At 35.6% G+C, this 72,089-nt stretch overlaps 3 protein-coding genes across 9 annotated transcripts in view; all 3 read left to right on the top strand.

The window, feature by feature from the left end:
* PPFIBP1 (PPFIA binding protein 1) overlaps positions 1-5,819 on the top strand; it is a 199,314-nt gene extending 193,495 nt beyond the window's left edge. For all 6 annotated transcript variants that reach the window (XM_074225693.1, XM_074225688.1, XM_074225691.1 and 3 more), the window contains 5 exons: positions 407-532; positions 1,556-1,744; positions 2,695-2,874; positions 3,719-3,784; positions 3,912-5,819. In XM_074225693.1, the coding sequence (XP_074081794.1) occupies positions 407-532; positions 1,556-1,744; positions 2,695-2,874; positions 3,719-3,784; positions 3,912-3,998 (648 nt within the window). In that variant the 3' untranslated portion in view covers positions 3,999-5,819. The remainder of the gene's footprint in view (positions 1-406; positions 533-1,555; positions 1,745-2,694; positions 2,875-3,718; positions 3,785-3,911) is intronic.
* Positions 5,820-5,933: 114 nt separating this feature from the next.
* REP15 (RAB15 effector protein) lies at positions 5,934-7,120 on the top strand. Its single transcript, XM_074221023.1, is given in 5 exon segments — positions 5,934-5,955; positions 6,415-6,492; positions 6,495-6,595; positions 6,597-6,825; positions 6,828-7,120. Coding segments are annotated over 5 exon segments (564 nt in total). The 3' UTR covers positions 6,962-7,120.
* A 6,849-nt stretch (positions 7,121-13,969) lies between these two features.
* On the top strand, positions 13,970-60,344 carry MRPS35 (mitochondrial ribosomal protein S35). Of its 2 annotated transcripts, XR_012476084.1 has the most exons (9): positions 13,970-14,159; positions 21,528-21,577; positions 22,176-22,343; positions 25,365-25,425; positions 27,032-27,171; positions 34,182-34,291; positions 38,582-38,651; positions 50,069-55,010; positions 55,140-60,342. XR_012476084.1 is itself a non-coding variant. In XM_074225695.1 (8 exons), the coding sequence occupies exons 1-8, from the start codon at positions 14,057-14,059 to the stop codon at positions 50,336-50,338; spliced, it is 972 nt and encodes a 323-aa protein (XP_074081796.1). In that variant the 5' UTR covers positions 13,970-14,056; the 3' UTR covers positions 50,339-60,344. The 2 variants fall into 2 exon arrangements, 1 of the variants encoding a protein (XP_074081796.1); XM_074225695.1 differs by having other exon boundaries at positions 50,069-60,344.
* The last annotated feature ends 11,745 nt before the right edge of the window (positions 60,345-72,089 follow it).

Here is a 72,089-nt window from a genome sequence, read left to right on the forward strand (position 1 = left end):
CAGATGAGGAAATGCTTTTAGAATGCTGAAATATGGAGTCAGGTGACATAGGAAATACTAGGCAATTTCTTTTTCAATAAAAAAATAGATTTAATATTAATGGTAATGTTTTACTATAATATTATGCATAGACATATACACACATAAGTGAAATACTGTGAAATAAAGATATGAGAAAAAATATAATTTTTAGTAAAGGGAATTTAATTATCTGTGTCTTTAAAAGGCTTTAAAATCTTTATTCTAAATAAAAGTGCTTTTGCACCCCAAAGATGATGTATATCTGGAAGTTGGGATCTGATTTTCTAGATTGGGTGGGGATTATTGACAAAATAGGAAGAGTTAATTAAGTCAGGAACCTGTACTTCAACAACTAAAAAATGTCAATGGTTGTTTGTTCCCATAGAATAATATCACTCCCTTAGAAGTGTCTCAATGGACCAATCATCGAGTGATGGAATGGCTACGTTCTGTGGATTTAGCAGAGTATGCACCAAACTTGAGAGGGAGTGGTGTTCATGGTGGACTCATGGTAAAGCTCTGTTTCAATTTAAAATGTTTTTGATGTATTTGATGATCACAGGCATCAAATATTTAAAAAGTTACATAGCACATACTTATTTCCTGTGGTTTGATCAATGATATGCTATCCCACTGTTAGCATGAATTCTCAGATATTTAAAATCACTTAGTCAATGCCACTACTCTTTTTTTTAAGGATTTTTGCAAGGCAATGGGGTTAAGTGGCTTGCCTAAGGCCACACAGCTAGGTAATTATTAAGCATCTGAGGCTGGATTTGAACTCAGGTACTCCTGACTCCAGGGCCAGTGATCTATCCACTGCGCCACCTAGCTGCCCCAGTGCCACTACTCTTAAAGAGAAATACAACTACTCATCTCAGACAGATTTAATTTTTAGATATCATCAGGGAAGAATCATAGAATCTTAAGAGTCTAGTCCAATTTGCCATATACTGAAGGGATTCATGCCCCCTATATCAGACCTGACAAGTATCATTTGAGTAAAGACCTTTAAAGAGAGGGAATCCACTCCACCCCACCCTTCTCCTTGTATAAGCTGAATTTGTCCCAATATCAGAGATTGGGCTGACTTTTAGACTCCTGGAATGCCCCAGCTGCTTCTGCCCTCTACCATTATCTTCTTGGGGGATTAGGAGGTCAAGGAAGGATGTTTTGGTTAGAGAAATCACAAAGTGAGTATAACAGTGTTCTTTCCAGAAAAAAAATGATTGCTTTGATTTGAGTGTAGGTCCCAGAGCTTATAATTTTTTTTATAATTTTATAAATTTTAATGAGTAATAATCTTTTATTCTAAAGATACTCTTGCTTATAGCTTGTTTATATAATTGTGAATATTGTTTAAATCTGTTTTCTTTTCCTGTCCTTTATAGATTGAAATAATACCTAACCATCATTCTTAATGTAATAATCTTTACCATATTTGAAAACTTTTCTGCTGATTGTATATGTGTGGACAGATGTGTTGCACCTTGAACATTGGCTTTAAGTATCATTAACAAAAAATTGTTTACAGGTTCTGGAACCCCGTTTTAATGTTGAAACAATGGCTCAGTTGTTAAACATCCCACCAAATAAAACACTGTTGAGACGACATTTAGCCACTCATTTCAACTTATTAATTGGTGTTGAAGCTCAACGTCAGAAACGTGAGGCAATGGAGTCACCAGATTATGTCCTTCTTACAGCTACTGCCAAAGTGAAAGTAAGTTTAGGTTGCCATCATGAAGTGAATGTAAGCATACAAGATTCAACATGAACTCCCATCAGGGCATTGGAGAAAAGGAAGCAATGCATGTGTATTAGAGGGAGGAAGAATAAAAACTATATAGGGTAAAAAGTTATATTAGAAATGTCTGCCACCTTCTAGAGATTCTTTTTTTTTTAATTTTTAAAATTTTTTTTCTTTTTGCTAGGCAAATGGGGTTAAGTGGCTTGCCCAAGGCCACCCAGCTAGGTAATTATTAAGTGTCTGAGGCCAGATTTGAACTCAGGTACTCCTGACTCCATGGCCAGTGCTCTATCCACTGTGCCACCTAGCCACCCTGAGATTATTTTTTTAAATTTATTTTTATTAAAGATATTATTTGAGTTTTACAATTTTCCCCCCAATCTTACTTCCCTTCCCACCCCTCCACGGAAAGCAATCTGTCAATCTTTACTTTGTTTCTATGTTGTACATTGATCCAAATTGAGTGTGATGAGAGAGAAATCATGTCCTTAAGGAAGAGACAAGAAGTCTAAGAGGTAACACACTGAGATTCTTAAATGATAGCAGATTCATGTCCAGTTTAAGTTATTTTTGTCTCTTATTTTCCAAACCAGGTATTTTAATAAACAAGTTTAATAAAATTAAATAGAGATAAAAGGTCTAATGACAATCCCTTTCTGGTTCTTTATCCTCTTTCTGGTTCTTTATCCTCACTACCCAAAGAAAAGAAAAGAAATATCAGATGTTTATCTTTCCTATATCCATCTCAGAGTCATTATGAGATTTAAGCCAAAGCTTATTTTTCAATTTTGGGTGTATGGAGTTAGGACCTTCAATCATTTCTTTTATCTGTAAATGGCTCCTAATTAAATAATGAATGTATCTGGTTTCAAGAGCCCTTACATGATTTTACTGAATTAAAAATTTTACATTTTTATTTTAAGCCAAAGAAACTCACTTTTAGCAATTTTGGGAATCTAAGAAAAAAGAAACAAGAAGATATGGAGGAATATATATGCCCAATGGAATTGGGACAAGCATCAAGAAATGCAGCCAAGAAAGGATATGGTCCTGGTTTGGACATGTGTTTATATGATGATGACGATTTGGACAGACTAGAACAGGTAAATGAAATGGTAAATTGTTGTTCGGATACAAACTGGCATATGAATTTTAAGATAAGAAATTGTAATAATATTTGTTTTGATTAGAGCTTATTAATAATATTTCTAGTATCATAATCATAGATCATAATAATATATTATTAACAGATACTATGTCCTAGTCACATTTGATATTTGTCAAAGTTATTCTCTCCATGTAATTAACTTGGTAAATTGAGATGGCAGCTACTTGATGGTAGATTGAGCATTGGGCCTGGAGTTAGGAAGACCTGAGTTCACATCATGCTAAAGACACTTAACTGCCCATGTGTCCTTAGGCAAGTCATTTAATCTGTTTACTTCAGTTCAACTGGAAATAATGATAGGATAATATCTAATAATAGGGAAATAATAGAGTGGTTGTGAGGATCAAAGAGACATTTGTAAATTGATTAACATACTGGCAAAATAATGAAAGGAATCAAATAAATACTACCATCTTCATCATCATTATCACAAATGACTAGATGTTAAGGAAAACCAGAGATATTCATAGTATATCCACATCCTTTTTAGATTAAAATAAATTTCCATGCTGACTCAGCAAAAAAAATAATCTTTTGATGCTTTTATCAATTACAGTAGAATAGTGAGTTCAGCAGTCCATCATTCTATTCTTCTTGACTTATACATTTCATATTAATCTTTTATTATAAAGATATTCTTCCATGTAGTCAATTTTTATCATTATGGATACAGTTTAAATCTTTTCCCTCTTCCTGATCAATCTATACATAATTAGACTGTTGATAATTGTTACATTTGTCTAAAATCCAAATACTTCTGGATGATTTGTTTCATGCAGATGGAAGATTCAGAAGGAACAGTAAGGCAAATTGGGGCATTTTCAGAAGGCATCAACAATTTAACAGTAAGTATCTAGCCTTTTGGATATCCTGAACTCAGTAAATCTAAGATTATATAATTCTTGAACTTTTGATTTGCAATATATATATATATATATATATATATATGACTTTTCCTTCCTTGTTTTCCAGCACATGTTAAAAGAAGATGACATGTTTAAAGACTTTGCCACATGTTCTCCTAGTGCTAGTATTACAGATGAAGATTCTAATGTGTGACAGTGACAGTTGGGTCCCCATTAGGAGTCCTCTTTTCTGTTCTGCTTCAGAAACACATTCAGGAGATATGCTGGAGTATGATTGTTCATTCTTTTGTGCTCACTTCTACTTGTTTAGAAGCAATTTTTTTCAAGGGGGTTGGGCAGGTGCCTATTCTGAAGTTGCCATAAACAATGAAACACTGTTGAGTGGTAGTGTAATAGTTTTTACTCTATTTAATGTATAATTCTGTGACATATTTAAAGTATTGCTTTATAAATGATGCTACTATATTGTTTTCACATGAATAGAAGACTTTGGAAGAAAATGAACTGTTAAGTATTCTGTACCATTTACTGTGGACTTTTTAGACAAAAATTAAGAGATCACTGATAAATTTCTCCACATCAATATATAGAATTCCTTAACTATTAAATGTTTTCACCTGAATGTCACAGTTATGTCCTTACATGCCTTTTTACTATTACTATCTTATTTTTGTACATTTTTCTAAAGCATGTATACACATTTAAAAATATTAAATCATAGCAAACAGAACTTTTATTTTATGACATAGGAAGATAATGAAAAGAGTGTTGTTTTTAAACTAGTGTTGATTACCATTTGCATATGTACCAGCTGGTTCCTGGAAGATTAGACTTTTTGAACTTGGGACTTTCTTACCTTACCAAATGCTGACAGTGTTGAACATTGTGACAAAATTAGTGACAAGTTAAGTTAGTAAATCTGAAATCCCAAGAATTATTTTTCTACCATGGGTTAGTTACTGTTTAAGATTTTTGACTTCAAATCCTGGATTCTTTTACCTAAGATCTTTAGGGCTATTTTTTATTCTGTAACTAGAAATTTTTTTTATTTTTAAAATTCCAAAGGGTTTATTTAGAAAGAATTTCAAAATTAAAAAAAACAACTTTATAATATTGAACTCCCTGTTTTCTTTCTGGAAACATATTACCACATCCAATCCCAACCAGTAGGTTACCTAGTATATTTTAATTGTGATCCCACAGCTGCCAATGATTGGAACTTTTAAAATAGATAAATTCTCAGAAGTTTTATGCCAAAATAAAGGTCCATCCAATTAATTTAGCATTCTTATACTGGACAAGTAGTTTGTGATGCCAATTTTGTGATGTTAAATGGAGCATAAGTTGTTCTATAGAACAGTGGTCCTGTTATTTGGAAACAGAAAACTACAAATAAAACTGCTGCCTACCACTATATTGTTTAAAGATTTTGGGAAAATTTTGAACTAGAATAATGAGTACACATTTACTCCTTTATTCAGTAAGACAATTTGGATAATAGAATGTTAATGCTCAAGAATGCTAACGTAGTTCATAAATACTATTAAGAAACATAAATTGTAAATTTTATTTAAATATCAGAGACATAAATTTCCCATTTGTCACCAGGAAGAATTCTTCCTGGATCTTGTAGATTATTTAACAACCATGGATTGATTAGGATATTATTATTATGCAACCTTTAACCCTATCACTCATTATATTATAATGGCATCATAAACTGTTAGTAATGTTCTGTGTTCATATTTTAATATAAATACAAATGATCATGCATTTTGCTTATTAGAAAATTCCTTATCAAATTCCTGTTATGGTCCTAAATATCTGGAGAATAATATAAATGCCAAATTAACTTCATTTAATACAGTCCAGCTAACAGATTTTATGACACTTTTGTTTTAAAATTATAAAAGTGTGCACTCCTGGATATTTCTACATAAAAAGCAAATAAAAAAGTGAATTGGAAATTTCCATCTATTCCAATTCTTAGTATCTCTTTTTTTTTTTTGAATAATCTACAAGGGCTATATTATGGCATCAGTAGAGACACCAAAGAATAGAAATATGATTCTCTGACTTGGGACATTTTATACTTGTAACAAAAAGAATGTAGGCACCTAGGCTGATGATGGTGGTCATGGTGCAAGAAGGTAGAAATATGAAAAATAAACTCATTGACATCACCTGCAACTTCTAGGAAGCAAAAAGATACTATAAAAGAAAGAATATAAAAGGAATTAAGGTATTAATTTGAAATTAACTAAAAATTTGAAACTATTAAGGAAGCAAATATTGAGAGTGTCAAGTAGAAAAAAAAGCAAAGTGTGGAATTCTTGGGAAGACTGGATGCTTTGTGTGGATGTTAGTCACCAAGCCTTGTTAAGCCAGTCTGAATCAGTCTAAACAGAACACACCCAGGACCAACCAGGAAGCATAATTTGCTTATCAACCTCTGCCAGGCTATATTAAAGTTAGTTATTTTAAGACTGGAAAACAGAGATGGCCATGTACAATAGCAGGTGCAACCTAACAACAATTTGCAAAACTTATTTTGTGAAAAAGAATCTATCCTGATGGAATCTCATTCAGGAGATTTTGAAGTCATGTAGCTTGCCAAGAAGATGGACAGAAATCATCCCAAGAAGTGACTCCAAAGGACAAGCTTGATCTCAGTGTTACAAGTGATGTCACGCTGTGATCTATGCTGCTCAGAAACTGAAGGACTATCTTGGATTTGAAGATCCTCAAAATAAATTGTTCCCAGATTCCAATACACTGAATGAAATCTTTTTAATTAATTAATTTTATTAGCTTTTTTCATGAAAATAGAATACTACAAACAAAAATGACCAAGAATCAGGCTTTGTTGTTTGGAGTTGATTGGATCTAGAGCTTCTGGAGATCTCAAAAGGAAATCCTACTTCAGCTGGCTGTACAGACCTTAAAGATATCCACAGCCCTCCACATGGAACATATGGAATCGAATCCTTGAGACTTGCACAGCAAGGAAGAGGTATTAGGAGAGGAAATCAGTTTGAGAAGATGGAAGAATTGTATAATTTGATAGGTGAGGACTGTCTGGGTATATTTATTATTTTTGGTGTTCCAGGAAAACCTAAAGACATAAAGAGTTTTCATGGACAGTATCAAAAATGAGGAAATTCGGGGTGGCTAGGTGGAGCAGTGGATAAAGCACCGGTCCTAGAGTCAGGAGTACCTGGGTTTAAATCCAGTCTCAGACACTTAATAATTACCTAGCTGTGTGGCCTTGGGCAAGCCACTTAACCCCATTTGCCTTGCAAAAACCTAAAAGAAAAAATGAGGAAATTCAAAACTGCCTGTTGGGAGAGAAGGCTGTAAAACATTTTATCTTAAACACAAAGAACTAACTACCAAATAATGTTAGAAAACTGCCTGTGTAAAAGTGATAGATTTAATAATATGGACAAGGTTTATATTAATTTTCTCTAACTTTTAGCTAGGTAAGTCAAGCAAATACAAATCCATGTGTCAAAGCAAAGGATTGTATTCTTTCAAGCATAAGAACATTATTTAATGTGACAACATTATTTAATACATTTATCACATTAAATGGGCTTAGAACAACATTGTATAAACTGATAGATTTACTTGTTTTGGTGGCTGAAATTAACTTAGCCATGCTCCAAATGATTGTACTTGTGTGATCATGAAAAAGAAAAAATCCATGAAGAACTCTTCAGGAAAAAAAAACCAACCCATATAATTCCATGTTCCTTTTGTTCATTTGCTGAAGAAGCCAATAAAATAACCTTGAAAGCTTGCTTTGCAATGAAAAGTGTCTTTTATTTGAAATGAGATAAGATTTGCATTTACCCAAACTATCGTGTGTGTGTGTGTGTGTGTGTGTGTGTGTGTGTGTGTGTGTGTGTGTGTGCATGTCTTACTATAGGGAGATAGGGTGAAGTAGGAAGGTGGAGCAGGTTTGAACTTAAGAAAAAATATACAAACCAATGTAAAACTTGGATTCTCACACAAAACTGGGCAAAGACTTACCCTCTTCCCCCCATATCCCACGATCTATAGAATGGACTTGGGGGGAAGGAGGATTAAAACTCTTTTTGCCTGGGTCTGTTTTGCAAACTTGATCATTTAATTTCATAATGATTACTATAATACTCATAAAATCAAATTTAGAGGCAAAAGGAACCTTAGAGGTTACTGAGACCAACCTCCTCATTTTACAAATGAAAATGAGGTCCGGAGAGATTCATTTACTTGTCAAAGTTCACAGAAGTAATAAACAACAGAAATGGAACTTGACCTCAAGTTCTGGGCTCTTTCCAGTGAACTATGGTATGCAAAATGATGTGAATTTTTAAAATCTCCTTAATTTGTATGGCAAACACTCTACTTTAAAGCAGGACAACTTTAATACTGATAGAGAATTAAATGTGAACTCCCTGATTCACTCTATGGTGATTTGAACAAATAGCCTACAAGACCTCAGATCTTTTTGCCTCTTTAAAAAAAATCTTGAATTGTATTTATTCTGAATATTATTTTTTGTATATAATTCTTCATACACTCAAAAAAGGGTAATTGTTTATAAATATATTTAATGAAGCACTATAATAACCTGAATATATCCTTTCTTGAATATCCCCATCTGTAAGTTCACAATTTTAAGTAATTTCATGTGTCCATCCAAAGTAACTTTAAGTGACTAGTTATTAGATGTGATAAATAGCTTGATTTTTACCTAGCTGTGTGGCCTTGGGCAAGCCACTTAACCCCATTTGCTTTGCAAAAAAAAAAAATAGCTTGATTTTCTTGTAAAGTTATGTTGCATTTTTTTTAACCAGTTGCTTAATTCAGTGACAAATTATATCTCTAAGTTGTTGGTCCCATAATTGAGCTATATCAATATATAACGTCAAAATTTAATTATAGTTCTTGAGAGGTAAGATGACTTGACCAAGGTCACATTTCATTTCAAAATTATAAGTATAATGTAAAATCATTGTCATTTTTATCCTTTAAAATGAACCAGTTAAGTAGTTAATCACTAAAGAACCTGCTCATGTGATAGGTGCTCTGCTGGACATTAAGGGTGAAAATACAAAAATGCAACATTCCTAGCATTTAACAAGTTTGCATTTCATTGTAGGGAAAAAACAGTAGAATGTATAATGGATTTGGAATGATCCAAATTGCAGTTCTGCTACTGTGTGTGTGCACAGTAGATGATTTCTCCTCTGCAGGCCTCAGTTTTCCCATCTGTAAAATGGAATTGGAATAGAAGTTTCCAAAGTCCCTCTTGCACCAAATCTATGATTCTGTATATAATATATAACTAAACACAGTACAGAATCTATAAAATATGAATACAAATATAGGTAGAGGGAACTCATAGTAATCTGCAATCAGAAAAGCCTTTTTTTTTCCTTTTTAGGTTTTTGCAAGGCAAATGGGGTTAAGTGGCTTGCCCAAGGCCACACAGCTAGGTAATTATTAAGTATCTAAGACCAGATTTGAACCTGGGTACTCCTGACTCCAAGGCAGGTGCTTTATCCACTAAGCCACCTAGCTGCCCCTGGGAAAGCTTTCTTGAATGGAGCTTTGAAAGGAAATGAGAGCTCCAAAAGATGTGCATACAAATTGCAAAGGCCTCCAGAGGACAGACAAAATGTTGTGTGTGGGTTTAGCAAGGAGACCTATTTGATTGGAGCATCAAATGGGTGAGGGGTGGGAAGAGGGAGGACTGATGGTTCACCAGCCAGTGGATGAAGACTTTTAAAGCCCTGCAATAGGGAACTACTGGAATAACATGACCACTATGCTTTTAGAACATCAAAGCAGAGTATCTACTGATGAATGAGAGGTTCATTTATTGCTGGGAATCAAGAATCTTTCATGTTTGGAGGCATCTGAGCCAGGCTCAGATGTGGGGGAGGGCAGGAAATCAGTGAACTGAGCTAGAGTAATAAATTGACAAGAATGTTCTTTTATATGTGATCTTAGCAATAAGGAGATCTTAAGTGTTCGTTATGGAATGTCCTCATCTCTGGAAAGCCAAAGGTCAAGAAGCTGTTGATCCCTTCCCAGTACTGGGTTTCACTTCAACCTAGGTCTTTTTGGTTTGTTTCCCAGCCTTGATTTTGTTCAGACTATAGTAGGATGGTATGACCAAGCTTCCAGCCATAATGTCTGGAAGTTCAAGATAGAGATGGGGCAATGTTTTTCTGAGTGCAGTAGTGGCAAGATACCTAAGCCAGGAATTTCTCATCATGTAACCAGTTAGTGGTAGAATCAGGTTCAAAGTCAGTATCTATTGACTCCGCTAGTACAATGTTCTTTCCATTATATTATACTGTTTTTAGAAATGTAGAATACTAAAAGTGGAAATGAACTTTAGTATTTAATTCAATTCCTTAGTCTCTAGATAAATTCAGAAAGATTAGTTATGTCTTCTACAAACTCAGGCACTTAACTGTATACTGTTGTCACTGTAAGTGTATGTATTTGAAAATATAGCTATTATTTTTGTCCTCTGGCAATATTATAAAATTGATTTTATTTTTTTATATATATTGGGAGAAGCAGTATTGCAGGGAATAGAGAATTTGCCTTGGAGTACCTGGGCTCAAGTCTCATACTATTGACCTTGGAAAAGTCACCTTACCTCTCAAGAACCTCTGACAACTTTCTAAAACTTGTAAGGTGAAGAAGAGGTGCTTATCTGCTTTAGTAGAGAATTTCCTTTTTTCAGGAACTCCCAAGACCAATGAAAACAGTTGTTTTTTTTTTAAGGTGAGCAGTAACTGATGTAGAAAAAAAAAGAGTTGAATGTAAATGGAGTTTAAAGGACTTTATTATCTTAATTGATCTTGACTAGTCGACAAAATAACTATCTTAATTTTCTACATGAGGAAATAGAGGTTCAGAGATCATACATCAAGTGTCAGACAAGATTTAACCAGGACACTCCCACTTGCAGTTTTTTTCCAGCAGCAGCAGCAACCCCACACTGCTCCAAAGAAACAAGCAAATATAAATCGAAATGAAGTGTTTCCTCCCTTGGATAGGTGTTACCCCTCCAAGTACTGGAAATGTGAGAGTGGAGTTGTAAAATTTGAGTTGGAGCTCTGGCTTTCCAAAGCAAATTCAGTCTTTACAGTATTAGGCATAGGGTTCAGTCAGTTACATATGAAGTGCTTCTTCAAGCCCTCACAAAATCTAGAATCACAGGCTCTCAAGTCAGAAGAACTCTCAATTCAAACTATGTCTACACTATACCTAAGCACCCCCCCACACCCTCACTCTGTGTATGAAACTTTGTAGCTTGTAAGGGGCATCATGCTGGGTTCTGAAGAGTTCTGCAGTTATCTTCACAGCCTATGACCTGCTACTGTAGCTTATTAAGGGATTATTGTTCACTTATGTAAAAGGTAGCCTGTCTACCCACTCAAAGCTGCATGAAATTCAAGGCAGGCTTTGCATCATCTTGATTCAAAACCACAGCTCACGAGATCTGACCAGAGCACTCTCCCTGGACCAGCAGAGTACTCTGGTTATTTCATTAACTCACAGTGCAATAGGGATGAACAAAAGCTTTAGAATCTCAAAATAATGGTAAAAATTAGGAATGAAAAGGCAATAGCACTTTTCAACTTCAATTACCATTTCTGTAGTACTGGTTACAAGATGTAGTGGAGTAGCCTGCATAAGAAAGGGTTATTGATCCTTTGCTCCCATCTGCTGACCTTTTACCTAATTGCAGCTTCTAAGGTAGTCTTTTTCCACAACCAACAGAAGCATTTTAGGCTTAGGTTAATTCTGTTTTGACTCCTTTTCTTTCCAAACTGTTGTTCTTTGATATCAATCCAATCATTTATTTGGGCATATACATATTCCTTTCAAAATCCATAGGGTCAATGCAATTCACCTTGTCAACTTCACTTAGCAAGACAGGTGGGATGTCTTGGATTCTTGCTGGCACCAAAATAGCTGTTCTCTATATAAAATAAATGCTACCAAGCAAAAGCCAATTTGGGCTGGAAAGAGATGGTGTAAATAGAAATCTTCTAGAAGGGGTTCAAAAAGAAGTTTCAGGGTAGTAGGCTGCTCCTTCTGAAGATAATCACGAAGAGCTAATTAACATTCTGATAAAGCTAACTGCCTGTTTTGAAAATCAGAAGAGAAGCAAGCTCAGGATAGAGTGGGGAATTCTGACGCACAGACAAGTGACCACTGATTGCTTGCAGCTGGAAAGGTAATGGCAGAGTAAGCTATATAGGAAAACTTGAGGAAGAGAGATAGGATGTCCTAGGTGAATCAAACCACTATGTTGACCTTAACCAATTCTGGTGGCCTCTGAGCCCAAGAGCCTGGGAACATCCTCCAGGCTGTAGGGACAGGTTCATTGTTGAAGGGAGAAATCTTTGTGGAGGTGATAGTCATATGCTCCAGGCCATAGAGACAGGTTCATTATTCTGCCACCAACAGAAGCATAGTTGTAGGAGCCCTAGGAGTGGCAGACCTCCCAGATCATTTGTATCCCCAGTAGCTGACATATTAAATAGGCTCTTAAATAGGTAGCTAGGTAATGCAGGACTGGAAGACAGAAAGACTACTTCCTTAGTTCAAATTTGGCCTCAGACATTAATTAGCTGTGTGACCTTAACCCTATTTGTCTCAGTTTCCTCATGTGTAAATTATGAGCTGAAGAAGGAAATGGCAAACCATTCTAGTCTCTTTGCTAAGAAACCCTAAAATGGAATCACAAAGAGATGCCACTGAAATGACTGAACAATAATGGGAGGAAGCAATGATATAGCATAAAGAGCTCTGGAGCCAGAGGATTTGCATTTAAATTTTTTTTTTTTAGATTTCCACATTATTACAATAATTTTATAGTGAAAATTAACATAACCCCCTCTATCCCCCCCCCCCCCAAATGATAGAGAAACCTCATGGAAAATAGGGGGAAAAAAAGTAACTTCAGTATAAGTTCAGACAGATCAGCTCTGTCTGGGGTGGATGGCATTCTTTATCTTATTAGAGAAGTTCTTTGATATTTTTTCCCACAGTTGCTATTATTAACTATTTCCCTCCATTCTATTCTTCCCCACAACCATTTATTCTTTCTCCTTTCATCTATTCAAAAGTGTGTTGTATTACCCCCTCCTACATCTTCCCTCTCTTCTATTGCTTACTCCCCCCTCCCATCTCCCTGTCCCCTCTCCTTTTTCTTCTAGGGTAAGATAGATTTCTATGCCCAATTGAGTGTGCATGTTATTTCTTCTCTGAGCTATTTCCAATGTGAAGAAGGCTCACTCGTTCCTCTTCACCTTTCCCCCTTCCACTCTATTTCAAAAGCTTTTTCTTGACTCTTTTATGTGAAATACTTAAGCCCAATCTACCTCTCCTTTCCCTTTCTCCTAGTACCTTCCTTTTTCACCCACCTTCATATTCAGCTCCTCCCTCCTATGCCTCGTCTACATATGCTCCTCCTAACTGCTCTGATAAATAAGAAGCTTCCTATGAGATATCAGTGGAGGACCTGCATTTAAATTATGCTTTTGATTCTTATTGCTTCGGAGACCTCGGGGAGCCACTTAACTTACATCAATAGCCTAAGTTTCCTCATTAGCAAAATGACAAGGAGGACCTCTGAGGCCCCTACTAGTCTTAGATTTATGCTGCTATCAAAGGTTGTTCTGTTGCTGCTGTCGCATACGTTTTTGGCTCTTTTTAATTTTTAAAAACTTTAAATCCATTTTTTCCAAATCTTTCGATTTCGACATTTTATCCCTTATTTTTTGTTTTTGCTCTCCTCAGCACCCGCACCTTGCCTTGCCTCTCTTCTTTCTGACTCCCCCGCTCTCTCTTCTCTTCTTCCTCCACCACCTCCCTTTTTCTCTTCGGCTCTTTCCTTTCTCTCTGCTTCTAGTTAGTCCTCCTTCTTATGCCTACGTGTGTGTTCATACACAAATCTGTATAGTCACGCGCATACATGTATGTAATGAACACACGCAAGTTGCACGCATGTGTCGCAAGGGCCCCGCAGCCAGAAGCGGGACCTGCTCTCCCAGGAGCCGGGGACACTAACTCGGACATGGCTGCACTGATGACGACCACGCCGGCACTTGCTCCTTTCCCATCCTCCCCAGAGGGGGCGAGGACTGGGCGTCGGGAAGCCCCGCCCCCTTCGCTTTGTTCCTACGTTTGTCCTTCGCGGCGCGCCGTCCAGGGCTCTCGGCGGCAACTATGGCGGCGCCCATGCGTCGTGTCGCGCGGCCCCGGCCCTGGGCTCTGCGCGCTTTCGCTACGGTTTCCTCTCCCGCCAGTGACCCGCAGGTTGCGAACACGCGTGAGTTTAAGCCTCCCCATCCCCCGACTCTCTTCCTCCGCCCAGGTCGGCGCTCCTTTCCCCGGGCTGGGAAGGGACGGGGGGGAGGGGAACCCGGGGCTGTAGCCGGGCATGGGTTCCCCGTGGAATCCCTCTCTGCCTTAAACCATTTTGTCCTAAGATTTCCGGAGCCAAACCGTTCCGCTTTTGGTTAACTCATTGAAATGCTTTCCCAGGTGCGGAAATCCACGGTTCCTTTGTTATCATTCGTTGTCACCTGCTACATAGCGCCTATGTGCAGATGCCCTAAGGATGGTTTCCCTTTGGCTTTTTTTTTTTGCAAGGCAGTGGGGTTAAGTGACTTGCTCAAGGTCACACAAGTGTGTGGGATAAGAATCCACTTAAAAATAGACATCTGAGCAAAAAGCAAAGTTCATCGTGGCATTTCTCAAGAAAAGGGCACTCCCAAGTCTCGCAAAGGTAGTGAAGATCAAGGAGCTGCCCCCCAGGTGACAGTCAAGCAAGATTATATGGCCTAGCGCGATTCCCCCCTTCCCAGACCCCTCTCTTCCAACCTGATTTGTTAAGGTTTTCAGAGTTACAATTTTTACCGGAAAAGTCTACCCGGTAACAAAGAGATGAATAAAAGGTTTTCATAAAATATTACCTCACCATCCAAATGGCAAGGGTATCAGAAGATTTCTGATGATCTTCTTAGTTTAGCACTTGGCAAACCAGAGAAGGCTGGCTACTGTCCTCACAGCCCATTATCATACAGGTGGCTAACTAAGACTGCAAGGTCTCTTCTCTGGAAGTATTCCACTATTTCCCTCCCTAATAGAATCAATACAAGGGCCTTCGGGAAACAGTCCCCTGTTTCCCTTCCTAGCAGAATCGGGAGGATGTCTGACTGGGAATGCAAGGCCTCTCTCCCTCTTCTAAGAGTAGTCTAAGAGTAATAGTCAGTTTTAATGATTTTTAATCCTGAGAGGACTTCACTAAGAATATCAACTCTTAGAGGGAATATTCCACTCACATTTTGTCTGAGGTCAAATTTGAACTCAGGTCTTCCTGACTCCAGGGCTGGTGCTCTACCTTGCTGTCCTTCCTCTAAGGGTATTAGATGAAATGCAGTCTCTGCCCTCAAGGAATTTACCATCTGTTTGGAATCTATATACAAACAAATATTCACAAAGGAAGCTGTATGCACAGGAATACACAGATATAGAGGAAGTAATAGAGGGAAGACACTAGAATTAAGAGTAGATGGGGAAATCTTTCAGTAAAATACAGGAACTTAATTGGAATTTAAAGGAAGAAAGGTTAGAGCACTTCAGGCAGAGGAGAAAAATGTGAGTAGTCAAGAGATGGAGTATCTTGTTCTTGAAATATTCAAGAAGCCAGTCTCTGAAACCTGCCATTTCCCCATGTCTTTGGATGTTTTTTGCATCCAAGCAAGAACAAGATTAATACACTTTGCAAATGACAGCCCATCATCTTCAAACTGAGGTGAACTAGTATTAGAGTAAGTTGAATATGGGAATTAGCTAATTCTGTCTGTCAAAAAGAATGTTTTTATTGCCTTTTGTTCAGGTATATCAATAAGTATTTAACCTGAATTTTTGAAACTCAGGCAGCATATTGGGTTTTTTGGGGGGCAGGAGGGGTATTAATGTGTTTAGTAGGCGATATTTAGAGTACTCTCTTCACATACTAAAATACATGAATTTGCAAATCATTGATGTGACTGTTTCTTTAAAGGATGCAGATTGTAGACTCTCCATGACAATTTATTATATACATGTGATCTGTGACCTGTGATCTGTGCTCTCATTAGTTCAAAACTTGGAAGTCCCTCCAATATTATGGATAAATAAAAGGAACCGATTCAAATCTTTAAGAATAAGAGCTATTCTTGAATTGATGATGGATATGATGGAATGGAGGATGTGAAGAGGTTGTTTTCTAAGGAAGAAATCCAAGCTATCAATAGCCTAATGAAAAAATGGTACAGATCACTAAAATAGATAAATGCAAATTAAAGCAGTATTTGTCCATTTCCCTTAACTTCAGGAGTGTCTCTGGGCTCCTGGGAAGAATTTAAACATTGTCCTTTCAAGGTCCTCCCGGTGTGACTTATATCAAAGAATCACAACGAAGTAATTGAAGCAAATTTCTACTAAGTCTCTGAGCTGGGCAGCTAAGTAGCAAAGTGGACTCTGAAGTAAGGAAGCCTCATCTTTCTGAGTTCAAATCTGGCCTTTGATACTTATTATTTGATTCTGGGCAAGTCACTTAACCCTGTTTTCCTCATTTGTAAATAGAGCTGGAGAAGAAAATGGCAAACTACTTCAGTATTTTGTCTAGAAAATTGCAAATGTTGTCACAAAGAGTCAGAGACAAATGAATATATTTTTCACCTATCAAATAAAAACAACAGACTGAATTTCCTCCTTTAGCATAGCTATTAGATTAAAATTCTAGCAATCTGCCTTGATTTGCATTCTTTTAGTATTAGGGTCCTAAATGCAACTACTCAAATGGTGACCATCTTTTTTACTGTTACGGGACTTAGGACTGCTTGTTCAGCTGCATTACATTTCTAGATAAGCTATTCAAAACCCAGCAGTTTTCACAATTCACAAATATTCCCTCCTTTCAAGTTGGAAGGGGCCCTTCTTTCCATCACCTTTGAGAACTTAGGTGATAATCTTTTGTTATTCAAAGTCATTAGGATTTTTTCCCTAATTAGAATTTCCCAATTCTAAGGGATTGAAAATCCCTTTCAATTCCAAAAAAATCCATTGCTCTTGTTTGTTTTGTAAGTAAAATGATCTCTGAGGAGATCCCATAGCAGAACTTGGAGAAGACTTTAAGTTACCAGACTGGCAGCAGTTATCATCAGGGTACAATTCTTTTTATTTTTCTTAATTGAAATTTTTTTTATTTTTCCAATTACAAAGTTGGTTTTTAATATTCATCCATTTGCAAGTTTATGAGTTCTGCATCCTTCCCTTCCACCCTCCCCAAGTTAAGTGAACAATCTGGTAAAAGTTGTACATGTACAATTGTGTTTAACATGTTTCCATATTAGTCATGTTGTGCAAGAGGAATTAGATCTAAGATGAAATGAAAAAGGAAAATATAAAAGAAGATTTTAAAAAAGTAAACATAATATGCTTTGCTCACCATTCAGACTTCATAGACTTTGTTCCCTGGATGGGGATGGCATTGTCCATAGCAGGTCTCTCAGGATTATCCTTGATCTTTGAACTATTGAGAATAGTTGCATCCATCACATCTCACAATATGGTTATTAATGTTCTCTTGGTTCTGCTCTCTTCATTCAGCGTCAGTTCATGAAAAACTTTCCAAGCTACTGATTTCTTACAAGGTACTATCCTTATTACATTCATCAAACTCTAATTTATGAATTGGCTATTGGCAGTTTACTTTCATACTCCCAGGGTGGGGGTAGGGTACTTTGAGTTATTACCAGAAGTATAAACTTATGGGCTGACCTTCTGCTCTACCCATCCTCTTCTTTATTTAGATCATTCTGTACCAATCCTACAAATTAAGTTATTTGTTCTGGTAATATAGGTTCAATGTTGGGATAAAATAAGACAATCATAGGTCATTCAACAGTTAACAAAAGGAAATATACATAGCAACTGCAGGAGAAGGATAGCCTACCAGGACAGGCCTTGAGAACATCTCAATTCATTCACCTGAGGTTCTTGAAGTTCCTTTTGATGGCTTTGCAGTCAGGTGAGGAGGAAGTGATGGTTGCAACTGGAACCTTTAGTTTCCTAAGCCAATTGAGTTTCAAAATGACAGTTTTTTTTAATAGAAAATAGTTTATATTGTAGGAAGGGTTAGAATACTGCATGACACTATAGTGCAGGAGTAGTTATGGTATCATAACTACTCCTGCACTATAGTATCATTATGTTGCAGTTAATTATTAAAAGATCATTAGATTTTGTTGTCAGAGGTCTTAGTGGTATGAATCTGCTGACACTGCTATAAATCTGACTCTACTTATGTACCTCAGTTTTCTCACCCATAAAATGAGTAGAGGTTAGAAGAGATTTCTATTTTCCTTTCCTAATATCAGAACATTTCCTACCTTCTTTTGACTTTTCTGTCACTAGATTCAATGAATTTTAACTATTGCTCCTAAAAATATAATTAACAAAAAAACTTTCCCCTTACTCCAACTTACTCCCTTGGGAAGAAAAAGAAAAAAAAAGGAACAAATATTGCATAGTCAAGTGAAACAAAGGTCAATAATAACCATGTCCAAAAATATTATATGCCTTCTTTATGCCCCTAGGTCCATCACCTTTCTGTCAGGAGGTGGGTAGTATGTTTCATCATCAGTTTTCTAGAGTACAAGTTGATCATTACATTGTTTTTCCTTTAAATACTGTTATTGTAAAAGTGTTCTGGTTTTGCTCACTTTATTCTGTAACAGTTCATATACAAATTCTTCAGTTTCTTTCTCTAGGAGAGAGATTAAGGCAGCATGTGCCTGGCCCTGACCACCAACCATCTCCTCTCTGATCCTGAAGGAGATGGCACCAAACTCAAAACCCAAAGGTTTTGAGAATAGCATTGTTTCCTTAGATTGCTAGGCCCATTTCTGATCTAACATCCACACCCACCATTGAGGGGAAAAGTCATTGTTCAGAAGGGGGCCCACATTCATCATTTCTACTAGCAACAATTACTGACCAGTTGCCATCAACAAGCAGATTGGCACTATCTCTCCCTATCCTGACACCACTGGTCTTGCTTCTAGCTTAGCCTTCATGACCGTCATCATCAAGTCTCCTTCTTTCTGATATTTTTTTTGTTATTCCTCTTTAGACTTTTTTATTCCTTCAGATCAGTTTTATTATTTTTATTCCTTCCATGAAGCAGTCATTTTGTAGTTATATTAGTATGAATTAATTTAGGTTGTCATTATTGTCATTATATTGGTTCATCCATGCTCTGATCAGTTAATATTTCCCTAAATATTTAGGTGTCTCATTTGTAGTTGTATTTCTAAACATTTTATGGTTATAGTCATAAAATGACTGAGATCTCTCATTTTATCTTTCTTTTGTTGGTGACATAAAAAAGTGGCGAATTCATATAGATTTCTTTTATACCTTGAAACTTTGCTAAGTTATAGATTACTTGAATTAAGTTTTAGTTGTCTGTCTAGTATTCTTTGATCATATCTACAAAAAGCAATAATTTTGCTTCTTTGTCCATGTTTATTTGCTTGATTTCTTTTTTCTTGTCTTATTTAGCACTTTCTAGCACTTTATCAAGTAATAGTGATGATAATGAACATCTTTACTCCTGATCTTATTCAGAAAGGCTTCTTGGCTTATCTTCATTACATTTAAATCCTCCTGGCTCTTGTTTTTTGATAGAAACTATTTAAAATATTAAATAGAGGCAACTGACCGGTACCTTGGATAGAGTGCTGGACTAGGAAGACCTAAGTTCAAATAGGGCTTCAGATTCTGGGCCAAGTCACTTGACTCTTATCTGCTTCAGTTTCTTCTTTTGTAAAATGGGGATAATAATACCACCTATTTCTGGTGGTTGTTGTAAAGTTCCATTGAGCTCATACTTGTAAAGTGCTTTATATATAAAATACAGTTTAAATAGTCCTGGAATTGTCCTTTGAATGGCTGACAGAATTCCTTTGTAAAAATCCTTCTATTCCTTGGTTTTTGAATTTTGTTGTTTTTTTTCCAGGGGGAGATGGGATTTCTTTTTCCTGCATTTGGGTTATTTAAATTCTCTAGTTTTTGTCCTATTAATTTGGGCATTTTATGTTTTTGTAAGTATTCACTCATTTCCTTCGTTTTGGTTTTAAGGGCATATCATTGAGTAAAATAGTTTTGAATGATTTCCTTGTTGAGCCTTCATTTGATGTGAATATTTTTTCTTTTTACTACTGGTAATTTGATTCATCTGACTTACCCTGAAGTCAAAATCACGTAACTGCTTTCTTCTTTTCCTTTTCCTTGCCCAGTACTCATTTTTAGACCTACACTCTTCAGTCCACTTTGGATCGAGGGTACAGACCACAGAGCTGCCAGTTGGCACTTGTCCCCTGTTAAGACTTGACCCAGTTGGATTTGAGTATTGCTTCTTTCTCTAGCATATAGCTGTAGGTTCCAATTTATTCTTTTTTTTTGGGTGTGTTTGTGTGTGTGTGTGTGTGTGTGTGTGTGTGTGTGTGTGTGTGTGTGTTTTATTTTATTTTTTCCCAGTTACATGCAGAAACAAGTTTCAGCATTCACTTTTAAATCCCCAAGTTCCCGAATTCTCTTCCCTCCTCCCACTCCAACATCCCTCACTGAGAGAGAGTAAGTCATCTAACGCAGCTTAAAAATGTGAAGTCATGAAAAATAGCAGCCACATCACAACTCATGTAGTAAAAGTAAACCTGACCCTCTCAAAAAAAAAAAAGAAAAAGAAACCTTAAGTTTCTTGATTAATCTTCAGTATGTATTCTTCAAGTATGCTTCAGTTTCTATTCAGATACCATCAACTCTGCCTTTGGGATGGATAGTATTCTTTAATATGCCCTTCAGCATTCTCGTGGGTCACAGTATTGCTGAGAAAAGGTAAGTCATTCACAGCTGATCATCCTGCTGTTACTTTGTATACAGTACATTTCTCATTGCATCTACTTGTGCAGTTTTTTTATTGAGAACATCTTATTCATCATTTCTTATACAGAATAGCACTTCATCTTAATCACATAACACAATTTGTTTAGCCATTCCCCAACTGATAGGCATCCTCTCAATTTCCAGTTCCTTGCAACTAGAAAAGAGCTGCTATAAATATCCTTATACTTAAAGGTCTTTTTCTCTCCTGTTTTTCATCTCTTCTGGAATATAGACCTGGTAGTGATATTGCTAGGTCAAAAGGTTTGGGTATAGTTCTAAACAACTCTACAGAATTGTTGAATCCCTTCACAACTCCTCCAGCAGGGCATTAATGTCTCATTTCTCCCACAGGTTCCAATTTATTCTTGGTGCTAGCTATCTTTACCCAGCCTCTTCCTGGTCAGATCCAGGTCCCATTGTCATCAGATTGCTATCTCCCCATGCCAGAAAAATGACTTGTGATTTTTTTTCTTGGATTTCACAATCATATTTTGATTTGATGCTTTTTCCAAAATCTTTATTGTAGTAGTTTAAGGAGAAGTTGGCTGTATTCCTAACTTCTACTTCACCATCTTTGTTGGTCTCTACTCTCCTTTAATTTTAAATATTAAGTAACTTTGAGTTGCCATTATGAGTTTATAGTTAAAAGTTAAACTACATTACAAAATGAGTTTTAAAAATTCTTTATTTTGCCTTGTAGTTAAAACAGAAAACACTAAAACATCAAAAAGTGGAAAGAACAGAAAACAGGTAAGCAGTAAAGGTTATAAATTTTTTAAGGAATAATTTTGTTTACAAAATGTCATTATATAATTATTTCAAGGATTGCCCTCCTTACCTCAAATAAAGAAAACTATAACAATCCAATTGCAAAATGTGTTTTCATAGTGTGAATTATTGAATGGAGAGGAATGATTTTCTTTTTTTTAAAGAAATATTTTTTTTAATTTATTTTGAATTTTACAATTTTTCCCCTAATCTTGCTTCCCTCCCCACCCCCAGAAGGCAGTTTTTGTTAGTCATTACGTTGTTTCCATGGTATACATTGATCTAAGTTGAATGTGATGAGAGGAATAATTTTCAGGAAAGGAAACAAGTGAAGATGAGGTTAGGATTTGAGTAGACAGTGAGAATGCTACTTTAGCGAAATATTCTTTCTCAGTGGGATAGATAATTCTGATATGTTGGTTTAAAACAAGGTAAGTAGTATCTCTTATTCCATGAAATTCCTGAAACTAAAATTCAGTTGCTTCTCCCCATTGCAAATTTTACTTTATTACTGCTTTTTTAAAAGAAAAAAATTAAACATGAACAGATACATTCTTAAATACTTATGTTTATTCTTAAGATTCCAAATCCTAGGACAACAAAGATGACAGTTGGTCAGGACTGGATGAGTGTTTACCCTTCTTCAGCACCATTTAAACCCTCAGCAGTGCCTCTTCCTATACGAATGGGCTATCCAGTGGAAAAAGGAGTGCCTATGGCCAAGGAAGGAAATCTAGAACTTTTAAAGGTAAAATGAGTTTCAATTTTATTGGTTAAAGAAAAGGGGGGGAAATGGAGATTTTCACTTGCATTTAGTAACTGAGCTAAAGAATAATATCCACACATTTAATTTGAATATGTGCTCATGTAATAAATGCAATATAATGCTTTTTTTGGGGGGAGGGGGTTGTAGGACAATGGGATTAAGTGACTTGCCAAGGTCACACAGCTGGTAAGTATCAAAAGTTTGAAGCTGGATTTGAATTCAGGTCCTCCTGACTTCAGAGTTGGTACTCTGTCCACTATGACATCTAGCTATCCCCCCACAACACATTCTTAATACTACCAGGGAGGTAGACCAGAGGAATCAGAGTTAAATAAATTGAGCTGCTATCTGCACTACTTATCTTTGTTGCTTTAGTCATAGAATTAGTTTTTTCAGAGAGAAGAATATGAAAAAAATTTCACTTCATTTCCCTTTTTTCTTACCCTCAAAGAAGACAGTATTATGAGACAAACAAGTCTCAACTTCTTCATTCCTGAAACAGTGTGAGGTTCCACACAAATAATTTGATTAATAGAAAACTGTAATTTGTGGACAGATTTTTTTATCCATATAATTATATGTGAACTATGGGATTTATTTTTGAAAAGAAAATAGGGCTTCTAAGATAATTTATGATGGAGACCATTTTTTCTTTTGAATATTATATATAACTGACTGGTCTTATGTCTGTTATCCCACTAAATTGGCCCAGCATAGAGCATTGGGCTTGGAATTGAGAGGGCTGGAATTGAATCCCACATCAGAGACTTCATACCTATGTGACCTTGAGTAAATCATCTAACCTCTTCATAGTCTGTTTCCTCATTTATAAAGTGAGGATACTAATATGTGTACTGTATGTCTCACAGGGTTATAGTGACAAAACTTAATGCACTATTCTTTTTTTTAATTAAAGATTTTATTTATTGTGAGGATATTAATATGTGTACTGTATGTCTCACAGGGTTATAGTGACAAAACTTAATGCACTATTTTTTTTAATTAAAAGATTTTATTTATTTTGAGTTTTACAATTTTTCCTCCAATCTTACTTCCCTCCCCCCACCCTCCACAGAAAGCAATTTGTCAAGTCTTTCCATTGTTTCCATGTTGTACATTGATCCAAATTGAGTGTGATGAGAGATAAATCATATCCTCAAAGAAGAAACATAAAGTATAAGAGATAACAAGATCAGACAATAAAAATAGCAGGTTTTTTCTAAATTAAAGGGAATAGTCCTTGAACTTTGTTCAAGCTCCACGGTTCTTTATCTAGATACAGATGGTATTATCCATTGCAGACAGCCCCAAATTATCCTTGACTGTTGCACTGATGAAATAACCATGTCCATCAAGGTTAATCATCACCCCCATGTTGCTGTTAGGGTATACAGTGTTTTTCTGGTTCTGCTCATCTCAGGCAGCATCAGTTCAGGCTTCCCTGAATTCCTGTCCTTCCTGGTTTCTAATAGAACAATAGTGTTCCATGACATACCACAATTTTAATGCACTATTCTAATGTGTCATTGTTAGTATTGTTAAATGAGATTCTTTTGACTTGAGAAAAAAGTTGACTAAAGAAGAATGCTAGAGATGAGCTGTGGAGAACAATTTTTGTAGAAAATTTTGATTTGACTTTTTAGAAGAAATATTTGAAGGAATCTAATGAAAATACATTATAGCTAAGAAATTATAAATACTCTTGATGACAGGAGAGCCTGATAAGATTTTTTTGACATGTATATACACATTGGAGAGCATAAATAATGAGAGAACATGGCATAGTAGATAGAACTGATCTCAGAGAACAGAAGACCTGAGTTCAAGTCTTGCCTTGGACAGAGGGTTATGTGACTCTGGATAAACAACTTCATCTCTCGGTGCTTTAGAAAATGCTGAAGAGAAGCTGCTGACTTGGTTGAGGAAGTTACCTCATCTGGGAGTTTCTCCAAATACATGAAATCACAGATCCAGTCTCTATGAATAGAAATACCATAGGAAATTAGCTTGAAGGGCAGGATGGATGCAGGATTAATTAATGACATAGGTGTGACTGCAACTTAGCAAGATTTTTATTTTTAAAATAACATTTCATGATTTATCTGTCATAACTTTCATGTAAGTTGTCACCTTGGGAGGCCATATACTTTATTCAAATAATGCTGCCATTTTCAGACATTTCTTTTGGAATGTCCTCATTCTTTCTGATATCCTTAAGATGATAAAATTTTGATGTTGGTGATTTGCTTTGAATTTTGTAAATAACCAAAAACAATTTGGGCCTATGTCTGTTGAGAAAGATGTGTATTTTTGTTCAAAAATGACTCCATAAAAAGTGCTCTATATATATGCTAGAGCATTGTCATTGTGAAGAAACCAGTTACTGATCACAGATGAGTTCTTTGCATCTGAGTGTCTTCTAAAAGTTTCAGAATACTTATTTTTTTTTTTTTTTAGGATTTTGCAAGGCAAATGGGGTTAAGTGGTTTGCCCAAGGCCACATAGCTAGGTACTTAAGTGTCTGAGACCAGATTTGAACCCAGGTACTACTGACTCCAGGGCTGGTGCTTTATCCACTGCTCCACCTAGCCGCCCCTTCAGAATACTTATTGATGATTTGATCTAATAAAATAATTTCTGCACACACACAAAAAAGTATACATTGGACTTAACCATCTTTCCTTTTTTTTGCCAGGGTTGCCAGTCTGGTCAGTCATAGTAATGCTGTAGTTACACCATAATTGAATTTTAGCAAAGCACTTGATAAAGTATCTTCCCTTTACCTTGTATGCTAGATGGGGGAGTATTAGGTAGATTATGAACTGATTGAATGAGCTAATCAAAACATTTAGAGATTGAGAGCACCTTGAAGGAAAAAGTTACTGTTATTGTTGTCTATTAGAAAATTCATTGAAGAAGTGTGCTTTAGTTTCTACAAATCTTTTTAAAAATCTTTTAAAGGTTTTTTATTAATTTATTATCTTGAATGTAAATTCATTTCAGATCCCCAATTTCTTGCATTTGACTCCTGTAGCAATTAAAAACCACTGTGCAGCTCTTAAAGGTAAGTGATAATTTAAGAAGTCACTTTAGTTTATGTAAACATTGCAAAAATATAAATTTCATAACTGTAACATTGCAATTTTTGTTAATCTTTCTTTTGATCTTTCGATTTGATATTGTATTTCCCATGCTTCTTAGCAGTCCTATTGTTGTGGTTAGTGATTTTTATTGGAAGAGCTCTAAGTGGCACAATAGATAAACTGTATGGGACTCAGAGTCAGGAAGATCTGAATTCAAATCCTGCCTCAAACACTTAGCTGGTTGTGTGACCCTAGACAAGTTACTTTACTTCTCTCATCATTAGTTTTATTATCTGTAAAATGGGTGAGGATCAGTTGAGTATGTAAATCTGTAAAGCATTTTGCAAACTTTAAAGCACTAAGTAAATGCTAATTATTACTATTATTTTTTACTATTTACTATAGTGTTCTACTCTAGACCTTAAAAGGAATAAAAAGAATTAGAAATCATGATGCTGCCTTAAGGAGACTAATAGTTTAGTTGATAAAGAAAATCCATATGTAAAAATGTAAATTAAAATATTTAGAGAGTAGTATTAATAAATAAAACTTAATACAGCACAAATTGAAGAAATAGATGTCAAAGGATAGTCGATATTTAGGCAAAGTGAAACTATAAGAATGAAATATATTGACCCTTCCAAGAGAAAAGGACCTTCAGGTTTAGTTATGTGTGACTTGATAATCAAGTGGAATGACTAGAAGGTAGTTACCTCTTAGAAGAACCTAAAGAGCAAAGACAGAAGAATAAAGTAGAACTTTAGAGAGACATGGTAAACCTATCCCACCTCAATCAGGGATAGGTTTTCACTATTGGATTCTGATTTCTCATTTGCTATGATCTGTACTTTAGGCCTTAGGCCAAACCTACACAGAAAGTAGTACAAAAAAGGACTGAGAATAAAGATACTCTTTCCAAAAAGTCCCACCCTTTCTGAAGGGAAGATCTGGCCTGTAGCTGGAATTTCAACTATGAGAGGAAAGAAATGATTACAGGGAGATAAAGAGACAGGAGAGGCTCTTTATTGCTTTAAATTTCTGCCAAGTTAACAAAGCAATGTAAAATAATACTTGTATGTTACATTCAGTATAATTTGTTTTTATTCCAAAATGCCCTCTGTAAATATTAGTTGTGTCCTTGAATTGACTATGTATTAGACTATGTAATGAACTGGAAGGTGGGGAGGAGGAAAGGGTAAGACTAAGATTGAAGAGAAAATGAAGAAGGGCCATGTATAAAGGTGAGAGCTCTGGCAGAGAAGTTCTGTTGTGAACAACCTGCATGATTTTTGAGTAAACCATTGAATCTTCATTTTCTAAATTGTTAAATGGGGATAATGTTGACTGCTTTGGCTTTCTCAGTTCATCACTTTTGTAAAACATTTTTTGCAAAACATTTTACCTATATTATCTCATTTGATGATAAGCTTAATAAACATATCGAATAAGATAATGTATGTGAAAGTATTTTATAAACTGTCACTATTATTTTTACAATATGATCAACTAAGATTGTTGGAATCTGGTGGGGATTCCATATTCTCTACATAACCATATTTGAAATAAATTTTATTTTAAAATTCCCAGATTTCTGCACTGATTGGCCAAGTGCACTGGACAGTGATGAGAAATGTGAGAAGCATTTTCCCATTGAAATTGAAACAGCTAATTATGTTTCAGCAGGACCATCTCTTTATAATCCCAAATCAAGAGTTGTAACATTAAAGGTAAGAGAACTTTTAGAAAAAGTAAGAAGCATTGTAACAAGTATTTTAATTAACAAAAAATCAAAATTTCTTAGGCTTAGCTTTAAAATAAATTAATATGGTTTAATCATCCTACTTCACTGATGGCTGATTTTAGAGATGTCACATTTTCACATTTTAGAGATTTCACATTCAGAGATTTCACTTACTATTCTACTTAAGGTGGTAGAGTGTTATGGGGACTTCTTCCTATCTACTCCTGGGCTATAGGCCTCTCTTGGTTTAATGTAAGATTGAATTGGTTTCCTTGGCTGCCATGTCACATGGTTAGCTCATATTGAGCTTGCCATCTACAATACCTCCCCCGTCTTATGCTTGTAAAGCTTATTTTTTTGAACTCAAGTGTAAGATTGCATTTATGCCAATTAAATTTCCTCTTATCTGACCTTTTAAGATTGTTTTGAATTCTGATTCTGTTGTCCATTATTTTAACTATCCCTCTCAGCTTTGTCATTTGTAATGAGTATGGGGGTGGTCTGTGGGTGTATTGTGTATGAGAGACATAATAGCCTTTATACAATTGATTGGTATAAATGTTAGGAGGTAAGGGCTACCCACAGATCACTGGAATTCTTCAATAGAGACTTCTCTCCAGTTGAAGTATACTCATTAATGTTCCTATTTTTGGTAATTTAATAGCTACAAATCTACCTTACTGCATTATTTTCTAATTCACAACATTGTTCACATCTAGTTCACATCATTGCATCAGGTGCAAAAAAAAGATGTGAAAAAACTCAGGTACTTTGCTTAAAACTAGATAAACTTTTCTGACTTAGCAATTTGGAATTATTATTCTTATTTTTAAAAATAAGAAAAGTTTTTTTTTCAAGTGTCTAAAATACTCATAATCAGAGATTCCACTGCTAGGCATACTGTCCAGGATGTCAAAGACCTCCAAAGAAAGGTTCCATATACTCCAAAATATTTATAACAGTACTTGGGGTAACAAAGAACTATGAACAAGGTAATGCCATTTAAGTAAGAAATAGCTAAACAAATTTTTTGTGATAAAGGTAAAACAACATTACTTTGGTATAAGAAATAATAAATATGAAGGATTCAGAGTCACGGGAAGATTTATATGAACCACTGCAGGGAAATAAGCAATCAAGTCAATAAGCCAGCATTGGTTTTTTTTTTTTAAAGATTTTTATTTATTTTGAGTTTTATAATTTCCCCCCCCACCCCCACAGAAGGCAATTTGCCAGTCTTTACATTGTTTCCATGGTATACATTGATCCAAATTGAATGTGATGAGAGAGACATCATATCCTTAAGGAAGAAACTTAAAGTAAAAGAGATAGCAAGATCAGACAATAAGATAATCAGTTTTTTTCCTAAGTTAAAGGTAATAGTCCTTGGTCTTTGTTTAAACTCCACAGTTGTTTCTCTGGATACAGATGGTGTTCTCCATCACAGATAGCCCCAAATTGTCCCTGATTGTTGCACTGATGGAATGAGCAAGTCCATCAAGGTTGATTATTGCCCCCACATTGCTGTTAGGGTGTACAGTGTTTTTCTGTTTCTGCTCATCTCACTCAGCATCAGTTTATGCAAATCCCTCCAGGCTTCCCTGAATTCCTGTCCCTCCTGGTTTCTAATAGAGCAGTAGTGTTCCATGACATACATATACTACAGTTTACTAAGCTAAGTCCTCAATTGAAGGACATTTACTTGATTTCCAATTTTTTTGCCGCCACAAACAGGACTGCTATGAATATTTTTGTACAAATGATGTTTTTATCCCTTTTCATGATCTCTTCAGGGTATAGACCCAGTAGTGGTATTGCTGGATCAAAGGGTATGCACATTTTTGTTCCCCTTTGGGTATAGTTCCAGACTGCTCTCCAGAAAGGTTGGATGAGTTCACAGCTCCACCAACAGTGTAATAGTGTCCCAGATTTTCCACAACCCTTCCAACAATGATCATTGTCCTTTCTAACCATATTGGCTAGTTTGAGAGGTGTGAGGTGGTACCTCAGAGATACTTTAATTTTCATTTCTCTAATAAGTAATGATTTGGAGAAATTTTTCATATGACTGGATTGTTTTGATCTCATCTGTAAATTGCCTTTGCATATCCTTTGACCATTTGTCAATTTATTAAACACCCATTTTTGTAAAAAAGCATTTGAGATACAAAGACAAAAATGAAAGTCATTCAAGGATTTAAATTTTGGGGTTTTGGACACAGGACAAGGAATAGAGGCTACATTTAAGTGTGTTATTAAATACAAAATGTATACAAAATAAATGCCTGGTAGTTTTGGAGTAGAAGACACTAGAAGCTGAAGGGATTAGGAAAGACTTCATGTAGAAAGTGATGTTTGAGGTTACAGCTAAAGAAAATGAAAGATTTCTAAGAGGCAAAGGTAAAGAGATAATAGATTCCAGATAGGGAGGATAGCCTGTCATAGAAACAGAAAACATATGCTAAATGTAAGAAGCACAGAGAAGATCAATTTGGTTAGACTTTGTAGAAAGGGTATACAATAATATACAGTAATGTTGGGAAGGTATGTTGAGGACAGAGAAACATAGCTGATCCCAGAGGCAGTAAAGAACCATTGGAATTTATTGAATATGGGAGTGACATGGGCAAATCTGGGCTTCCAGGAAGATAATTTTGTTGCCTATAGTGGAGTGGAGAAAAACTTGAGGGAGGGAGACTAGATAGGAGGCTGTTGGAATAATCTAGGTTAGAGTGGTGAGAATCAACTAGAATGGTGACCATGAGAATACAGAGGGACAAATGTGAGATGTATTGTGGAGGCAGTATGGAAAAATCTTGTTAACTGATTGAATAGGTAAAGAACATGAATATCTCCATGTAAATGGAAATTTAAAAAAATGAAAGCTTGTAATTATAAATAACCAAGTTGAAAAAATACATTTCCCTCCCTTCTTTATGGAGGGGAGGTAAAACTATGGGTACTGAATATATGTTATTAGACCTAGTTGACTAGGAGATTGGGTTTGCTGACCTGCTTTCTCCCGCCCCCCCCCTTTTAAAAAATTCTCTAATTCAAAGGATTGCTTCCTTAAGTGAGGCATTAGGGAGAGGTTGAAATGAAGATAATATAAAAAAGCAAAAGCTATCTGATGTCTTTCTAATGCTGTTTTACTTTACATTATTGTGGTCATTGGGTAAATTGTTTTAGTGTTTTGACTTCTTTCTTCTTTAGTTCATACAAATTTTCCCAAGTTTCTGTAAATTTTTCATGTTTTGTCATTTCTTTTGACACAGTAAGTGACCATTTCATTTACATGCCACAATATGTTAGGTTATTCTTCAATCAGTGACTTTGTTTCTAGTTCTTTGCTACCACAAAAAAGTGTGTCTATAAATATTTTTGCATATATAAGTCTTTTATTTTGGTCTTTCACCTCCATATGGTTTTTATGCCTAGTAAAGTTCTTCCCAGGGCAAAGGGTAAAGCGCAGTCCAATATAATCTAGATTGTTTTATAGACCCTGGACATGGTTGTCATATTGATTTGTTTTACTGAAAATTTTTTTTCCTCTTCTTTTTTTTTTTGTTAAAAATATGGTCTTGGAAAGGGAGGGATTTTCTGAGTGACAGAAAAACAAAAAAAAATATGCCTGGGCATGAGGATGCATGACTATTCACGATTTATGACAATCCATACTTCTGGGGAGGAGGAAGCTAGTGGATTCCTTGAGCTGCAACAAGTCTAAAAATCTATAATAACTATCTATCTACACTAAGGCTGGTGAATTCCTAGCAGCAGCAATGCCAAAACTGAACAAAGCCACCAAGGGGATCAATCCATGGGTGGCAGCAATAGCCTGGGCAAGATGGGGAGACCTAGTCTCAAAACAAGAAGATAATATTAATGAACAAAATATTATAAAGAATATAGAAAAATAGTTGGGGAAGACAGAGTTTAAAATATCTCTGGAACAGCCAGTTTGAAATATCCAATAGGTATTTGGAAAACTTATTTGCATAGAGATGAAAAATAAAACCTTCAGAGCTATTGAACTTAAATAAGAGACTTCAAGAGGATTGAGAAAAGATCCCCAGGGAACACTCACAGTTAAAGGTCATAATAAGGATGAAAAACTATTAAAGGAAACTGAAAAGGAGAAATCTGAAGGTTGGAGAAGAATGAAGAGATGAGAGTATTTGGGAGAGTATCAGGTGCTGCAAAGAGGGATAAGGAGTGGGAAACAGCCCTAAGATCTGGCATTTAAGAGATCATTGTTAACTATTCCACTTCTTCTGCATCTGGGAAGCAGCAAGCATGCAATTCCAAAACCTGATTCTTTCAGACAGGATTTAGTGGTGGCAATCCTATTGGGAAGACGTCTGCAAATGTGACCACTAAAAATGTTGATGAGAGTAATACTACATTCTGAGCATTTCCAAACAATTCTTGATGCTAATTTGTCACAGAAAGTTGTTACAGTGATGTAAAAAACAAAAATTCCTTTTTAAATCTTGGAATCATGGAAATTTACAGAAGGACAAAAATGGAAGGAATTTTGATACTCATAGAAGGGGAGTTCTATAGTGGTCAGTGGAAGGGATAGGACATAGGAAAAGTAGAATTGAAGTGAATAGAATGAGAGAGATAGAGGTTGGGGAGGAATATGGCTTATTTTTCATCACTAGGATAGTGAAGCCTAGTAACCCTTTCTTTGAATAATATTTTTTTTGTGTTTGTTTTTTGTTTGTTTTTAGGTTTTTGCAAGGCAAATGGGGTTAAGTGGCTTGCCCAGGGCCACACTGCTAGGTAATTATTAAGTGTCTGAGAGGGGATTTGAACCCAGGTACTCCTGACTCCAAGGCCAGGGCTTTATCCACTACGACCACCTAGCTGCCCCCCCCCTTTTTGAATAATGTTTTTTTAAATGCATAAAATTAAATAAAGGAGATTGCAGGGTAATCTGATTACATTGAAATACAAGTATCAGAATACTTTAAAAATAAGTTCACAGTCTCCAGGTTAGGATAGTATTATTGTTAGGAACATGTTGTTGGTATCAATTATATATATGATATATAAATATAAATAGCCCTTGAGACATTAGAACTGTTAATAAAGAGAAAGGAAATAAATATCTTATTTCTTATTCATTCCCTTGATCTTTTAAGTTTTTAGGAATAGGCCAGAATCAGCAAGAAAAAGAATTAAAATATTTTAGCTTTTGTTAATTATGTTTTTACATATCTTTGTATATTATTTATATTTTTGTATATTACATATATTTTCCTTACATCTCGCTGAATGGCCTTTTTGAAAACACAAACACCTGTATATATCAAACTTTAAAGAAATTTGAAATATTTCATGATATCTTTGGTATAATACTAATAATTGAATTTCTATACTCAAAAATAGAAGAATTTATGGTAGTTTTTTAAAAACAAAAAGGAGATGCTACCTGGACTGGTGTCAGTGTGTTAAAGACGAAGATGATTTTGCAATTCCTTTTTGCACTGGCAGGTGGCATAGATGTGCCATGAAGCTGTTTTGAAATGTTTATGAGTTTATGGTATAACTTTATGCAATTTTGCTGAAGCATTAAAATGTTAATGAACATGAATAAGGAATGAAATGAATAATACTGTGATGATAAGGATTGCAGCTACACATAGATTTTCTTTATATTTCTTAGATACATACCTAAATTATGGTGGCTATTACATATATATATATTTTTAGAAGTTTTATATTTTCAGAGTACTTCAAAGATCTTCACTGTTCTTGACTGGCAGATTTTTTTAAAGGTCAATATTATTATTAAGTGCCTTTAAAAATGTTTTATTTTTTTTAACATTTTCCCCTTTATTATTTTAAAAGGTTTTTAATAAAATCTGTTTTATTTAGGTAATTCACAATAAATCAAATGTATCTCATTTCAAAAATTTACTAACATTAATGAAAGATGATTCAAGAAGGTCTAGAGAAAGACAGTCACTTAATCTTTTTCTCTAGCTTTCAAGACACATATTACCCAAGCTATTTTAGATAAGGAATCTAGTTTGTTTTTTAAAAATCTCTTTGTAAGGATAATCCAGTTACATTTAGTATCCTGTTTCCAAAAGTTTGTCCTTATGTCTTCACCAACCTTTATATAATTTGAAGGCTTTTTTTCTATTTAGCCTTGAATAGAGAATGACCATATATTTATAAACCATATTGAAGGTGAACTATCTTTTCTGCAGATTGCCCTACACAAGCCTTTTGATTTTTTTCTCCCCCTTAGGAAAACCTAGATATAGTTATATGATTCTGGTTGTCTGGTAATCCATCAGAATCAACAAGTGTTTACTAATACTTATTAATACTACATACCAATCACTGTGCTGGCAATATAAGTGCAAAGACTGAGAAACAATTCCTACTTCTAGAGAAAAGATCAGAAGATTTATATTCAAAGGACTTGTGTCCAGATCTTACCTCTGAAGGTTATACTTTTCCTTGAGCAAGTCACTTAATCTCTTTGAACCTCAGTTTCTTCACTGAAAAATGAAGAAAATTGGACTAATTGGTCTCTGGAGTCCCTTTTAGTCCTCACTATGATCCTATAACATGGAATGATGAAATATTTGTATGGTTTTTATAATATTATCTTTTACTGCTATATCTTTACTATTCCCATGAGAATTAGATTAACTTCCTGAAAGAAATTCTCAGTTTTCTAGAAAACCTGATATTTGATCTTTTGGGGAAAGTACCCAATGGATAGATTAACTAGAAAACTCAGAGAAACTTGACTTGATTTTTTTTCCCTATCTTTTTGGTTTGAATAATAGGATAAACTATTGTTATGTGCCAGCAGATAATTTTATCTTTAGAACAAGATTGTGATGTGATTCCTAGTTGACTTTAAAATCTCACTTTATATGGTATTATCATTTGCTCATAGAGCTTGCTGTTGGTGTTAAAAATAACTAAACTAATTTTTATAAATATATTCCTTCTTGGATATTTCAGGTTAAACTTTCCAAACTGAATTTAGATGACCATGCAAAAAAGAAATTTATTAAACTTGTTGGAGAGCGGTATTGCAAGAACACAGATTTGCTTACCATCACTACTGACAGGTAAAAGGCAAAAACTTAACTATCAGCCATTTTAGGGCTTTGTTTCTTTCTCTACCAGAAAACACTGTGGCACAGCCATTTTATCTTTTTTTTTTTTAAGATTTATTTATTTTGAGTTTTACAATTTTTCCCCAATCTTCCTTTTCCCCTTTCCCCTCCAACCAACAGAAGGCAGTCTGTTAGTCTTTACGTTGTTTCCATGCTATATATTGATATAAGTTAAATGTGATGAGAAAGAAATCATATCCTTAAGAAAGAAAAATAAAGTTTAAGAGATAGCAGCATTACATAGTAAGATAATGGCTTTTTTTTTTCCTTTTCTAAATTAAAGGTAATAGTCTTTGGTCTTTGTTTAAATTCCACAATTCTTTCTCTGGATACAGATGGTATCCTCCATCACAAATAGCCCAAAATTGTCCCTTGATTGTTGCACTGATGGAATAAGCAAGTCCATCAAGGTTGATCATCACCCTCATGTTGCTGTTAGAGTTGTTTTTCTGGTTCTGCTCATCTTGCTCAGCGTCAGTTCTTGCAAATCCTTCCAGGCTTCCCTGAATTCCCATCTCTCCTGGTTTCTAATAGAACAATAGTGTTCTATCACATACATATACCACAGTTTGTTAAGCCATGCCCCACTTGAAGGACATTCACTTAAATTTCCAATTCTTTGCCATCACAAAGAGGGCTGCTATAAATATTTTTGTACAAGTGATGTTTTTGCCCTTTTTCATCATCTCTTCAGGGTAAAGACCCAGTAATGGTATTGCTGGATCAAAGGGTATGCACATTTTTGTTGCCCTTTGGGCATAGTTCCAGAGTGCTCTCCAGAAAGGTTGGGTCTTTCACAGCTCTACCAACAATGTATTAGTATCCCAGATTTCCCACATCCCTTCCATCATTGTTCATTGTCCTTTTTGGTCATTATTGGCCAGTCTGAGAGGTGTGAGGCGGTACCTCAGAGATGGTTTAATTTGCATTTCTCTAATAAATAATGATTTAGAGCAGTTTTTCATATGACAGTCTTAAGACCAGCCTCAGATTTAGGTTTAGTCAATACTGCTCTTAATTTTAATTACTTAATTAATAATTACTTATTAATTAATAACTTTTAATTTACTTGTTTATTATGCAGTAGTCAGTGGGAAATGGTCATTTCATGAAGATAAAAGTGAGATTTATTGGTCATTTTAATTTGTAAACTTTTTGCAAAGAAAAATTATAAAAATCATATAATTTAAACTGTGCAATAATTTAAATGTTTTACATTGTATAGATTTCTTTATCAAAGTATCTTTAGGTAATAAAGACTTTAAGGTCAGAATTAAAGTTCTTATCAGCAATATTTTCTTTGGCTTAGTAAATTGAATTTAGATCAGTTTTGATAGAAAAAGGACCAAAGTAGAAGTGATTCTAGGGTTGTAAAAATTGATCCTATCGTTCAGATTTTTTCCTAAGTCTCCAAACATTTGGATATTTTCAGTATGTAAACTAAAGTTGCTAGTGATTAATTTTTTAAGTTCATGTATTTTGACATTACAGATAAAAAAACTTTCATTCAATCCGAACTAAATAAAATATAAGTCTTGCAGCAAATATAAAATAGACAAGTTTTCTTACTTAAAGTTAGCTTATTTATTTGAATTCATCATTGACTCATTTTCATTCATTTTTTGGAAAGGCTTTATTTATTTTTGAGTTTTACAATTTTTCTCCTATTCTTGCTTCCCTCCCCCCCACCCCCCACAGAAGGCAGGTCTGTTAGTCTTTACATTGTTTCTGTGGTATACATTGATTTAAGTTGAATGTGATGAGAGAGAAATCATATCCTTAAGGAAGAAACATAAAGTATAAGAGATTGCAAAATTATATAATAAGATAATTTTTTTTTAAATTAAAGGTAATAGTCTTTGGTCTTTGTTCAAACTCCATCATTCTTTCTCTGGATTCAGATGATATTCTCCCTTGCAGACAGCCCAAAATTGTGCTTGATTGTTGCACTGATGGAATGAGCAATCCATCAAGGTTGATCATCACCCCCATGTTGCTGTTAGGGTGTACAGTATTTTTCTGGTTCTGCTCATCTCACTTGGCATCAGTTCATACAAGTCTTTCAAGTCTTCCCTGAATTCCCATCCCTCCTGGTTTCTGTTAGAACAATAGTGTTCCATTACATACAGATACCACAGTTTGCTAAGCCATTCCCATTCACTTAATTTCCACTTCTTTACTACCACAAATAAGGCTGCTATGAATATTTTTGTACAAGCGATGTTTTTACCCTTTTTCTTAATCTCTTCAGGGTATAGACCCAGTAGTGGTATTGCTGGATCAAAAGGTATGCACATTTTTGTTGCCATTTGGGCATAATTCCAAATTGCTGTCCAGAAATGTTGGATGAGTTCACAGCTCCACTAACAATGTCCCAGATAATTTTCATTCGTGAAAAAGACGCTGAAGTATTTTTATCATCCTAGACTTTCATATTGGAAGTACTACTAGAAGAATTGTTATTTGATGGATTTTTATTGTATCCCTAATTAAAATTGGCAATGATTGATTCATGTCATTATTATTATTATTATTATTATTATTATTATTATTATTATTATTATTATTATTATTATCATCTCCTCTTGAGGAAAATAAATATATGACTGTTATTCAACTTGTGTAATTTAGAAAAAATTCTTTTAAGTTTTAGTGATTAAGTTCTCTTAGTTTAATACTATGTCTATATATACTTTACTTCAGTAACTCAAGAAACTATGGTTTCATATGGGGAGATGGATCAAAGGGTTTCATTTGTTGATGCATATATACCAGCCCTTGCCATACCTTAGTAAAAAATCTGTGCATTATAGCTAGGCTAGTGTTTGGATGAGGGATGTTTAAATCCATCATGAGACATGTAATTGAAACTCTTCTAGCCATTATCACTCATTAGCATGATGGAAGTATCAGGATGTTTAAGATTACAAAGATAATTTATTTGGTGTTCAGTCATTTTAGTTGTGTCTGATTCTGGACTCCATTTGGGGTTTCCTTGGTAAAGATACTCGAGTAGTTTACCATTTTCTTTTTCAGCTCATTTTTACAGGCATACAGGGTTAAGTGACTTGCCCAGGGCCATACAGCTAGAAATGTCTGAAACTGGATTTGACTTGAAGCCCTCTGCTCTATTTACTGTAACACCTAGCTGCCCTCCGGCATAAATTAAAATTTAAATTTTAGTCTTTGTTTACATTTATGTATTTTGTGGAAATAATTATTTCCAGTAGAAGGCTATAAATAAACTTTGAATAGAGCAATAGTGCAAGTCAAGAATTATATCAGAAAGATGACCTCAGAGTCAGAAAGGCCTGGGTTCAAGTTTTGCCTTTTGTTGTGTGGCCCTGGGCAGATCACTTACTTACTTAGTGCCTCAGGCAACTTTTTTAAGACTATAAATTGCAGAGTATTGGTAGAAAGAGTATCCTCATCAGGAGTTGTCTACACCACAAGTGTCGAACACTGCATTTGGTCCACAACATTTTGAGTTCAGCCCAAACCAGATTAAAATGTAATTTGGAAATACTTAACAAAATAAATTAATTAATAAAAAAAAGAAATAGATAAACATAAGTGGTTTGTAAAGTCAATATGCGGCTTGCAGAAATCCTTATGTATGGTCTGGTGGTCCCTGTTTCTATTTAAGTTTAACACCACTGCTCTACAGTGAAACCACAGGCCTGGTTTTAAAAAAAAGTTACATTTCTATTTTTAAATAAACCAAATGATATTTTATTTCTTTTCTGCGTTGCTTTCTTATACCAAGTTTAACAGGACCCACACACTTCATACTGAAGGAAAGATTACTTAAACTTAATGACTATCTACACTAACAAAAATAAGATTATTGTGACTTTTCAAAATTAGATTTGAGAAAACAGTTTTTTTCAGTATTAAGACTAAGACTGAGAAGTTTAGTGAATTCAACAATTTGCTTATGTAAAGACTAGAGGCAGACTCATCACTGAGAATGAATGGTATAGACTTCCATTTGTAGACATTTTTAAAATTTTCATTAAGTATAAAACAGTTACTAAGCAAAACAGTTTCATTGAAGAAGAAAGCAAGTAGATATCTGGAATTAAATGAAAGTAATATATCAAATCAGGTCTATATCAGCTATGTAAAAAGTTTCCAAGACAGAATTAAATTTTTAAATGTTAATGAGGAAGATTAGTACTTTAATGTTGCAAAAATTTAGTTTACTGAGATTTTAATCACTAATTTTTTACTCTTTTAAAGGTGCCCTTTACAGAGACAGAATTATGACTATGCCATGTATCTATTAACAGTTTTATACCATGAATCATGGGTAAGTTATTCTGTTTTTTAATATTCAGTGTTTTAGAAAGCTTTTATTCAAATTATGTTAACTTTGCACAAAGCCTTATACTCTGTTGAATGTTTTATAAATATTAATACAAATGTTATTTGTTGACATTGTCCTGAATGTAATGTATTTAAAACACATAGGGGAAGGGGACAGGCAAGTATTATGTACTTAACCTTTGCTAGGCTCTGTGCTAAGCTCTTTTCTACAAATATCTCATTTTATCTTCACAAAAACTGTGGATGATGGTTACTACTATCCCCGTTTTATGCAGGACTCAACTGAGGCAAACAGACTTATCCAAGTACTCACACCTAATGAGAGTTTTTGTTGGTTTTGTTTTTAGGTTTTTGCAAGGCAGTGGGGTTAAGTGGCTTGCCCAAGGCCACACAGCTAGGTAATTATTGTCTCAGGCCAAATTTGAACTCAGGTCCTCCTGACTCCAGGGCCGGTGCTCTATCCACTGTACCACCTAGCCGCCCCTCTAATGAGAGTTTGATGATAGCTTTAAACTCCCTGGATTTGAATAGCAGCAAAAATAAATGTTACTCTTGCCTGACAGTTTATTTAGCTTAAAAGTAATTTTGACTTGTGGCAGTAAACCTCCTTTCTGACCCTCTTAGTCTGGTGACTAGAGCTCAACTGTAAATGTGGATTCATAAGAAGTTAACTCAAAAATGGCAAGTGGTTTTCTGTCTTTCCCATTTTGTCAGCAGGCTGTAAAATAAATTTGTGCCAAAAGAAATGACAAGCACAAATACAGTGAAAGTTGACTTACCAGATTCTTTTTCTTTGATCTTGAAGGTTAATTGCTTTGGTGCCAGAGTAGCAACATAAGACTGGAGTGAATAGATGTAATTAAAGCATGACTGTGTTAAACTTGACTCTTGATCTTCTCCCAACAAATTCCATCAGTGAAGAAGCTTTGAGCTGGAGGATCCAGATGAGCCGTGAAAATATGTATAGTTAAACAAAATTTTTTAACGAATTTCAATCTTTTCTTCCTTTTCTAAAGTGGAATTCCTATTTGATTCATGGTATTACCTATTTTTGTAATGAAAGGGACTCCTATCTTCTATTCCTTTTCAACTTATTGATGTTTATTCTTAATTATCTATTAACCAATTAATAGGTAGGTCTTTTTGAAGTACCTACTGTGTCCAAAGCACTATAGATACAAATAGAATGACTGAATCAGTCCTTACAAGGAAAGTACTTATAACAGAAGAAAACCCAGGATGCCTTTTAGTATAAATAGAATAAATTTTAGCAGAGTAAATATAAAGAAATTTATTTACATCTTTAAATAAGGGTAGTATGAAAGGGAAAACAGGGTATCAGGAAAAACTTCATTTAGTAGGTATTGCTTGCACTTTCTTCAAGGAAGGGAAAGTTTTTCTGAGGCAGTTATTGAGGGAGTGCCTTCAGGTATGGGGACAGCCAGAAGATGGCTGATGGAAGGTGTTTAGGTAATTGAGAAGACCAGTTGGACCAGATCACAGAGTTCAAGAAGGGAGTGATTGCAATGAATAGTTCAGGAAGCATAGATTTGGACAAATTAGTGAAGGACTTTAAAAGCTAAACATAGGAATTTATATCTGATCCTAGAAGCAACAGGGTCTGGCTGGAGTTTTGGGAGAAGGAGAACGCCTTTCTTGGATCTATACTTAGGAAATTTATGTTGGTAGCAGTACAGAAGATAGAACAAGGTGGGGAGAGACAGGTGGCAGGAAAACCAATTAGGAGGCTGTGAAAGTAATCTATGTGAGAGATAATGGGAACTCTGAATTCAGATGTTGAGCAGAGAGAAGCTATTGGATGCAAAAAGTGTTGTAGAAGCAGGAAAAGAAGATTTGGAATGAGGGGGGATGAAGGGTTATGGAGAAGACCAAGGTTATGGACATGCAAGAATGAGAGAAATGAATACTGTTTGAGAATTGTTGAGTTTGAGACATGACACAGTGTAGCATCATAATTAGAGAGTCATCCTTGAAGCCCTAACCACTAGTGCCACCTCTGACATTTATTAGCTTGGTTCACACCTACAAATCTCTTCACTTTTCAGAGGTTCCAGGTCTCTCTGAGTTAGGGTCTTTCCCTTCCAAGAATTTTTCTATGGGTCCACCTTTCCGCTGACCCTTCTTCATTTTGCTAAGACCTTGAGTTGGGGAGGGGGGGCTGGTTCACAGGGGCTTGGGATCACTAAAGCCTTTACTCACTGAGTGCAGTTTCTCTGGCTGGCCAGTAGGAGGTGCTGGTCGCTTTCTCTGGAGTGTCTGTGACCTTGATTGAGGCCTTCTCCCTTTGCTTGAAGGGAGGAGTTGGAGCTATTAAATTCTTTTGCCTTCAATCAATGGTGCCCTTTACCCTGGCCTGAAGTCATTCCTCAGCTGGACTGGTTCTTCTGCTCACACACCTGGGCCTGAGGCAGAAGTAGTTTGCATTTGTTGGTTCTGGAAGAGGTCTGAGCATAATGGAGGAACCCAGGGATGTTGTGTCCACAGCTCTCCTGCACTGGAACTCTTCCCCCCAGCCCTGTCTGCAAGCTCCACGGGGACAGCACCAACACCAGTGCCTCTGCTCCCTAGTTGACTCAAGCCCCTGCCATCTAGCCCCACCGCTGATCCAGCTTTCGGGGCCCTCAGACTCCTGGCTCCAATTCAGCTGTTAATCTGTTTGATCCGGGGCTGATTCTCCCCCTGAGCCCAGACTCACCCGAATTCGGCCAATGCTGAGGTAGATGTTCTTTCTCCTGGCTTTTCTTTCTGGGTTTTTTGGGTCAGATTTCTTTTAAGAGGTTTGTTTCATATGATTTATAAGGGAAAATAAGGAAACTTTAGAACTGTGCCTGTCTTCTCTCTGCCATCTTGGCCGGTAGTCACAAATCTCTTCACTTTTCAGTGCTTTGAAGAACTCTTATCTGCACAGAACCTGCCATGCTGCTTTGGAATGGCAAGTTTCCTCTCCTGGCTGTTTGCATATCAGTTTAAAGGGCCAAGCTCTCTACCCTCCCTGAGACATTCTTTCTTCATAGTTGACTAAGCATTTAGTGATGTGAGATTAAAGTTTGGAGGAAAGACAGGGGCTAGATATATAGTCTCTGAATCATCTGTGTAGAGGTGATATTTTAAGCCTTGGGATTTGACAAATTCACTGAAAAAATAGAGTTGGGGGGACCTAGGAAAAACCTTGGAGAATACCCAAGTTAGAGTTAGAAGATGTCATGGATGATGGCCCAGTTGAGGAGACTTACTGAGTTTAGACTAATAGCAGAGAGAAGAGTCTAAGAGGAGAGGGTGTTAGCAGTATCAGATACTGCAGAAAAGTTGATAAGGAAGACTCTCAGATTTAACAGTTAAAAAAATCATTGGTAACCTTAGAGAGAACTTTTTCAGTTAAATGATGAGATTGGCAGCCAGATTACAGAAGAGTGAATTTTAGGAAAGGCAGTGAAGTCAGCTTTTTCTAATTGCTTGGCAGAGGGAGGGAATAATGCTAGATTGAGGGAATCAATGGACCAGTCAATGAGCAGTCATTTATTAGAGCCTTTGTGTGCCAGACACTGCCCCAAACTCTAGAGTTGCAAGAAGAAAAAAAATGAAATAATCTTTACTCAAAATGAGCTTGCACTGTAATAGAATACAATAAGTGTATGTAAAAAATCTGTACAAAAACCCCATAAATATAAAGTCAATAAATAAAAATATATCAAAAATAGTTGTGTATAAGACAGTTTGGGAGGGAGAGTGTTAGTAGTTGGCAGGGATCAGGAAAGGCTTTATTCAAAAGATGGTACCTGAATTGCATCTAAATGGAAGAGAGGTACTCTGCAAGGCATAGGAGAGTGCATTTCAGCCATGGAGGATGGCCAGAGCAACAAAGGGAGAAGGGATAGGTAGTGTTCCTCTGTGTGAGGAACAGAGAAAGTTAGTTTGGTTGGCTCACATAGTGCAAGGAAAGAGCAATAATAGGACAGATGACACAGGATTTGAGAGTGTGAGGGGCAAAAGTGCTGACTTTTCAGAAACATAGTGCTAAATTAGTCTAAGCCATAGGCCTCAATTTCTATTTTTCAAGAATCAGGTGAGCATGAGAACCCGGATCTCTGGCTAGAAAAATTATGTCACCCTAACAGTATAAGATGTAAACAAAGACTAACTTTCCTGGGAATGCTTAGGTAAACTCCCCTTCTCTTCAAACCATCAAGTTTGACCAATTGTTGTAAGGGTCAGCAGAAAAGAGGAGGGGGGAATGGGTTGTGGTTTTTGTGTTTTTTTAACCCTGCTTCAGCTTGTATAATTTGGCTTTTCCTGCTCTCTTTTTCGTAGAGAGTTAGGAACTGCCGCACTTTTTTTTTTTTTTTTTTGCAAGGCAAACGGGGTTAAGTGGCTTGCCCAAGGCCACACAGCTAGGTAATTATTAAGTGTCTGAGACCAGATTTGAACCCAGGTACTCCTGACTCCAGGGCCGGTGCTTTATCCACTACACCACCTAGCCATCCCCTACTGCCCCACTTCTTCCAAGAACCAAATTAAATTTTAACTCTGCTGCCACTTTGAGAGGACTCTGAGTAGTCATTTTGGGTTAGGGTTTCAATACCCCGTACAAGAGTTAAGAAGACAGTTTAGAGTTGAACTGACGATTCTAGGGCCAAAATTGGAGAAGGGAAGAAAGTAAAGTTAGACTGAGAATGAGGAGAGGAAGAATTGAAGGTCACAAAAACAATGAAAGAGTTTGAGGGGTAAGGCATTGAGAGAGATTTAATTAGGAAAATGGAACACATGAGTGGAGGCAGAAGAATCAAGGGTGTGACTGCTTGGTTGAGGTGGAGTCTCAGAGAAGCAAGTGATAACTTTGGAGGAGATTTGAAAATTAAAGAGATTAGAGTGTTTAAGGGAGGATCCACCTGAAAGAGCAGAAGATGGGGAGGAGAAGAAAGAGTCAAATAGCAACCACCATACTTGTGGAAATTTTTGATACTGTGAGCCTCTGAGGAGTAAAGGTTGCTGAGCAACAGTGGTGAAGGGAGTCTGGAAGTAGAAGTAGGCATTCCCTTTCCAAGACTGTTTTGGGTATGTGAGTGTGAAAACTCAAGTAAGGAAAGAGTAGGACCAGGGCTTCAGTGAGGAGGGAAAAGAGGAAAAGGAGCCAGGTCTCAGTGAGAGCTAAAGATGGAAGGAGTGAGAGAAAGAGGTCAGGAAGAAGGAAATTTGATCATTTTGAAATGAGAATTCTAGAGAATCTGGTGGAAGGACTGGGTAGGTTTGGAGAGAGTGTTGAGTGTTGAGAATGGAGCTGAGAGAAAAGGAAAATAGGTACAGAGGAAATGAAATGATATTGTAAAAGCCCAGTATTTGGCCATGCAGTAGGTTCTCTGTTAAGTGCTTATTTCCTTCCCTTTTAGTTAGATTTGGGGATGGGATGGGGAGACAAAAATTTTCTCTGAGTTATCATTGATATATTAATGCAAATTACTAAGATGAAGACTCAGTTTATTTGGATTATAGTAATCCAATTTGTCTAATTTTGGGGGGAGGTGTAAAAATACATGGATGGTCATTTTCTGAAGATGCTGGAATAATTGTGCTTTGAAGAATTCTCCTATCATTGATGTCTGTCAATGGATGATTATGGATGATTAGTCTATGGATGAGTACAGCTCAGTCTTGGTTTCATGTTTAAACTACTAGAGTTGGATTTTTAAATTTTAATTTAATAGGAAATTATTTATATTTCATATATATTTATAATTTAATATAAAATGAAAATTTTGTAAGATGAGATTCAGTTTCTTAGGTCCTCAGACTGTCTATTTTTTTCTTGATGGAAGTATGAGAATTTGATTTGGACACTAATTTTCTAAAATTGTTGAAATTCTTGTGCTTCAAAGTATTTTTCTATCTTTGCCATAGATGATGTGTAATTCAGTCCTGTTCCCAGTTTACTTGCAGCAGGAGGCACAGAGATAGGAAGGTTAAACTTTCAGACATATCTGAAGGTGAAGTGTATTTATTTTGTATAGTGGGAATCTGTTAATTCAAAAACAACCTCAATTTTAGTTTTAAAATATTAAGAGAGCCATAATGTATAGAATGGTAGTTCCCAAATTACTTATAGTTAGGGCACAGTATTCTTTATCATAAGGAACCATGTCTAAATGTTTAAACTGAATGATTAAACTGATTTTTAAAAGGGGGGGGGGTGTTGTCCCCAAGCAGGCAGTTCCACATCACCCAGAATTTGAGAGTTCTCTCAAAAGTTTCTACTTCCCTACTTAGCCTTTTTTTTTCTTCCTTCCTAATTCTTGTTTGTTCCCCCCCCAAAAAATTATTACAAACCTTCTCTCTTCAGGTCTTCTCTTTCCCCCATCCTCTTAACTGAGAATGTCACCTTAATTTTAATGGAAAAAATTGAGGATTTTGCCTGTGTGAGCATCCTCTTGGAGACCCTTCTCTTATCTCAAAACTTCCTTATATCAAAGTCAAAACATGCTTCTCCCATCTCCCCCCCCATCTTCTCAGAAGAATGACCCCTCAGTCATCCCTCCCTTTTTCTTATCTTCACTTTCTCCCTACTTGCTAATTCCTTTTTTACTGCCTTCAAACGTGCTTTAAATTTCATCCTTAAAAACCTTTTCATCGATCTCTATGTTTCCATAAAACTGTTGTATTTCCTCCCTTTCTCTGCCAAATCCCTGGAAAAAGCTATCTATGCTTATTGATTCCATTTCCTTCCCTCTCAGGTTTCTATCCTCTTCACAGAACTGAAACTAACTGCCCCTTCCCCAAGTTACCAGTGACCTTTTAATTGCCAGATCTCATGGTCTTTGTTTCGTCCTTCTTCAGCATTAGACTCTGCTGACACTTTTCTCCCAGAGAACTTGTCTCTGCCCTTTATTGGCACTCTTCTTTCCTGACTATCAGATGTCTAACTCTTCTTCCCTCTTGTTTGTGGTTGTCTTATGTGTCATGCCCCCCCCACCCCAGCTGTGTATTATCCAGGTCTTGTCTTGATACTTGATGTTTCTTTTGTATTTAGCACCCATTTCGTGTTGAATGTAAATTTCTTGATGCACATATTGGTTTTATTTGTTCCTGATTGCCCATATTGGTGCTCAGTAAATACTTATTGATGAATTGGTTGGTTGATTGATCATTTTGGACCTCATTCAAGGTTTAACTAGTGAAATTATTAGATTCTAGTCATCAAACTTATTTTGAATCACAGTCATAAAATCCATTTAGTGCTGGTTGAAAAATAGATATTGGAGTAGACCTGACAAAGAATAAGAAATAATAAAACTCAGTAATCCATAAACTGAAAAACACAGATTGCCTGGGAAAAGAACCCTCTGCTTGATAAGCTGTGCTAGAAAAATGAAAAGTAGTCTGGTAGGAAAGGGTCCTAGAGGGGCAGCTAGGTTGCACAGTGGTTAGAGCATTGGCCCTGGAGTCAGGAGGACCTGAGTTCAAATAGGGACTCAGACACTTACTAATTACCTAGTGGTGTGACCTTAGGCAAGTCACTTAACTCCATTGCCTTGCAAAAACCTTAAAAAAAAAAAGAATGGGTCCTAAATCAACATTTAGGTTTTTTTTTAAGAAAGATTTTATTTATTTTGAGTTTTACAATTTTTCCCTTAATCTTGCTTCCCTCCCCCTACCCCCCACAGAAGGCAGTCTGTTAGTCTTTACCTTGTTTCCATGGTATACATTGATCTAAGTTGAATGTGATGAGAGAGAAATCATATCCTTAAGGAAGAAAAAGTATAAGAGACAGCAAAATTACATAAAAAGTAACATTTTTTCCCCCTAAGTTAAAAGTCTTTGGTCTTTGTTCAAACTCCACAGTTCTTTCTCTGGATACAGATGGTATTCTCCATTTCAGATAGCCCCAAATTGTTGCACTGATGGAGCAAGTCCATTAAGGTTGACCATCACTCCCATGTAGCTATTAGGGTAAACAATGTTCTTATGGTTCTGCTCATCTTGCTCAGCATCAGTTCATGCACATCCTTCCAGGCTTCCCTGAATTCCCATTCCTCCTGGTTTCTAATAGAACAATAGTGTTCCATCACATACCTATAACACAGTTTGTTAAAGCCATTCCTCAGTTGAAGGACATTCGCTTAATTTACAATTTTTTGCCACCACAAACAGGGCTGCTATAAATATTTTTGTACAAGTGATGTTTTTACCCTTTTTCATGATCTCTTCAGGGTATAGATCCAGTAGTGGTTTTACTGGATCAAAGGGTATGCACATTTTTGTTGCCCTTTGGCCAAAATTCCAAATTGCTCTGCAGAAAGGTTGGATGAATTCACAGCTCGACCTTCAAGTGCCCCAGATTTCCCACATCCTTTCCAACATTGATCATTGTCCTTACTGGTTATATTGGCCAGTCTGAGAGGTGTGAGGTAGTAAGTCAGAGATGCTTTAATTTGTATTTCGCTAATTATTGATTTAGAGCAGTTTTTCATATGACTATGGATTGCTTTGATTTCCTCATCTGTAAATTGCCTTTTCATATCCTTTGACCATTTGTCAATTGGGGAATGACTTGGTTTTTTTTGAAAATTTGACTCAGTTCTCTATATATTTTGGAAATGAGTCCTTTGTCAGAAATACTAGTTGTAAAAATTGTTTCCCAATTTACTACATTTCTTTTGATCTTGGTTATAGTGGTTTTGTCTGTGCAAAAGCTTTATAATTTGATGTAATCAGAATTGTCCAGTTTGTTTTTTAATGATGTTCTCCATCTCTTCCTTGGTCATAAACTGCTATTTATTGATCTCCTAGTTTGCTTATAATATTTTTTTTATATCTAAATCCTGTATCCATTTTGATCTTATCTTGGTATAGGGTGTGAGGTGTTGGTTTAATCCAAGTTTCTTCCATACTAACTTCAGTTTTAAACCACATTCCCCCAAAACTTCAAAAGGTCTTGCAACATAATATAAAGTTAAAATTATAACATAAAAAAAAAATTAGAAAAGAAGCCGATAATTTGCCTTTTATAGCCATGGATAAGAGATGAATTCTTAATATAATAGAGAGGCAATTCTGAAGATAAAAAAGTTTAATAAATAAAATTGAAAGACTTTTACACAAGCAAAATTAATGTGTCTAGGATAATAAAGAAAGCAATTGATTAAGAAAAATCATTCTATCAGAAATCTTGATAAGGGTTTGGTATCAAACATATAGGCAACTAAAAGTTATTTTAGTCTCATTTAGTGTTCATTTAGTCTTTTTCTCCAATAAATAGTCGAGGTATGTGAAGAAAACTTTTTCAAAAGAATTCCAAACTATTAGCAGTCATGAGAAAGTATGCTCTGTCACTAAAATGAAACCCGAATCAAAATTATCCTGAAATTTTCTCTTATGCCTAACAAAATGCCAAAAATGACAAAAGATAGGACTAATCAGCAGGTGGAGGAGTTACAGAAAGATAAATTCACCAGTACATTATTGACAGAAATGCTATTTATTCGGAAAGGCACTTTATAATTATGCAGAAAAAAATGAATAAAATATCCATACATGTATCCTCCCCCAAAAATATAATTGATTTTAAAAAAGCCTATAATACAATAAAATATAGTAGGGTTTTTTTGATAGGAAAGAAATGAAAACAGCAGGTGTCTAATGATATGGTCATGACTAATCAAATTCTAATACATAAATCTAATGAATATTAATATGTGTTATAATATGCTTATAACAGATATAATGAATACAGAGAGGCATTGAAAGACGTGAACTGATGAAAAGTGGAGTTGGTAGTGTCAAGGAAACGGTATTATTGGTCACTACAATGTTATGGAAAGAACAGCAACCTCAAGTTGAAAGTAAATATTAAAGAATTATACAGAACAAGCACAGCTTCCAAAAGTGGTTATGAGAATTCATTTTCCTGCTTCTTTGCAGAGATCAAGATCCAAGATGGAATATTCCAAATAGCATCAGATTTTTTTTTATGATATGTTGATCTCTTTTACTTGGGTTTTTCTTATTAAAATAAAAGTTTCTTATAAGAGGAGGTTCTCTAGTAGATGAGATGAAGAGGAACCCAATGGTAAATCTAGATGATATAAAAATAAAAAATATATAAAAACCTATTTGGAAAAATGTTATAGATTAAGAGGAAAAGAATTTTCTTAAAAAATAAATACAGTGATTATACTTTAACTTTTATCAGCTGAAAAACCTTAGAAACTCAAAGATATCTAAGACTTCACAATGATTGTTTTGTTGAAATTAGGACATGACTTCAGAAAATAAGGATAAATTTTGTTCCAGTTTTGGCCAGGTGCAGCACTTAGTTTCCATTATGCATGAGAAACATTATACCTGTATGAGGTGCTTGTTGTCTCTGTCTTGATTAAGAAAAAAAATTTAATTTGCCTAGACATGAAAAAAGCTGTAGGAGATTGTTGGCAGTATATTAACAATTTTTAAGAACTAAAGTTTGGCAGGGAAAACTATCCCTAATTTGCCATTTGTGTATTGCATTTCAGTGTGATAGGAAGATAATCCATAAAAAAAGTCAATTTCTTTTTAGAAGTGTTACCTCAAAAAAAAAATGAGTAAAAGATTTCATGCCAAGTCTCAAACACTTTGTCAAAGCTTCTAAGGTTCTCATTCACATATACCTGCATTGGCTTGGTTATCTGATATCATGTGAATATTCATGCAGAACATTCTCAACATTACCAGTGCCTCCTTTTTCAGGTGTTCTTGCTTATGGTAAGAGGTTGGATGATATACAGCCTTGAGGCTATTTCCTAGTGATACTAAATTCACTCACAGAATTGCAGACCCTTAAATTTTCCCTTGTAGCGGCTTGCAATAAAGATGAGAGAGATTGAGAGAAAACCTTAATGAAAGGACACACCTGTGGCTTTATTTTCCCCTATCAGCCCTCTATTGCCTCAGGTTTCTGACCATGATAACCTTTGGAGGCAGGTGTATTAGTCTTACCATTATCATCATTATTATATTATTATCCTCACTTTAAGAATATGACATGGAGTTGAGGGCTGTGCTGTTGAGGTGCTGTTTCTTTCAGATTCCAGCAAGCTTTTAGTGCTTGTCAATGGACAAGTGCTGGTCAATGGACTATATATCTGTGGTTTTAGAATCAAGACTTACTGCAAGATGACAGATATTTGTCCACTTCATTTCATAGGAAAGATATAGTATGTATGAGTATAGGTCATGCTTACCCTGACAATCACAGATTTTTGAAATATTGCAGAAATACAGATGATGAAACTAAGCTTTAAGGAGAGGTTAGATACCTTGCCAATTTTCAGACAAATAAATTTTTAAAATTCAAGTTTTTAAAATCTGCACTAAGGAATTTTGAACATCTAATTCAAAACTATTTTGTTCCAGAAAACTGAAGAATGGGAGAAAAAGATGACTGAAGCAGACATGGAGGAATATATCTGGGAGAATAGTCGCTCAGAAAAAAATGTCCTGAAGACTCTTCTTCAAATTAAAGCTTCAGAAAAAACTTCTGCAGTCACAAAGGAGGAACTTCTTGGTTCTGAAGAAGTTGAGAATTACAAAAAATCTGTTGTTGCACTTAAAAATGCGGGTGATACTGAAAATAACCTTTCTCAGTATAAAGAAGCAGTAAAGAAGCTATTGAATTTGATATGACTACAGTATTGGGGAGGAACTTTGGATTGGTCATAATTTGTTGTTAGATATTGAATGGTCTGTTCTCTGTGGTGATATATACAAAATTTTGGATAATATATATTAAAAACTACTCATTCTAAAATTAGAATTTCGCACTTTTAAAGATATAATGTCCCATGATTAATGAAATTGTTATCCCTAATGTTAACTTTGATTTTTTTCATTATTTCAGACTTTGCAGATTATATTTCCTGTCCATTAACATGATGTATATTACTTGCTTTTGACCATGAATTTTTTAGACTTATGCTGTTGTCTCTGCCAAATAGTAATACTAAATGAGAGAAAAGTAACTGCATTTAAAATTTGGAACACAGTCAACCAACAACTATTTATTAAGACCTGTTAGGAGCTGCATGAAATTTCATGCTCTAATATTCCCTGACCACTTATAGGAAGAAGATCATATTGATTAAAGTCTGTATTCTTTAAATCTTTGAATCATTTCTTGCAATTGCAAAACAAAAAACAAAACAAGAATGAGAATGATAGACTTGTTGACCACAAGCCAGATTTCAGGACTTGAGGAGTTGAAAAATGAACAGAAATCAAAGGACTTTCCAAAATAATTTACCATAATTTACCATAAAATTAAAATTTAAGTTGACAAGTTGCAGTTTATAGAGTAATGACCCAGTTGTATAAAACTATGCCAAGAGGAGGGAAAAAAAAACAGCACCATATTATATTCCATTAACTTATATACCACTTGTAAAGATAGGTTAATTACTGGGTTTGAGTTATGTTTTTAAGCACAATTTAAGAAATGGTACATATCAAAATTTGAAAGAAAAATTTTGAAGTGATAAAAAAAATCAGATTTAAAAATCAGATAGAAATGTGAAGTATTGAAACTTTAAAAATTGATTAAAGAGCCCAGGCAGTGCACATGAAAGCACACATAATAATGAATTGATAACTGAGGCTTAATGAGAATTCTTTTAAGGTACAAAAATCATGCAAGATATTTTATAGAAGGTGACAAAACTTGGAGGTTCTAGGTTACATTTTTGACAATAATTATAGTTTCAGAAATAATTAGTTAACTCATGTTTAAATATGAAACTTATTTTAGAAATTTACCCATTAAATAGTATAACTTTAAATTTGAGATAAGGCTGAATTGAATTTGGAAAATTGTACAGTGCTTTCATTGATAATAAATTGCTCACTGCTGCAAAAGTCAAATACCATGACCAGCAAAATTTTTCTGAAATTCTTCAGCTGTGCATTGTGGAACTCTATGATGCTGAAACAATCAATATTATAAGTAGTGCAAAGGACTTCCCAAAAAAGCCCACATGTGGACTCAAGTGGGCATGAAAGTACATCACTGGAGATAATGTATGGTTAAAAAGGATTTGTTATTGTAGCTTTAAAGACCAGGCATATAATTTTAAGTCCAATGTAGTGGGAAGAAAGTTGTGATCTTTATATTGGATTTTATATTAGAAAAATTAATCTCAATGGACTTTTTAATCATTTAGGGGCTGGCTAGTGATTTTTTTGCTATTGAAGTTGTCATTTTTCACTTAAATATTTAATAGTTATTGCCTGAATACTTAGTATAGTTGGATGGCTACTGGATAGTGAAAACACATAAGAAATGTAATCTCCTGAGTCTGTCATTTTTCTCCTTGTGTTGTGCTAATTAGCATATAGTAGGCTGCTTAATAAATAAACTGAATCTAATCCAAATAGAGCATATTGACATTTATCATCAGTCTTAATTCTAGAAGATAAAGTAGTTCTTTACCTGATTTCCTTTTGATAAGCAGAGGTTTTCTTCATCAACAAGGATTTATTAAGTGCCTACTGTGGCCTGTCATATGCATTAGGTACTAAGGATACAAATATAAAACTAAAATAATTTCTGTCCTCCAAAAGCTTATATTCTAATAGGACAGGGCTGTCCAACCTTAATTCTAAAAGTTTTTATTGAAACAGTGGATATTATATTTTGATTTGCCCTTTTAGTGAGAGCTCTGTAGTAGCTTGGCTTTATTTACTAAAGCATTTAGTAAAACCTACAGGGGGCCACATTTTGGACAGCCCTGTGATAGGAGAAACAATTCATAAAGGGAAATGATTACTAGGGAAGGGATTTTCAATTAAAGCAATTAAATCAGTGAGATTTAATCAGTAAACTGTCACAAAGTAAGGTTGTAGTAATAGTGATTGGAAGTATATGGGTATGCCTGCAGTTTGGTGGTAGCACAGATAGCAAGATAGCACTTGTCCCTGCTATCCTGATGGGATATAAAATATAGCTTGACTAGATAGATAATGGGTTAGGTGAGTTTTCACATGCTCACTTAACCACTAATTAGGAAAGTTCCACCTCACTAAATTGTCTAGAAGTTAAGTGAACTAATTCAGGGGACTAGTGAGACCTAGTCTGTATAGAAGGTCACTCCCTGGAAGAAAGAAGGATGACAGCAAAATAGATGGCAATGTTAAAAAATAAAATGTTTTTGTGAACTTTTTAAAAGCAAATAAATACTAGACCAGGGAAGTTTTTTTAAAAATATATTTTTTTTCAACTATATGCAACGATAGTTTTTACTGATCATTTTTTTTGCAAGGTTTTGAGTTTTACATTTTTTCCCCCCTCTCTTCTCCCCCCAACAGAGAGCAATCTGATATGGGCTCTACATTTATAATCTTGCTAAACAATAGATCCATAATGGTCATGTTATGAGAGAAGAATCAAATCCAAATAGAAGAAGTGAAACATTAGAGGGGGAAAAATGATCTAATACATAAGACAACTTTTAAAAATTGAAAATAATAAGCTTTGATCTTCATTTAAACTCCATAGTTCCTTCTCTATATATAGATAGTCTTAAAATTGTCTTTGATTATTTATTGTACTGCCAGATTGGACATCATAGTTGATCATCACTCCATGTCAGGTAAACTATTCCTTGTTCTCCTAATTGGCTTATAGGCCAGAGAAATTATAACTTTTCACCACCAATCTCGTTGGACTTGTAGCCTAGCCACTTGATTTTAACAGTAGTTAATAATAATAACAATAATTAGCATTTACATAATTCTTTAAGGTTTGCAAAGCACTTTATCCATTTGATTTCATTTGATCCTCACAACAACCTTTAAAGTAGGTAATATTATTTTTTTTTTTACAGATCAGGAAACAGCCTGAGAAAAGTAACTTGCCTTTAACATAGAATTAATAAGTATATGAGAAAGGATTTCAGTCAGCACTCTGCCTAGCTTAAAATGTGATTGAAAAATATTTAGTACAAAATACAAAAAAATACAGATAATATTAATAGGTAGTTTTCCAAGTCAATATTTAGCCCACAGGAATCAAGTACAGGTTAGTGACCTAATTTCTGTTGAGTTTGAGCCATGTTACTTGGTTGCCACCTTGCTTCACAAGGTCCCCATTCCCCATACTTCACCATCACCTAACCATATATATCAAACCTAACATACGATATTTTTTTTTAGGTTTTTTTGTAAGGCAAACAGGGTTAAATGGCTTGCCTAAGGCCACACAGCTAGGTAATTATTAAGTGTCTGAGACCGGATTTGAACCCAGGTACTCCTGACTCCAGGGCCGGTGCTTTATCCACTATGCCACCTAGCTGCCCCGTGACATACAATATTTTGATAATATTAGTTCAAAGGCAAAGGTTGACATTTTTCCCCCAAAAGTAAATATTTTCTCTGTTATTTTCATGAGTTTCTCAAAAATAGTCTTTTCTTTGGGTAATAGATAAAATAATCAAGACCCTCAAGTAAAAATTATGTTTACTATAATTGTATTTAAGAAAGAACTCAAAATAAGCATAGAAATTATAATGTTGACTTTTATATATCACTTTAGGATTTATGTGTGTGTTGTATAATTTTTTCCCCAACACTGGCAGTTCATTATTTAAAAGTTAAAGACTCAGGGGACAAAAGTATTTAATTGTCTACCAAAAAAACCCTCCATCACTGTAGCATTCTAAATCCTCTCTGATTTGACCTAAATGTCCACTTATTCTTTATCCAAATAAATAGTTCAACAGTCTTTATTAAATACTTATACTATGTGCAAGACATAAGAAGGAAAAAGATAGTACCTGCCCTCAACAAGTTAAAATCTAGTTCATATTAAATATGATTAATTGCTTTGGAAAGGGATAACAGAAGAATGAAGATTTGAAGCTAAATAGATTAGGGAAAACTTCCTAGAAGAATTGTTACCTGTGTTGGAATTTGAAGGAAAATGAGGATTTCAGAATAGTCCCAGAAATAATGAGTGATGTGCAGATACACAAAGGTGTGAGAGGACAGGGCACTAGTGAGAATATAGTTAAGTTGTCCAGTTTGGTTAGAACAAAGCATGTATAAAGGGTAGTAGTAGGAAATAAATGAGATAGACGAGATATTTCCCAGCTGTGTGTCCTAATCTAGACAATCTATTCAGGTTCTCGTGTTTGTTGTGACCAGTCTCTTATATGTTGCTCTTGATCTTACCTGAAGAGGATTTGTACTGTGTTCCAGGGGCTCTTTGTGATAAATGTCATCTGTAAACAGGAATATTTGAAGATCTTCACATAAGGAATTCCCTTTTATGGGTGGTGGGAGAGATTCTGAAGTGTCCATATTCTAGGTAGGCAAACACTTAGATGGTAATGTCTCCCTATTTTATACCTTGTTGATTGCTGAGCAAATTTATCTCTGAATTATATTTGTCACCATTCTGACTAATTTTAAGCTGTTCATATTTTTTTTTTTTTAGGTTTTTGCAAGGCAAATGGGGTTAAGTGGCTTGCCTGAGACCGGATTTGAACCCAAGTACTCCTGACTCCAAGGCTGGTGCTTTATCCACTCTGCCACTTAGCTGCCCCTAAGCTGTTCATTTTGTTGGAGTCCAGAGCCTTTGAAACTACTTTCTACCCAAATGTATTTTTTATATCAAATAAGCAAAAAAAAGACCTTTTCTGTTCTCAGTATGTCAGTAAAGGTGTAGACCACTGTAAAAAAAGAAAAACCTGTGTTTTCCCTTCCCTTTTTTTAATTAAGAATATTCTTCCTGCATGTATCCATTCTTGGAAATGTTATAAAAATGAGGAAGTAGTCATATGTATTGATGTAATCCTAGTTGCTTTTTTCTTTTTTAAAAGCAAATATCCATGACTTTTTCCATTCTTTTAGACTTTCCTTTTTTGTGATATCTTAAAAAGTGATCTCTGATTGGCCTAAAAATTTTTGCCCTCCCCTCATAGAGTTATTGAAGTTCAGCATATCTATCTTGAACTCCTTAGCTACCACTTTCATATAATGATTCCACTGTGAAATAGTGATTTAAGGGGAATAGATCATAAAATGGGGCAGATATGCTGACATTTGTCTGGGGTTTTTTCTGTTTATTGTTTTTTGGTCTTCTGATTTCATCTACTAATGCTCTTGCAGGATTATTTTTTCACTCACTTGATTTTTTGCTATTGTGTGAGAAAATAGCTCTGTTGAATACAGAATCATTCAGATTCTGTAGCGTTTTTTTGTTTTGTTTTTTCTTCTGCATATGGATAGCATTGTCCATCTCCTAGAGTTGTCCTAGTTTAGCCGCTGGCTACTTGAGTTCGGTTCTGCCTATGAGGAATCATTATTCAGACTTGGGAAAGCATGGGTGGAAGTAAAACAAAAATTTATTAAGGAGTTACAAGACATAGGACGTGCTAGGGAGAGAGAGAGAGAGAGAGATAAAAGAACAGCCAAGCAGTGTCAGAGAAGATTAAGCCATTGTCAGAGAAGATTAAGGTAGCTTTTTATGTCTTGCCTCTCATCCAGAGATGAGACTAGACCCAGAATTAGGTAAAACCAAAGGAGATCAGGATACAAATTTTACATTAAACAATGAATCAATGGTACTTTAAGAAAGGGGAGGGTCTCCACCAAAGATTACAATTGTTTCTGTTACAATCATAATTCTCTACTTCAAGTCAATTTACATCTCCACCCAAATTCTTTCTGTTACATTCAAATTCTCTTCATCTTCCCTTGCATCACTAGCTGTCTGAATTGCTGAGAGGAGCTGCATCCACAAGGTTAAACAATGTTCTCTTGGTTCTACTCCTGGAGAAGAAATTCTATATTCAGAACTTGTTGCTGGGATAGAAGAGGTGAGAACTTAGGGACAAGGTGACTCCACCTTCCAAGAGTTTGGGAACAAGAAATAAGCCAGCCATTATCTGAGATGTAGCCCAGATTTTGGGTAAGCAGATTTCAAAGGGTTTGGTGAAGATCCTATTGGCAGAACTTCTGTAAGGGAAATGAATCTAGTCTAGAAAACTTTCAAGAATAAAATCCTGAAGAAAATGGGAAACTTTCTCTCAAAGGGAAGAAAAAGGAACAAGCATTATTAAACATCAGGCACTATGCTAATAGTTTACAAATATTTCATTTGATCGTTAAACTGAGGCAGGCAGTAATTAAGTGACTTTCTCAGGATCAGATGGCTAGTAAATGTCTTCCTGACTCCAGGTCCAACCCACTATCTACTGGTGTCACCTAGCAAGAGCAGGTAAAAGAGGTTGGATATAAGAGCAGAGTTCAGTGAAAATAGACTCAATAGTATCAAAGCTTAGAATGAGCTGAGACTGGCAAGGGAAACTAAGGACAACGAAGAAGAGCCGGAAATGACAGGATTAAAAAATGACTCAACAAGGAAATGATATGCAAGATAAATAAGGAAAGAAGAAAGCATCTACTTGTCCTTCCTAAATTTGTATCATCTGGCACATATGAAAACCATCCATGAGTCCTGAAAGAACTGACTGCTGAGATTGCTTAGCCACTTTCAGTGATATTTGGAAGACCATGGAAAATAGAAAAGGTCCTAGACTGGAGGAGGGGAAGTGTCTTAATTCATACATATACACCTGCCTTCTCCCCACCTGTTGAAAAAAATGAAATGAAATGGAAGACTGGTAGTGAGCTTAAGTTCAACTCCTGGGAAAATTCTCGAATCCCAAAATAAATGATTAGTGAACATTTAGAAAGATCAACTGTAATTATAAAAAGTTAGGCTTGATGAAGAGCAGATACTTTATTTCTTTTTTTTTTTTCTTGCTTTTTTTTGGACAGGATTACTAAATGGTAGATCAATAAAATACTATAGGAACATATGTCTAGTTTAGGCATTTGACCAAAGCTGTCATATTCGTTTAGAAAAGATAGCTGTGGGCTACATTATAGTAAACAGGTGGATTTATATCAAGTCAAAGAATAGTTTTAATGATTCAGTGTCAATATGACAAAAGAGCTCCAATGTAATGCCTACATTACTCTAGTCTCTGATGAAGAGGTGACCCATCTCACCAAGGCCCATTTATATGCCTTTGAATCTGTTCTATTCCATTTCCTTTAGGTTATTCATATAATTGAGCCCCTTTTCTATTCTGTCTCTTTCTAGCTGATTCCTTTCCTGCTGTCTACTGACAGAGTTCCTCCATTCTTTAAAAAAAAAACACCTGACAATTTCCTTAAGATTTTTATTATCATCTATCTCTTCCTTTCATAGTCAATTCCACTCATTATCTTCCTTTTCTCTTTTTTTCAGCCCCTTGCAAATCACTATTGGTATGGAAAATAACCTTTCCAATGTCACTAAGGATGTCTTTATCTCCAAGATCGTGATCTTTTCACAGCCCTCAATCATCCAAACTTCTCTGCAATAATTGACACAGCTATCCCCTTAGTTCAGTCTCTCATCACTTCTCACCTGGGCTATTGCAATTAGTCTAATTGGTCTTGCTACCTCAAGTCTTTTCCCCACACTAATTGTCCCACAATAATTTATTCTCCACACATGTTGTGAAAGTGATTTTCCTAAAGCTCAATCCTGAACATGTTATTCCTGTGCTCAATAAATTATAATGAAATACAAATCATCAGCGTTTCTGACAAAACCCAGCAGGAAGAGATAGAAAGGAAAATTCCATTTGAAATTAATACAAACAACAGAAAATACTTGGGAACTACTTTCCAATACAAAGCAACTATATAAATAATAAAATACTTAACAGGAATAAAGACAATTATGTACTTGGAGTAATATCAATTGCTCATGGGTAGGCCAAGCAAATATAATAAATGATGATAATATTTAAATTTATTCAGTACCATGCCATTCAAACTACCAAAACCTTTTTAGGTCCAGAAAAATAACAAAATTCATCTGGAGGAATAGAAGGTAAAGAATAGCAAAGAAATTAATGAAAAAAAAAAATGGAAAGGAAGGGAACCTAGTAGTAAATTAGCTATACTATAAAACTATACTATAAAACTAATTGCCAAATCAATTTGCTTCTGGCTAAGAAATAGGTTGATGAGTGGAACAGATTAGATATGTAATATGCAAAAACAACTGAGCTCTATAATCTGTTTGATAAACCCAAAGATTTTTCCATGATACGTTCAAAATGGGTACATGATTTAGACATAAATGGTGACATCATAAGTAAATTAGTGGAGAATGGAAAAAAATTATCTGTCAGATCTATGGATTGGGGAAGAGTTACTGACCAAAGTAGGGGCAGAGGAAGTAAAATAGGTAATTTTGATTATGTAAATGAAAAGGTTTTTTTTACAAATATAAAACCAATGCTAAAATCAGAAGAAAAGTAGTAAACTGGAGAAAAATCTTTGCAACAAGTTTCTCTGATAAATGTCTTATTCCTAAACTAAATAGAGAACTGAATCAAATTTGCAACAACTCCAGTTTGATATCAAAGGATATGAATAGGCAATTTTCAGAGGAAGAAATCTAAGCTATCAATAACTATATAAAAATGCTCCAATTATTAATTAGAGAAATGCAAATTTACACAACTTTGAGGGACTACCTTACACTCATCAGATTGGCAAAGCTGAAGAAAAAGGAAAATGAATTGCTGGAGGAGAAACGAGAAAATAGTCATGATAATGCACTGTTGTGTCTGTGAACAAGACCAGCTATTCTGAAAAACAATTAAGATACCATGTCAAAAAAATTTATGGTGCGTTACCCTCTGACCTGGTAATGCTGCTACTAGGTCTGTACCCCAAAAGAAAGCAAAGGAAAAGAATCATATTTATAGCAGCTTTTTTTGTGCTGTGGCAAAGAATTTGAAATGAGGATATGCCCTCCAATTGGGGAATGGCCGAACAAGTTGTGGAACAATATGAAATGGAATACAATTGTGCTATAAGAAATGATGAGCAGGCAGATTTCAGAAAATCTAGAAAGACATGAACTGTTGTAAAATGAAGTAACCAGAACCAGGAGAATATTGCAGACAACAGTAACATTTTATGTTGATCAACTATGAATAACTTAGTTTTCTCAGCAATACAATGATCCAAGATAATTCCAAGGACTCATGATGAAAGAACTGATGGAATCTGAATGCAAATAAAAGCATACTATTTTCACTTTCTGTTTTTCTTTTGTTCTGTTTCTTCCTTTACAAAGTATTTTACATGGTTGCACATGAGTGGAATATTCCCAAAAGAACCTTCTTAGGGTTAATATTCCTAGTGAAGTCCTCTCAAGGCGAAGAAATAATAAAGAACTATTATTCATAAACTATTTCTAGAAGAAAGCCCTTTGTATTCCAAACAGGTGGCTTACTATCCTAACTTTTGATAATACTACTTTTACTGACTACTAGGATAGTAGACTTTTTCCCATGAGAAAAACCTTGCATTCCAAAGAAGCTCATAAGCCTCCTCTTGTTTGATGATAAGAATTGAGTGGGAGAATAATAGACTATTACTTAATAATTCTGAAGGTTATTCTCACCATCTGGTTGGTGAGGTAATACTTTCTGAAAACCTTTCATTCTTTTCTTTGTTGCTGGGGTAGATTTTCACAAGTAGAATGTAACTCTAAAGACTAACCAATGAGTCAACAGACAGGGATGTGAGAAAGGAGCTGGGGATTGAGTTAGGCCATATAATCTTGCTTGGCTGTCAGTTCAGAGCAGCTCCTTAATCTTCACTACCTTTCTGAGACTTGGAGTCAACATGGTTTATATTAAAAATTTTATTTATTTTGAGTTTTTACAGTTTTGCCCCCAATCTTACTTCCCTCTCCCCACAGAAAGTAATTTGTCAGTCTTTATACTGTTCCTATGTTGTACATTGATCCAAATTGAGTGTGATGAGAGAAATCATATTCTTAAGGAAGAAACATGAAATATAAGAGATAACAAGATCAGACAATAAGATATCAGTTTTTTCACCTAAATTAAAGTGAATAGTCCTGGAACTTTGCTCAAACTCCACTGTTTTTTATCTGGATACAGATGGTATTCTCCATTGCAGACAGCCCAAAATTGTCCCTGATTGTTGCACTGATGAAATGAGTGTGTCCATCAAGTTTGATCATAACCACCCTGTTGCTGTTAGGGTGTACAGTGTTTTTCTGGTTCTGCTTATCTCACTCAGCATCAGTTCATGCAAATCCCTCCAGGCTTCCATGAAATCCTGTCCCTCCTGGTTTCTAATAGAACAATAGTGTTCCATGACATACATATACCACAATTTGCTAAGCCATTCCCCAAGTGAAGGACATTTACTTGATTTCCAATTCTTTGCCACCACAAAGAGGGCTGGTATGAATATTTTTGTACAATTGATGTTTTTACCCTTTTTCATCACTTCTTCAGGGTCTAGACCCAGTAGTGGTATTTCTGGGTCAAAGGGTATGCTCATTTTTGTTGCCCTTTGGGCGTAGTTCCAAATTTCTCTCCAGAAAGGTTGGATGAGTTCACAGCTCCACCAACAGTGTAATAGTGTCCCAGATTTCCCATAACCCTTCCAACAATGATCATTATCCTTCCTTGTCATATTGGCCAGTATGAAAGGTGTAAGGTGGTACCTCAGAGAAGCTTTAATTTGCATTTCTTTAATAATGATTTAGAGCAATTTTTCATATGGCTATGGATTGCTTTGATCTCATCCTCTAAATTGCCTTTGCATATCCTTTGACCATTTGTCAACTGGGGAATGGCTTTTCCTTTTAAAAATATGACTCAGTTCTCTATATTTCAGAAATGAGTCCTTTGTCAGAATCATTAGTTGTAAAGATTGTTTCCCAATTTACTACATTTCTTTTGATCTTGGTTACATTGGTTTTATCTGTGCAAAAGCTTTTTAATTTAATGTAATTGAAACCATCTAGTTTGTTTTTGGTGATTTTTCCATCTCTTCCTTAGTCATAATCTGCTCCCCTTTCCATAGATCTGACAGGTAAATTAGTCCTTGATCTTCTAATTTGCTTATATTATTGTTTTTTATGTCTAAATCCTGTAACCATTTGGATCTTATCTTGGTAAAGGGTGTGAGGTGTTGGTCTAATCTAACTTTCTTCCATACTAACTTGCAATTTTCCCAGCAGTTTTTATTGAAGAGAGAGTTTTTATCCCAAAAGCTGGACTCCTTGGGTTTATCAAACAGCAGATTACTATAATCATTTCCAGCTAATGTACCTAATCTATTCCACTGGTCCACCACTCTATTTCTTAGCCAATACCAAACAGTTTTGATGACTGATGCTTTATAATATAATTTTAGATCAGGAAGAGCTAAGCCACCTTCTTTTGCACTTTTTTTCATTAAATTCTGGAAATTCTTGACTTTTTATTTCTCCATATGAATTTACTTACAACTTTTTCTAACTCATTAAAGTAATTTTTTGGAATTTTGATTGGGAGGTCACTAAACAGGTAGTTTAGTTTTGGTAGACCTGTCATTTTTATTATATTAGCTCTATGTATCCATGAGCAGTTGATGTTTGCCCAGTTATTTAAATCTGATTTTATTTGTGTGAGAAGTGTTTTGTAATTGTTTTCAAAGTCTGCCTTAGCAGATAGATTCCCAGGTATTTTATATTGTCTTGAGGTTACTTTGAATGGGATTTCTCTTTCTAGCCCTTCCTGCTGTATCTTGCTAGTCATATATAGAAAAGTTGAAGATTTATGAGGGTTTATTTTATACCCTGCAACTTTGTGAAAATTGCTATTTGTTTCCAGTAGATTTTTGGATGATTTCTTGGGATTCTCTAGGTATACCAACATGTCATCTGCAAAGAGTGATAGTTTTGTCTCTTCCTTCCCAGTTCTAATTCCTTCAATTCCTTTTTCTTCTCTAATTGCTGAAGCTAACATTTCTAATATGATATTCAGTAGTAGTGATGATAATGGGCATCCTTGTTTCACCCCTGATGTCCTTGGAATGCCTCTAGCCTCTCCCCATGGAATATAATGTTTGTTGATGGTTTCAGATAGATACTGCTAATTATTCTAAGGAATAATCCATTTATTCTCTACAATTTAGTGTTTTAAGTAGGAATGGGTACTGTCTTTTTTCAGAAGGTTTTTCAGTATCTAATGTTATGATCATATAATTTCTGATAGGTTTATTGTTGATATAATTGATTATACTAACAGTTTTCCTAATATTGAACCAACCCTGCATTCCTGGGATGAATCCTACTTGGTCAAAATGTATTATCCCAGTGATAACTTCTTGTAATTGTTTGCTAAGATTTTATTTAAGATTTTTGCATCTATATTCATTAGGGAGATAGGTCTATAATTTTCTTTCTCTATTTTAACTCTTCCTGGTTTAAGTATCAGCACCATATTGGTTACATAGAAAGAGTTAGGCAGAGTTCCATTTTCCCCTATTTTTCCAAAGAGTTTATATAGAATTGGAACCAATTGTTCTTTAAATGTTTGGTAGAATTCACTTGTGAATCCATCGGGTCCTGGAGATTTTTTTTTAGGGAGTTCAGTGATGGCTTGTTGAATTTCTTTTTCTGAGACAGGGTTGTTTAGGTATTTAATCTCCTCTTCATTTAACCTGGGCAACTTATATTTTTGTAAATATTTGTTCATTTCACTTAGATTGTCAAATTTTTTGGCATAGAGTTGGGCACAATAATTTTGAATTATTACTTTAATTTCCTCCTCATTGGTGGTGAGTTCACCTTTTTTCATTTATAATACTAGCAAATTGGTTTCCTTCTTTCTTTTTTTAAATCAAATGGACCAGAAGTTTATCAATTTTATTGGTTTTTTCATAATAGCAACTTTTGGTTTTGTTTATTAATTCAATAGTATTTTTGCTTTTGCTTTTATTAATTTCTACTTTAATCTTTAGAATTTCTAATTTGGTATTTAATTGGGGATCTTTAATTTGTCCTTTCTCTAATTTTTTTAGTTGCATATTGAGTTCATTGATTTCCTCTTTCTCTAATTTATTCATGTAAGCATTTAAAGATATATCCCCTGACCGCTGCTTTGAGTGAATCCCATAGGTTTTAGTATGTTGTTTCATTATTGTCATTATCTAGGATAAAATAATTAATTCTTTCTATAATTTGTTTTTTTGATCCACTCATTCTTTAAAATGAGATTATTCAGTTTCCAATTGGTTCTGGGTCTATATCTCCCTGGCCCAATATTGCATATGACTTTTATTTCATTGTGATCTGAAAGATCAGCCTTTCTGCAGTTGATCATTAGATTTTTTCAATAACTACTTTGCCCTCTGGTTCCATGATATCAGGGCAGTTTTCCATTACTAGATTAAGCCGGGCTTTTTTTTCTCTTCAATGTTTTCAGGAAGTCCAATAATTCTCAGGTTTGCCCCTCCTTGATCTATTCTCAAGGTCAGTGGTTTTGCTGATGATGTATTTTACATTTTCTTCTATTTTTTCTATTTTTGATTTTGTTTAACTGGCTCTTGCTGTCCCATGAAGTCATTAGTTTCCACAGACTCCATTCTTTTTTTTTTGCAAGGCAATGGGGTTAAGTTGCTTGCCCAAGGCCACACAGCTAGGTAATTATATTAAGTGTCTGAGGCCGGATTTGAACTCAGGTACTCCTGACACTAGGGCCAAGACTCTATCCACTGCACCATAGACGCCCCCATTCATTTTGTTAGAGAGAAGTTCTCTCCATTTACCTTTTGCAACTCCTTTTCCAATTGGTCAATTCTACTTTTGAAAGAGCTTTCCATTTGACCAGTTGAGGTTTTGAGAGAATTATTTTCTTTTTGCATTTTCCCAATTGAGGATATGAGAGAATTATTCTTATTTTGTATTTGTCCAATTGAGGATCTGGGAGATTTAGTCTCATTTTATATTTTTCCAATTGTATTTTCCAGTGATTAGTTTTCTTGTTGCAAGGTGACTCTCCCAAATTTTCCAATTGATTTTTAAACTCCTTCCTTTTTTTTTAGGGTTTTTTTTTGCTAGTCAAATGGGGTTAAGTGGCTTGCCCAAGGCCACACAGCTAGGTAATCATTAAGTGTCTGAGACCGGATTTGAACCCAGTTACTCCTGACTCCAAGGCCGGTGCTTTATCCACTATGCCACCTAGCCGCCCCTCTTCCTTATGTCTTCAAGGAAATCTTTCTGTGCTGGAGACCAGATCATATTCTCCTCAGAGGTTCTAGGTCTCTCTGTGTTAGGGTCTTTTCCTTCCAAGAATTTTTCTATGGATCCACCTTTCTGCTGACCTTTCTTCATTTTGCTAAAATTTGGGGGGGGGGGGGGGGGGCTGGTTCACAGAGGTTTGGTGTTGGGATCCCTGGAGGCTTTACTCACTGAGTGCAATTTCTCCAGCTGGCCATAGGAGGTGCTGGTTGCTTTCTCTGGAGTGTCTGTGACCTTGATTGAGGTCTTCTCTCTTAGCCCAGGACCGCAGAAAACAAATCCAGAGGTATATGTTCTTTCTCCTGGCTTTTCTTTCTTGTGTTGTCACTCTGATTTCTGTTAAGAGGTTTGTTTCATATCATAGATGGGGAAAGATCAGGAGACTTTAGAACTGTGCCAGTCTTCGGAAGTCCGAGTCTCTGTATTTTTTAAGTGGATTTTTATCCCACACAGTTTGGTGTGTTGGCCAGGAAATTAACCCCCTCCTTAAGACTTTGCTGGATACAGACAGAAGCAGATACCAGCTACTTGTGTTTTAGTGTCCAAGCAAATCCCCAGAAGAGCAAGGGAAGAATCCTGAAAAGAGACTTAGTTTGAGCAAAATTGAAAGCCAGAGGACCTCCAGAGGCAGCACTGAAAGTGAGACAACCCACCACAGAAGACCAGAGACTATGCCACAGTCTGTAAGTTTGTGTATACAAGCCCAAGGTGTAGCCCTGGGTGACCTGACCCTTGCCACTCCCATGCAGCTCAAATCTGCAGATTGAATCTGATGGGATCAAAAAAAAAAGAGCTGGGATGGAAATACTCCCAGGGAAAGATTCCAAAAGTCCAAGGGGTTAGAGGCTGTAGGTACAAGACAGAAGGTTCCAGAAGCTGAGAGCTCTAGGGTCTAGACTTAATAATGGGGAAGAAAATCAACACAAAAAGGGAAAAGTGCAGAAAATGATAAAATGCTGTTGATTTTTTCTCTTCCCAACTTCTTTGCTGTGATTCTGTGTTGCCAGAATGCTTTCTCCTCCCTCTCCCTTCTCCTTCTCCCTACTTCTTTTCCCCTGGGAACTTGCCTGTTTTTTTTTAAGTTTGTTATCTCTCAACCTTGGGAGGGAAATGGGAGCAAAAAGGGAATTTATTAAGGAAAAGGACTATAGAGAGAGAGAGAGAGAGAGAGAGAGAGAGAGAGAGAGAGAGAGAGAATTGTTTCATGAAGACAGTAAAATAAGTGTTTAAAGAAAGTTTTTGAAGTTAAAGAAACAGGAAAGAGACACTGAATATTACCAAATATGTTAACTAAAGAAATCATAGAAAGAAATGCTATTTTAATTTGAGAAAGTTCTGGGGAAGTAAATTCTAGAAAGATAAGAGAGTTAGGTTAATTCTAAAGTATATAATTTGGTTATACAGAAATGCCAGATAAAGGGAAACTAAATAGTTAATCTTTTACCAGAATGATATGGTAACATTATAGTTTCAGGAGTTTATTAGTATAGATTCTGGTAATGTTAGTTGTTACAGAGAGTAATGTAACAAGTGGGAATCTAAGAACAGAAGAGCCCCCTGGAAAGATTTTGGACCTTCCTCCTTATGAGAAAAATTACGTGGTTTATTGTCTTTGAAGGGGGAGCAGGGGATATTCCAATTAGGCTATGAGATTTTTCTAAGTAGCTGTTTGCCTTCTCAAAAGTTTTACCAAGTTAAAATCAAGAAGTGTTAAATATTAAAACCTTTGAATGGAAAATGTATTATGAAAAATGGAATCATGTATGGTTTTTATAGTTGTAAAATAAAATTTTAAATAAGCGATGGGGATCTAGTTCAGAACAATATTAACTAAAATCAAAAAGAGTTCATGAAAAAGAATAGTGCAACAGTTTATTAAGGGAAAATGTAAATTGTATAGTCTGAGTAAGAGCTTCTGAAAGACCTGGGAAGAGAATCAAGGCAATTGGGGTTTTTGAACCATTTGTTAAGTATGGAAATTGGTTAAAGCATGTGGACAGAAGGTTTGCAGGTTTGACACTGAATAAGTAAAGGGATTGATTTTGGGATTTGGGGAGCCTTGGGAGGTGATTTAAAAATCAATGTAAAAAATGGTGGTAGAGAAAGCTAAAAGTTCAAATGAAGATTATATATATTTAAATGAGATTGCGGTAATCTGAAAATTGCATTAAACTGCCACTTTTGCAATATCTGGCAGTGAACTGATTGGAAAAGCGATAAAATCCTTAAGATGAAAAGTTTGATATGAAACAATTGCTAGGTAAATGTTATTTTTTTATTATGTTATTATTGATTCTATAATATGCTAATCTATCTTTTGTACAAAGTAATCTGAAGACATATGTTTGTAAAGAAATAAATGTTTTATGGCTTCTCCAGAGTCATAGGGGCAAAACGAATTAATGGAAATGGATAATAGATAGGGACAGAATGGTCTTGGTGGAGGCTGGGAGTCTGCCAAAACTATTGTCAGGACAGACTTTTGAGTTTTCTGCTCTTAATCAAGCTTTAGATCACTCACCCCAGATTTTTTTTCCAGATACATGAACTATACCCCAAGCATGAGTGTAAAAGATTACCTTCCCTGGTTTAGTAATTTTTTTTTTGCAAGGCAATGGGGTTAAATGACTTGCCCAAGGCCACACAGCTAGATAATTAGTAAATGTCTGACACTAGATTTGAACTCAGGTACTCCTAACTCCAGGGCCAGTACTCTATCCACTGCACCACCTAGCCACCACTTTGACTGCTTTTTGAATATTTAGCAAGTAACCTTATTTAATGTATTCTGATGACAGGGACACTTAGAGTAGATATATGTGATATTTGTAGTGATTGCTGATTGATTGTGATCCCCAATCCAGATCAGAATTAGCATTTTGTCCTTGTGAAGTGGAGATCTAATTAGATGGAATTGCTATTTTAGATCTTGGGACTTTTAATTGGCTTTTGTTTTGTGTCTGACATCAGGTATGATCAGCAAAAGAAGTGCTGTTGAGTCAATGTTCTCTTGTAGTCTGGAAGCCTGAAGGAGGTTTGGGCACTACCAGATGACAGGTGTCTTGGGATAAAAAGCTGAAGGGGTAGCTTTTCAGTGCTACTGTAAGCTGGACCCTTTTGACTTGACTTCCCCAAATGTGACATTTGAATAATGTCTCATCGGATAAATCCAAAATTTGATTTAAGGCATTTGATAATCCATGTGATCTCTGCTTAGAAACTGACACTCAAAATTATGTCTATAAAAGAATTTTCCTTTGATGAGTTGGATCTTTTTAGTAAATCACTAAGGATCAATCTGATAGAGAAATTTTAGGTTAACAGGAGTTTAATAGCTAGATAGGCCAGCATGTGGTTTTATTTTGTCTTATTTTTAGGTTTTTGCAAGGCAAATGGGGTTAAGTGGCTTGCCCAAGGCCACACAGCTAGGTAATCACTAAGTGTCTGAGACCAGATTTGAACCCAGGTACTCCTGACTCCAGGGCTGGTACTTTATCCACTGTGCCACCTAGCCGCCCCCAGCATGTGGTTTTAACCTCTGCTTTTAAGTATATGTTTTGAGAAGAATTAATATTCCTTGATTTTATTTTATTTTTGGAAAAAGGATATTTAGGTAAGAAGAATAAAAAAGGTTTATATAATCTCAAGATATACTTCTGTGCAGTAGCAGTTTCAAGTTCTACTTTAGGAAGGGAATGTAAGTCAGTTGAGTATAACAGGAGAAGAATCACCTATAGTTTAGTTAGAAACATTTTGGGAAGAAAGAAGAAATTATTTTAATTAAGGATGCTTGAGTTATTATTTTAATGAAGAGCAAGAGATAAAGGCTGTTTGTATGTCACTTGCTGGACACTCTTTGTACTAAGATGGTCATCTAATGTAAATGTTATAAGCTCAAGTTAACTTCATAATTTCAATATATTCACTTATGAAGTGAACAATTATGGAAGTTGTATTTTTGTTAAAGTAAAGTATGGAGAGTTCTGTCCTCTGCCTCTGGAACAGGACTCTGGGGCTCCGACCACATTCACATCCTGATCCCAGTCTAGGCCCCCCCATAGAACAGCAGCCCCCCCCTCCCTCAGCCCCGTGCCAGAGGGAGGTGCTTATGGTCATTCACAGACCAGGAAGGAGGACAGAACCTCACACACTGAGACCCTTGTGGGAGTGTCCCAAAAGCTCAAGAAGCACCCCAAACCAGGCCCAGGCTGGGAAAATGAGCAAGCAAAGAAACAAAAGGAAGACTATTGAGAAATATTTTGCTCATGAGCCCAAGAAGGATCAAAATACTCAGTCTGAAGATGAGGAAGTACAAGCTCCTGCATCTAAAGACTCCAAGAAAAACAGAAATTGGGCTCAGGCTATGACAGAGCTCAAAAAAGACTTTGAAAATCAAATGAGGGAGTTGGAAGAAAAACTGGGAAAAGAAAGGAGAGAGATACAGGAAAAACATGAAAATGAAGTCAGCAGCTTAGTCAAGGAAATCCAAAAAAATGCTGAAGAAAATAGCATGCTAAAAACCAGCTTAGGTCAAATGGATAAAACAATTCAAAAAGTTATTGAGGAGAAGAATGCTTTAAAAAGAAAAATTGGCCAGATGGAAAAAGAGATAAGAAAACTCTCTGAGGAGAACAAATCCTTCAGACAAAGAATAGAATTCAGGGAGATTGATGAATTTAACAGAAATCAGGAATCAATACTTCAAAACCAAAAAAATGAAAAATTAGAAGAAAATGTGAAATAGCTCATTGAAAAAACAACTGATATGGAAAACAGACTTAGGAAAGATAATTCAAAAATTATTGGAATACCTGAAAATCATGATCAGGAAAAGAGCCTCGACATCATTTTCAAAGAATTACTACAGGAAAATTGCCCTGATATTCTAGAAGCAGAGGGCAAAATAGAAATGGAAAGAATCCACTGATCCCCCCAAGAAAGAGATCCCAAAAAGCTAACCCCTAGGAATATTATAGCCAAGTTCCAGAACTCCCAAGTCAAAGAGAAAATATTACAAGCAGCCAGAAGGACACAGTTCAAATATCATGGAGCTGCAGTCAGGATCACACAGGACTTAGCAGCAGCTACATTGGAAGCTCCTAGGGCTTGGAATACAATATACTGGAAGGCAAAGAGCTTAGAATGCAGCCAAAAATGAACTACCCAGCAAGGCTGAATGTCCTCTTCCAGGGAAAAAGATGGACTTTCAATGAACCAGGGGAATTTCAAATGTTCCTTTTGGAATGGCCAGAGCTGAACAGAAGGTTTGATCTTCAGATACAGGACTCAGGTGAAGTATGGAGATTGGAGGAGAAGGGGGAAATATGAGGGACTTAATGAGGATGAACTACATGTATTCCTGCATAGAAAAATGACACTGATAATACTCATATGAACCTTCTCAATTAATAGAGCAGGTAGAGAGAGCTTTTATAGTTGAAGCACAGGAGAAAGCTGAATTCGAAGATAAAATATGGTGTAAAAATGGAGTCAATAGAAAAAAGGGAAATGTAATGGGAGAAAGAAAAAGGAGAGGGGGAATAGTCCAAGATATTTCACGTAAGATTTTTTTTATTACAATGAGCTATTGCAGTGATATGGAAGTGGGGAGGCAAGGGGGAATGAGGGAACCTTTGCTCTCATCAGAGGTGGCTAGGAGAGGAAACAGCATATATACTCAATGGGGTATAGACATCTGGAGTAAGAAGGAGGAGGGAGCAGGGGGAGGGGTGGGGATGTGAATAAAGGAGGAGAGGATGGGGGGAGAGTGGTCAGATATAACACATTTTCTTTCTTACTTCTTGCAAGGGGCTGGGATTGGAAGGCCTGCCCAGGACCACAGGGCCAGTTGGATTCTGGCCCTAAGGGGTGGTATGGGGGCTCAGGGCTTCTTGGCCCCAGGACCAGGGCAGAGTCAGAGTGAAAGGAGAGAGAAAATAGAGTACATGTTAGTGGAGAAATAAGAAAGGAAGGGGTTGCGATCAGCAATGGCAAAGTTGGAAAAATATGGAAATAACTTTTGTGATGGACTTATCATAAAGAATGAGATCCACCCATGACAGAGTTGTTGGTGTTGGAACAAAGACTCAAGCACATTTTTTGCTATTATTATTTGGGGGAAGGTGTAGGGCAAGTGGGGCTGGATGGCCTTCCTGGGGTCATATAGCAGGGTTATCTTTGGGTGTCTGGGGCTGGATTTGGACCCAGGTGCTCCTGGCTCAAGGGCCAATGCTCTGTCTGCCACCCAACCACCCCATTATTACTATTTTATTTTATTTTGGGTCTTTTTTTTCCTTTCTTTTTTTTGGTTTTTGCAGGGCAGTGGGGATTGGATGGCTTGCATGTCACACAGCTGGGTGATTGTTGGGTTTACGAGGCTGGATATGGACTTGGGTGCTCGTGGCTCCAGGGCTGGTGCTTTGTCCATTACGCCACCTGGCCATACCTACAATTATTTTTTTTATTTTAATTTTTTTCTCTCCCCTTTACTTTTTTCACCCAAGCAAGTCTATCTATATTCATGGGGGAGGAGGGGTATTTTGTTTACTTATAAACAAGAATATTTTATTAATGTAAAAAAACATTTGTACAAAATGAGAATAAAAAATAAATTAAAAAAAGTAAAGTATGACTATCAATGTGACAATGAGTAAGGCAAAATGTAAAAATTGTAATGGCTTTAGAACTTTATGGTCTAATGATGAACATATGAATCTGTCTGATAAGATGTTGTATTAAGAAGTTCCTTTACTGGAAGAGGAAATCTCAACAAGTCATCCAAATTGGAGATTGGAATGGACTTTGCAGATACAGAAAGATATTGAATGTTTCCAGGGGAAAAGAGAAGAACAAATGAGTTCATCTTCCTCCATTGTGTCTATGTATGTGTGTATGGGTTGTTTGGTCAGGGGCTTCCAAGTGGACAGGAAGAATAGAACCTGAGGGGGGATCAAGGAATCAAGGATAGTGTGAGAGTATTTCAGATGCAATACACACACACACACACACACACACACACAGAAAAAAAGGAGGGATTGAGTGGAATATTCCCAATAAAACCTTCTTAGGGTTAATATTCCTAGTGAAGTCCTCTGTGGGGGGAGGGAAGCAAGATCGGGGGGAAAATTGTAAAATTCAACATAAATAAAATCTTTCTTTAAAAAAAGAATAATAGTTTGTTCTTTCTTTAATTTTTTTTATTTTAAGAAAGATTTTGTTTATGTTGAATTTTACAATTTCCCCCCCGATCTTGCTTCCCTC

The sequence above is a fragment of the Macrotis lagotis genome, chromosome 2, assembly GCF_037893015.1.
Source record: "Macrotis lagotis isolate mMagLag1 chromosome 2, bilby.v1.9.chrom.fasta, whole genome shotgun sequence".
Taxonomy (NCBI): domain Eukaryota; kingdom Metazoa; phylum Chordata; class Mammalia; order Peramelemorphia; family Peramelidae; genus Macrotis; species Macrotis lagotis.

Coding starts and splice junctions, on each gene's coding strand:
- MRPS35 (XM_074225695.1), top strand. CDS start 14,057: ATGGCGGCGCCCATGCGTCGTGTCGCGCGGCCCCGGCCCTGGGCTCTG. Junction 22,344..25,364: donor GAAATCTAGAACTTTTAAAG/GTAAAATGAGTT, acceptor AATTCATTTCAG/ATCCCCAATTTCTTGCATTT. Junction 27,172..34,181: donor CAAGAGTTGTAACATTAAAG/GTAAGAGAACTT, acceptor TGGATATTTCAG/GTTAAACTTTCCAAACTGAA.